The 70,077-nt window shown below is 54.5% G+C and overlaps 3 protein-coding genes across 5 annotated transcripts; 2 read left to right on the top strand and 1 right to left on the bottom strand.

Moving 5' to 3' along the window:
* The first annotated feature begins 24,936 nt into the window (after nucleotides 1-24,936).
* LOC119094303 (zinc finger CCCH domain-containing protein 14) lies at nucleotides 24,937-36,839 on the top strand. The gene is made up of 15 exons (XM_037217377.1): nucleotides 24,937-24,991; nucleotides 26,279-26,368; nucleotides 27,200-27,364; nucleotides 27,583-28,023; nucleotides 28,571-28,587; nucleotides 30,633-30,875; nucleotides 31,271-31,293; nucleotides 31,456-31,484; nucleotides 33,508-33,630; nucleotides 33,933-34,041; nucleotides 34,497-34,702; nucleotides 35,208-35,349; nucleotides 35,715-35,854; nucleotides 36,373-36,485; nucleotides 36,726-36,839. Exons 2-15 carry the CDS (start codon nucleotides 26,287-26,289, stop codon nucleotides 36,837-36,839), a joined length of 1,947 nt encoding a protein of 648 aa, XP_037073272.1. The 5' UTR covers nucleotides 24,937-24,991; nucleotides 26,279-26,286.
* A 3,017-nt stretch (nucleotides 36,840-39,856) lies between these two features.
* LOC119094302 (uncharacterized) lies at nucleotides 39,857-52,815 on the top strand. Its single transcript, XM_037217376.1, has 15 exons — nucleotides 39,857-39,960; nucleotides 41,571-41,755; nucleotides 42,055-42,161; nucleotides 42,371-42,526; nucleotides 42,922-43,092; nucleotides 44,144-44,308; nucleotides 44,583-44,853; nucleotides 44,941-45,094; nucleotides 46,863-46,969; nucleotides 47,902-48,078; nucleotides 50,353-50,397; nucleotides 51,136-51,233; nucleotides 51,675-51,860; nucleotides 52,417-52,552; nucleotides 52,619-52,815. Exons 2-15 carry the CDS (start codon nucleotides 41,581-41,583, stop codon nucleotides 52,813-52,815), a joined length of 2,145 nt encoding a protein of 714 aa, XP_037073271.1. The 5' UTR covers nucleotides 39,857-39,960; nucleotides 41,571-41,580.
* Nucleotides 52,816-53,511: 696 nt separating this feature from the next.
* LOC119094477 (sulfotransferase family cytosolic 1B member 1) lies at nucleotides 53,512-66,174 on the bottom strand. Of its 3 annotated transcripts, XM_037217536.1 has the most exons (5): nucleotides 66,110-66,163; nucleotides 62,629-62,751; nucleotides 59,912-60,222; nucleotides 54,859-55,135; nucleotides 53,512-54,484 (listed from the first exon to the last, which is right to left on the bottom strand). In XM_037217536.1, exons 3-5 carry the CDS (start codon nucleotides 60,220-60,222, stop codon nucleotides 54,050-54,052), a joined length of 1,023 nt encoding a protein of 340 aa, XP_037073431.1. In that variant the 5' UTR covers nucleotides 62,629-62,751; nucleotides 66,110-66,163; the 3' UTR covers nucleotides 53,512-54,049. The 3 variants fall into 3 exon arrangements, with proteins under 3 accessions (XP_037073431.1, XP_037073430.1, XP_037073432.1); XM_037217535.1 differs by lacking the exon at nucleotides 62,629-62,751 and having other exon boundaries at nucleotides 66,110-66,174; XM_037217537.1 differs by lacking the exons at nucleotides 62,629-62,751; nucleotides 66,110-66,163 and adding an exon at nucleotides 62,252-62,438.
* Nucleotides 66,175-70,077: the final 3,903 nt, after the last annotated feature.

Below are 70,077 nucleotides of genomic sequence, written 5' to 3'. Positions count from 1 at the left end.
CGGCGCCGATCACCGCCCATCTCAGCGGCTGCCACGGCGCCGAGACACTCGGCCGGGCCGCCGCCGCCTCCCCTGTCGTGTCCAGTGGCCAGCGGCCGCCAGGGGACGACGCTCGCCATGAGCCGCCTGCCCGCGGGCCGGTCCCGCGCCCTCTGGCTCGGTCACGCGGACACGGCACACCCCACTGTCCACCGCCCGGCCGCCCGCCTACGGCCCGCCGCCGCCGCCTTTGTCGAGGCGCGGCATCTGGCCGGCGTCGGCTGTGACTCAGCGGCGTGCTGGCGACCGTCCGCCGCAGCTGGCCGCTCTCCGCGGCAGCACCGCAATCTAGCACTGACATCAGCCTGCTGGCGCTCCGGCCACCCCATCGCCACGCAGCCCCGGGTGTCCCACCGTCAGACGGCAATTCTGGGGCCCAGACGGTGGCCGTTGTCCGGACGGTGGCAAACCGTGTGGCGGTCGGTGTCCTGAGTGTGGCGGCCGGTGTCCTGAGGATGGAAAACCGTGTGGCGGCCGGCGTCCTGAGGATGGCAGACAGTGTGGCGGCCATTGTCCGGACGGTGGCAGACGGTGTGGCGGTCGGTGTCCAGACGGTGTCGCAGTCGGCGCCGCACACGACGACGGCCGAGCGTCGCCGTCCGTACCCAGGCCGAGAGACGCGCCATTGGAGCGGACCATCCGATTCCAAACCACCGTCGCTGCTGCCTGTCGCAGGACATGTAGTAACTGCAACGCTCGGAGAAAGCGAAAGACTTCAACGAACCCCTGGTGTTCCCAGCTAGCCTACGCGCAATCCTGGACAGCAAACGCATCAACGTGCGTAAAAAAGAGCAGCCAACAAAGGTGCCCATATGCAGCAGATAACAGCAGAACAGTCGCACCCACACGCCGCTTAAGGCGCCGCGCAGAGCGCCGTCAGTGCATTCCAGGCCAGCCAGGCCTGACCGTTTCGGCTTCACTAGTTTCCACAGGCAAAGGTCGCGCCGTTCCAAGAATGCGACAGCGGCGGCCGCTGTGACGCGGGAGTTTCTCCGCGCGTGCCCGCCTAGCCGCGGCTGACGAACGCAGCAGCCGGCGGCGGCCCTCCCGGCGTGCCGCGGAAGCCTCCCGGGCGCTTTCACTTGAGCGGCCGCCGCCCAGTCCTGTGACCTGTGACCCGCCACCTGTGGGCGCATGTTCGGCCAGCCAGCCGCCGCTGCCGCCTCCGCTCCGGTCATTCGATTCTCAGCAGCCGCTGCGACGCCGGCACCGCGGCGATGGCCACCTGCGTCACGACAGCGCGCGAGCGGCACGCAACCGCTGCGGCGCTGGCGCCAATTTCGGCCGGAATGGCGCGCGTCAGCTGGCCAATAGGTGAAAGAACATATGACGTCACACTCAGCTACGAGTGCCACGCACCGCGGCATAGGAGTCAGAAATTGGGTCATTAAACCGCGCGAAGTAGAGACCGAATCATTCGCGGATAGCCTGAGACTGTGATTAGCATGGGAAGATTGATCTATGACGAGCCGCTAATTCATGTTTAAATAGAAGCGACAATTTGCCAATCGAAGCATGCCATTGTGTTCACACCCCACTTTCCTGTTACATCGAGATGAACAACCATATGATGATATTAAGTAGCTTCCCGGACAGCAGTTTGCTTGCATCAACTGAAGCGCCACTGTAAAGCCTCCGAGGATTTCGACGTGTGCCCAGGACAAGGACCGCGGCCGCCTCGAAGCTGTGTCGTCTACAGGCGCCTGCTCCTCAGCCTGGCGCTTCTGGTTGGCTATACACAGCGTGACGCAGCCATCTGTCGTTTGTGTCGAACCCTTTGTCATGTATCCTGATGGATCAGCTTCGACGTTGGGTCCCATCGCGTCGGATTTCAAAGGTCCGCTACATCACAGACCAATGCCACTGCTCCAGACTGACCAAAATCAGACTGTTGGATTGACTTGCAGCCGTGGCCTGGCTCTCAGATGTAGTCTGTTTATGTAGTTCTCTCATCTCAGAGACATGGTTACACCATGGACGTATCCAAAGGGGAGGGCCAAGGGAGAAGTGACACTCCCAGAGCTAGTACATTTACACTAGCTACCGAACAACTTCGTAGAAATTGGGTACAAATTCACAAAATTTTGGAAAAACAATGACATTTCTCCCCCACCCACTGCGAAGCTTGTCTAAATGTCTGGGTTACAATACATACGTCTGGTTTCATGGATCAGACTAGATACACATGACTTTGACAATACTTCGGAAACCGAGATAAAATGTTCGACGCCGCAAACAAATGGGCTCAGGCAATCAGTAAACGTGGCTGGTCTCTCACAATTTTAGGGCGTTGTGCAATCGGCGGGGAACGTCTTTGCTGCTGCATGTGGCGAGCCTTATTTCCTAATGTTTAGGTGGTGGAGGCGGGCACCGAGGCCTATTATCTAGCCAATAAACTCATATTGAACGATACGCTTTGCTGTCAAACAATTTATATTGACTGGCTGTTTCATCCTGGGGTTTCGTCGCAAACCGAAAGAGAGATATGCCAAAACCAACTTTAATCTGAGAGCTGACACCGCGTGAAGCCGCGAAGGAAGCAGTTGACATCACGTAAATTTGATCGGAATTTAGTGTTCTTCAAAACAACGAAAACCGCGGCAGGTCCTGCTGTGTACATACATTTTCAAACTCGAACATTACCCTGTTGCCAGCAGGAGAAGGGGTTTCACGCCTTAAGTACGTCAGTGTCTATGCAGTGCCGTCACCCAAGCTCTTGGTTTTCAGACGGCGTATCCACGGTCAGGCCGGCCCGTTGACCTTACGCGCCGCCTGCTGCACTCTGCTCGCCCTAGTCTGCGGTGTCTCAGCCCAGCACCCGGCTGTACCGGACAGCCATCAGGTGAGACAGGGCGCCGGACGGGAGACAGGGCGCTGGGCTGGAGACGGGGCCGGGCTGAACACAGGACGCCGGGCGGGAGACAGGGCGCTGGGCTGGACACAGGGCGCCGGGCGGGAGACAGGGCGCTGGGCGGGAGACAACAGGGCACCAGGTGGGAGACAGAGCGCTGGGCCGCAGAAAGGGAGCCGGGCTGGGGCTGGACACAGGGCGCTGGGCTGGACACAGGGCGCTGGGCGGGAGACAGGGCGCTGGGCTGGATACAAGGCGCCGGGCGGGAGACAGGGTCGGCTCAGAGCGCGGCCTGACCGTCGACACAGCGCTAGCTAAGCAGCGACAAGGGCCCGGCCACGGCGCGTGGAGAGCGTATCGCAGCATCGGCGGGCCGGCAAGTGAACTGGCACATCATATTTCGTCCCCCCCACGAAACGCACAGCTTCGCCGTGCTGCGTAAATTAAGTAATGTTACGTAGCTGTATGCTATGCAATGTACCACAAATGTAACATACACCCCAGGCATTACTTCACGTCACCGAGCTCGTACCGCATTCGACTGGCACCGTGCGTACCTGCAGCTGCGGTCCTGTCGAGCCTTTCCCCGATACACTTGCCTCGGTAGGACAACATCAGTCAGGCAACCCGCTCGGAAGCGGCCGTATACAGGGATCTGCCGGTGGCGGCCGTATACAGGGATCTGCCGGTGGCGGCCGTATACAGGGATCTGCCGGTGGTGGCCGTATACAGGGATCTGCCGGTGGCGGCCGTATACAGGGATCTGCCGGTGGCGGTCGTATACAAGCATCCCGCTCGGAAGCGGCCGTATGCAGGCGTCCCACTCGGAAGCGGCCGTACACAGGCATATGTCGGTGGCGGCCGTATACAGGGATCTGCCGGTGGCGGTCGTATACAAGCATCCCGCTCGGAAGCGGCCGTATGCAGGCGTCCCACTCGGAAGCGGCCGTACACAGGCATATGTCGGTGGCGGCCGTATACAGGGATCTGCCGGTGGCGGTCGTATACAAGCATCCCGCTCGGAAGCGGCCGTATACAGGCATCCCGCTCGGAAGCGACCGTATACAGGCATCCCGCTCGGAAGCGGCCGTATACAGGCATCTGCCGGTGGCGGCGCCCGGTGACCCTGTCCGTGTTCTCCCCAGGGAGCTGCGGTGACCTCTGTGACGTCACGGCCCGCCAGCGAGGGCTCCCACGACGGGACGAGGCAGGCGGAAGGCGAGCCTCGGCGCCGACGACTTATCGCCAGGTCAGTCCGCTGCGGATGGGACGCCCCCCCTTCCCCCCCCCCCCGCGACACACACACTACAGTCGGACGACGCACTGCCCGCGCCCACACACTCAACTACGGTCAGATGAGGCGCTGCCTCCCCCCCCCCCCCCCCCTCAAACACACACACTCAACTGCGGTCTGACGAGACGCTGCCCACGCCCACACATTCAATTACGGTCGGACGAGGCGCTGACCACGTCTACACACTCAACTGCGGTCTGACCAGGCGCTGCCCCCCGCCGTCAACTGCGGTCTGACGAGGCGCTGCCCACGCCCGCACATTCAGCTACGGTCAGGGCACCAACAGCCCCGGAAATCAGCCGGCACGGCAGGATTCCAGCACGGTTCGTTGCTACACTGACACCGACCAGGGCTTCTGAACGCTTAAGGCCACACGTCGTCCAGTTTCGACACCGATATCTGCTGATCGATCATGCCCTTTTCCGTCTCTGTGGCCCCGTTAAATCTGGGAAAGGCGGTGCAACAGCCCAGCTTCATGGCGACGTGAGCAGGCGTGTCAGCCTGCTCTGCGCGAGTACCGGGCGCAGTTCCACGGCCGCCACGCCTGGCCCACTGGGCAGCGCGCGCCCGGCTTTCATGGCGCTGTTCACTCGACACGGTATCCAGTACCAGTGACCGCCATGCGCAGTCTGTCAATGGCCCATTGCCTGCAGATTGCGAATAATGGGGGCAACGAGAGTGTAACTAGAAACACGCGGTAGCCAAATTATTCGGGACACAACAGCTGGATGATTGATGAAAAAGAAAGCTTGTTCTCGGACGACAGAAGGTAATCCGAACGTAGAATACTTCTAAAGCGGGCGCCGGAACATAGAATACTTCTAATGCGGGCGCCGGAACATAGAATACTTCTAATGCGGGCGCCGGAACTGTCAGAAGTACCAGCGGCGGCCGTCGCAGCTGTCAGAAGTACCAGCGGCGGCCACCGAAGCTGTCGGAAGCACCAGCGGCGGCCACCGAAGCTGTCGGAAGTAACGGCGGCCGCCTGAATCGACACGAGTGGTGTCGGCAGACACACCATTCCTGGCGCAGCGGCCGTTCCTTGGCCACAGATCCACCATTGTGTGCCGCCGCAGTCCTGATTGGTGGCTTCCGTATCGCTTACTGGCCGGCCGGCCAACATCGCGCCAGCCGGCCGACGCAGCCCTGCGAGAGGGCCGGGGACAGCGGTTGGTTCCGATCGACACAGCTCGGCGAGAGGACCAGAGGACAGAGCCTGGTTCCGATCGACACAGCTCGGCGAGAGGACCAGAGGACAGAGCCTGGTTCCGATCGACACAGCTCGGCGAGAGGACCAGAGGACAGAGCCTGGTTCCGATCGACACAGCTCGGCGAGAGGACCAGAGGACAGCGTCTGGTTCCGATCGACACAGCTCGGCGGGAGGACCAGAGGACAGAGGCTGGTTCCGATCGACACAGCTCGGCGGGAGGACCAGAGGACAGAGGCTGGTTCCGATCGACACAGCTCGGCGGGAGGACCAGAGGACAGAGGCTGGTTCCGATCGACACAGCTCGGCGGGAGGACCAGAGGACAGAGGCTGGTTCCGGCCGACATAGCACGGCCGCCGCACCTGCGTCCGCGCACCAGCACCAGCGCACGGCCGCCGCCGAGCCGGGCCGGCGTCTGACCAGGGTGTGATAACAGACGCGGTGTGATAACAGACCGGTTCCGGGGAAAGCAGCAACTTCCACATCGTCCCACGCCGACTTTCACGTACTGAATTTGTCAGCATTATGAACGGCATGCGACGCCGACCGCATCCTAATTAGCCGAGGTTAACTGGTCTGAGAACAAGCATGGGGCATGGACAAGCTTTTTGTGATCGTCTATTCAGTACTAACGAAGATCAGGATCAAGTATTTCCTGAAGTGATCATGGTACTTCGCAAGGCTTTCATCATCAACCCATCAAGCAAACTTCGGGGCGACCAGATGACACACCGCACAGTTCTGCGCATCCGAGGTTCAGCTACGGTCTACCACCGCAAACGCGTCGGAATCTCGGAGCCGACAAGAACAATCGCTGGCGATTAGTCCCTTAGAAATCGGGATCTAAGCAGGTGGCCGCGCGCCATGCCGTTTCTCTTCGTTATGGCGCCCCACCACGCGTAATCTCTGACCAGCCTGTGAGCGGTCCTAGAATGCGTAGTTTCGCCGGCAATCAAAGTGTGTCTGGGTCACCTTGCATGAATGGAGAAAACCGACATCCTAGATCCCAGCCCGGATTACACGATATAGCCAAACACAACGAAACACAAAACGCGCATCAAGATCAGTATTAAAGGTGAAACCAGGATTGGTCGCGGCCCATGAGTTAGCGTGGGACCTCCCGTGTAAGCCAGGGTCCCACGGCTCCTAAAAGGGGTCCTGTATTGGCAAGACGCCCCGAGTGGGCCAGGGGCAGTGCTCGAGGGGGCCCGAAGGGCCCCTCGGGACCGACGGTCAAGGGCTCGACTGGAAGGCGGGAGAATCCGCAGGTCTGGCGAAGGTCCCATTAAGGATCCCGACCCGTAAGGTCATGACCTCAAATGTCAGTCTGGGGCCTCTTGCGTCAATTGAGGACAATGGGACAACGGGGACCTCTTTTTTCGGCCATAGGCCATCCACACCGAACAGTTCGCTCCGCGTCGGCCTGAACCCTGGGGGCCCACTTTCCAAGCAGGAACAAGGCCGAGGCCCGATATTTACATTGGTTGGGGTGCCTGGAACAATGAGGGTCCCGAGCCGGCCAGAAGACTCGGAATCCTCATTCTTTTAAAAAAAAAATGCTCGCGGCCGTGTCCGAGAGCGGTCCGAGCCCGGCGCGACGACCGACCACACTGACCGGAGCCTGACCCCGCCATCGCCGCCGGCCGTGCCCGGGAGCGGCCCGGGAGCGGCCCGAGCCCGGCGTGGGGACCGACCTAACTGACCGGCGCCTGACCCCGCCACCGTCGCCGGCCGTGCCCGAGAGCGGCCCGAGCCCGGCGTGGGGACCGACCTAACTGACCGGCGCCTGACCCCGCCACCGTCGCCGGCCGTGTCCGAGAGCGGCCCGAGCCCGGCGCGAGGACCGACCACACTGACCGGAGCCTGACCCCGCCATCACCGCCGGCCGTGCCCGAGAACGGCCCGAGCCCGGCGTGGGGACCGACCTAACTGACCTGAGCCTAACTCCGCCATCGCCGCCGGCCGTGCCCGAGAGCAGGCCCGAGCCCGGCGTGGGGACCGGCCCCACTGGCCAGCGCCTGACCCCGCCATCGCCGCCGGCACGACTGCGGTCAGCCGGTCCGGCCGCGGCGGCGTCCCGGCCGGCCGCCGCCACCGCTACTGGCCGGTGTCGCGGCGACGCGTCGGCGGCCACAGCCTCTGGTCGAACCGCGCCACAGCCTCTGGTCGGACCGCAACGGTCAGCCACAAAACGGGCGCCGCTCACGGCACTACATCTCTGTATGTGGCCGGGGCGCTCAGCATACCGAATCGTACTTCTATCACTCCGTATTTCCGCGACTGCGCGCACTTTCATTGTGTAACGCCAGGGCGGGATTCGGAGCGGCTTCCAGTCGGCAAAAGCAAAGGTTAAAACAAACGAGCAACACAAACTGTGAGCAAGTTAATCGTGAAGTCCGCACTGACGTCACGCGAACTCTTAGGTGCACGCTATTTGAAACGACGCGTATCCGCGCCAGACTGTCCGAAGCATCTGAAACGCACAGCAGAGCTGCATACAGTCGGTGTACGCCAGTGAGAACCACCAAAGCTTAGCACCGCTGACCATGTACTCGGCTCCTGGCGTGACTTCCCGCAGCCCCGCTGTTTGAGCGCCAGGTGGTTCGGCTCGCCTGCTTCACGCTTGGGTTGGTGTACAGTTATTGCAAAACAGACGCGCACGACGCCGTGCGACCGGCGACCGACGAGAAGAACGTCGGCCGGCGAACACCGCTGGTACCGCGGATTCCACATCGGTGGTGGCTGTCGTCGTGGTCAATGTTATGCAAAAACCAAACGCGCACGTTACAAACGTGTGGCCCTGGTATCTCGTGTGAAACAGACGGGCAATGCACTCATCTAAAACCCAAGTTAAGCAGCTTTACAAGCTGCACACCTCTGTGCAGCATGCTGTACTTACAATAAGCGTTTATACAGTAATATATACGAGTGCAGAAACAAATCTGAGCCCAGAGCTCACCAACCCCTATAGGGCGGGTTGCAGAGCCCTGCGGCATGCAGTGCGCATAAGGCTCGATTCCGAAAGCGTAGGCCAGACCGCGTGATGTTGACTTTACTGAGCTCAATCCCATACCACGACGTGAACATGCCCTAGCACTTATATGTACACATGTTCAACCACCAGCAGTATCCCCGCGCCGGACGTGCAATGGCTGTGTTCTGACGTTCGTACCCGACTGTGTCGGCAGCTTGCGCGCGCCGCCGCCGCCGCCGGTCTGGTCGCTGGAGCCGACGACGGTGCAGAGCGCGCCGCCGCCACCTGGGCCGCCGGCAGCGGCCTCCCCCGCCTGGGTGCGGCCCGTGCCGCTGCTCAGCCGGCTCGCTGACCCGCACTCGGGCCGGCTGCCGACGCTGCGGTTCGCCGGTCGGCCGTCCTGGAGCGGCAGCCGGCCACCGGCGGCCATCCCCAGCGTGCACGACCTGCCGCTGGAGCCGACCGAGTACAGCCCGTACCTGGCGGCGCCGCCGGGCCAGGCCGCGCCGCCGCCGCCGCCGCCGCTCGACTACCTGCACCTGGCGCTGGCGGCGGCGCCCGCCGCTGCCGGAGCGGAGAATCGCGCCGACCCGGCTCCGGCCGGAGCGCGGGTCAGGCCACCGACCCCGGCCGCCGAGCCCAGCGGCGCGCCAGCCGCCGGAGACGGAGCCGGCACTCACGAGCCCAATGGTGCACCAGCCGCCGGAGACGGAGCCGTCACCTACGAGCTCGCCAGAGACGAAGCCGACGCTCACGAGCCCAATGGCGCACCAGCCGCCAGAGACGGAGCCGACGCCCACGAGCCCGCCAGAGACGAAGCCGACGCTCACGAGCCCAATGGCGCACCAGCCGCCGGAGACGGAACCGACACCTACGAGCCCGCCCGAGACGAAGACGACGCCCACGAGTCCAATGGCGCACCAGCCGCCGGAGACGGAGCCGACGCCCACGAGCCCGCCCGAGACGAAGACGACGCCCACGAGCCGACTCCCGCCGGCGCGGCGGGGAGCGCCGCTGTCGGTCCGGAGCGGACGTCACCGCCGCCTGCCGACAGTCCACCCCAACAGACAAGTACAAACGCCGATCAAGTGACGTCACCGGCGCCCGGCGACGCAACAGCTAACTCGGCCAGTGAATACGAATACTACGAATACGGTGACGACGAGTACTATTACTACGACCAAGACGAGTGGACAGAACAGCCCGTCACAACGCCGACTGACGACGCGTTGGAGAAAGCAGCAACAGACAAATCTGTCGAGAGTGGCGGCAAGACGGGCAGGCAAGAGGAGGGCACAGCGACGCAGCTTTCCAACATTGACAATGCAACAACAGAACCCGAACCTCAAAGAGACACACCAGCACCAAAATCTGACACCGTCAGCCAAGAGGCTGCGGACGTCAATATCCCAACAATGGCCTCTCCTTCGCCCACTTCAAACGGCATGGCAAGGGAAGGCGATCTTGAAGCTCGACCTACGAGAGGTGAGGCGAACAAGAGGGCCGATATAACTGCATCCACAACAAACATCCCACTTTTCTTGTTTCCAAACTTCCCCGAGTTCAGCCGGGACAAAGTCCACGACCAGACCCTAAGCTCGCAGCGATCTGCTGCTGATCATGTCCAGAGACCACCGAGCTCTGCGCCGAGTGGCGGGCCCATCGGTCAGTTCGCCACAGAATCCACCGGCGAAGGGCCACAGCAAACCCCAACAGCGCGGCCTCCGGCGCCCAACACCAGCCCGGACACCGCTCCCATCACGCGCAAGCCCATCCCCAGTATGGAGACACGGCCCAGCTTTTCCAAAAACTACCGGTTTGGCAAGGACTCGCACAACGCCATCACTGAGACGCCTACCGGCCGACCACGCACAGGCAGACCGCCACAGGAGGCTGACAGCTGGGCTGCGGCTGTGCGGCCGAGCGGGCCAGCCTCCGTGCGAGCGGCGGCCAGCGGCTCCAGCCGCCAACAGGAGCCGCCGCTCAGCCTGGACCAGATACGGACCGCCATCGAGCCGTTCAGTCTGGCCGAGATGCTGGTGCAGTCGGGCAAAAGCCTGTCGCAGTTTCTCCGCGGCCGGCCGCGGCTGGCCGATGTAGAGGCTATCATCGAGCGGCTGCGTGCGCGCCGCCAGGGCCGCCCGCTGGCGCCGGCCGTCGCCGCCGCTTCCGACAACGACGCTGCGGGAACGGGCACCACCACCAAGACGGCCTCGGAGGATACCACCGAGAAGGCCCGGAAGGGCGCCGCCGGGACGGTCCCGGAGGGCGCCGCCGAGAAGACCTCGGAGGGCGCTGCCGGGACGGCCCGGGAGGGCGCCGCCGAGATGACCTCGGAGGGCGCCGCCGGGACGGCCCGGGAGGGCGCCGCCGAGAAGACCTCGGAAGGCGCCGCCGAGACGGCCCGGGAGGGCGCCGCCGAGATGACCTCGGAGGGCGCCGCCGGGACGGCCCGGGAGGGCGCCGCCGGGACAGCCCCGGTGAGCGCTAGCGGACAGGTCCGGCCACCGATGCCGGAGCCCCAGCCAGCTGACATCGCCGCCATCCTGCGGGCGATGAACGCGCGCCCGCCGACCCGGCCGACCACGCGCCGGCCGGCCTGGCAGACAGGCGAGCGGCGGCTGCCCCACGGCCTACATGCTCCAGGCCAGCCCGTCACAACGCCACCGAGACTGGGCACGCGCCCACCCGCCTCCCGTGCGCCGACGTCAAGTGCCAAACCACGGCGCAGAACCTGGAGTCTGGCTGAGATCCTGGCCGAAAAGAACATTTCGCTGCCGGCGTTCCTGCAGCAGGGTGGCAATATCAAGCAGCTGCTGCTTGAGTACAACGGGGTAGAGGCAGATTCAGAGCCTCAGGAGGAGAAGGAAGATGAATATGACGAGGAAGAGGAGCCGGGCAACAGCTCGCCGGACGCCGAACACCAGAGGCCGACAGCAGACACTGGCGAGGGCAGTGAACAGGACAAAGATCAGGTGTACAGCCTGGCCGACATTCTAGAGATACGGAAAACGACACTCAAGGAGTTCATATCCGGCGGCGGTAACGTGCGCCAGATCCTGGAGGAGTACAACGGCGTCGACTGGCGCCAGCAGAAGACGACGACAGCGCCACCTGCCACGGCCACGACGAGCGCGGTGGCGGCGGAGGGCGCCACGGACGCGCCGCCCGAGACGAGCAGCCGCGGCCCGGGCCGAGTGCGGCCGACGCGGCCTGGCCGGCCGCCGCCGCCCCCCAGCCTGCGGCCGCTGTTCGGCGAGGGCGGCAACTACGGAGCGCCCTCGGGCGGGCTCGGCCTGCGGCTTGACGGCGCCGACCCGCCCGTCTACGGTCGGCCCCTGGTGCGCACGCGCGTGGGCGGCGGCCGCCCGCCGCCGCGCCGGCCGGCCGTGCGTTACGACACCAGCAGCGGCGGCGGGGAGCCATACCGGTACGAGGGTGAGCGGTTCGACACGCCGCCCCGCCCCGCTGCCGCCCGACGACCTGTTCGAGCGCGTCAACCAGGAGACGGAGCCGGCCTGGCAGGAGCCGGGCGGCGCCGACGACACGGCCACCGGCGAGCCGACGGCCCAAGGCGGCGCAGTCCGCGACGCCGTCATCACCAGTGGCGTGGTCGGTGGCTGCGCGCTCGGCTTCTTCGTCGGCCTGCTTCTCTTCTGCAGGTGGCGGCAGAGGCGCGAGACGAAGGCACTGAGGCCGGGCCTGGCAGTCAGCAGCGACGGCAGCTCCAGTCCACTCGACACCGTCAACATCGACCTCACCAACTACGCCAAGGCGTACAAGCGGAAGTCGGCCGGCTTCTGGGGCTCGCTGCGCAAGTCGTTCAATCAGCGGTACGCGGCCGCCTACTCGGAGAGCCCGTACGGCGGAGTCAGTGGCAGCACGTGAGGGCAGCGAGAGGCAGCCCAGTGGCCACAGACCCGTGCTGGCCACACTCAACGGGGAGGCCGGCTGCTGAAGGACGGGATCTTAGGCCAGCGTCAGGCGTGCGCCAACATATCCCGACGGAACGTGTGACACTCCCACATCACCACGTCAGACAGACTCCATATGCTGACACGCCGACGGTGCGCAGCCAGTGGAGCAGCCCGCTCAGCCGCCCCGTACCGGAGGAGCTCTCGGGACGCGGCCTCCCGGCGCAGCGTACCACATGTGCCGCCCGCTGACCCAGTGATCGTGTGCAATCAAACCGGCGGGTGGGCCGGCCGGAGGCCCGCAGCGCGGCGGGGTGAGGAGGCGCGCGACGCCCACCTCTCGTGCCGCCTGCTGTCGTTGACCGGCGTTTGTAAGGGCGCCAGCGTTGTCCGTACAACGTTTGCAGCGTGAGCCCAGAGCGAGGGCCGAAGCGCTGCGTACAACATGTACTTGTTGAAGATGAGTTTTTTTTTGTTAGTGATTATTGCATATCGTGAGGCTTGATTGTGAGCTCATTTTTATCATTTTATGCTTGCCTGTGACAGGACTGATTTATGCCCGATGTCATGTTAACTGCGATATACAAAGCTATCAGGTGATGAGATGGTGTTTTTAAGAAAGCAATCGTAGCGTCGCAAGGCAGCTGATTTTTGTTTCAAGTGACTAGCGCAAGAATCTGTGTTCTTTAGCGAAACTGGCAACGAAAACTTGACATACTCAAGAGCATTCCACGTCTCCTCTTCGTCCCGTTCCATCCATCGGGCTCCAGACAAGACCGAGAGTCGGACACCTGACGACCGGGGCGTGGTGGGCTGTGGCCTGTGAGAGCAGCGGCCTGACAGTGGCGCTGACTGACCTCACCAATCTCGCCGCCGCTGGTCACGCCCACTCCACCCAGACCTCACCAATCTCACCACAGCTGGTCAGGCTCACTCCACCTAGACCTCACCAATCTCGCCGTCACTGGTCAGGCTCACTCCACCCAGACCTCACCCATCTCACCGTCACTAGTCACGTTCACTCCACCCAGACCTCACCAATCTCGCCGTCACTGGTCACGCTCACCCCACCCAGATCTCACCAATCTCATCGTTACTGGTCACGCTCACTCCACCTAGACCTCACCAATTTCGCCGTCAAACAGTAAGGCACCTTCAAACGCAAAGCAATCAAGCCGCACAGCAGAGTGCATGGTTCAATTTTTCCGCTTTCGATCTATCACGCGCGATCCAATTATTGTTGCCACCCGTCCCGCCGTCGACATAACGAGTCACTTTTGTGCAATGGTGTCCCAGTGGCAGTTTGAATAACGAAGTGGTAAGCTTGTGCAGCTAATTACCCGACACCAGTATCTTAGTACGTCCATGCGACACGGCGCTTATACCAGCAGCAGCATTTGAGCATCAGCCACGTGGTCTTCATTTTGTTGCGTTGTTTCTTCCACTCAGACGTCCTCATCTGCTTTGTTCAACCACATTTGTGGATAAAACAGAAGTTCATGTTGAAATTTTCAGCAGTGGGCGGATTTGCCATGTAGTGACGCAAAGAAAATATTTGAGTGCACCATGAACGGAAAACAACAGCTTGCCAGCCACATCAATTCTAAGAGATCAGCTGCTCTCTGGTAAAAGGCTATCCGTCTACGCTGAGTTCGGGTTGCATTAAATTTGGTTTTGGTTGCACAGCTGTAAGCCTAGCTAAACTGTTTGATGGGATCGGGTCTAGTCACTCATTTGAACAAAAGGCCTGCTAGCATTTCGTAAAAGCGTTGATCACAACGTTCAAGTGATTTATTTATTCGGTAAGCCATGCACAAGTCTTTGATTGCTTTGTAATCCATGACTTAAGAATACATCGCACGGTGCCTGGATTTAACATACCATGATATCAAATGTCTGCAGGCATTTCTGCTAGCATCGCTGAGCGAGGAGACCACGCCGTTGGCACCGGGAGCGTCACCAACGAAGTGACATTGACTTCAGTCAGAAGTCAGAAAAAATGTCAAGTTTACTCAGGCAGCATTTGTAAGCTGTTGAACACTCGCGTGTTACTCTGACGCTTTCCCTCTGCGGCGCTGTTCAAACCGCTCAGGACATCGAATCGATATCATCTGGTCGTGGGTCCTGCCTGTTTCGATGCCTGAAAGGCCGGCAACGTCGGTATAGTACCGCCGCCGGTCCCCTAACATTGGCTTGCACTTCTAACATGCACTGCGTGATTATTTTGTTTTTCTAAGATCTCCTTGTCTGTGTGAACTGCGGCGCCTTGCGTGTGTGGACGCTATATTCAACGTGGCTGGCGCTTTGTGGCATGTTTACGAGCGCTGTGGTCGACACCAGTACCGCAGAGGCGTGAAATAATGCTGAGGATCGTCACGAAGGCCGAATATCTACCTCACCGAGCCCTAAGCAAATGGTTCAACTCTTGTACGACCCTTGACCTACTGGGTGTTGGGCGTCAGCTTGCGCTCACGTGATCGTGGCTGTCTTTGCAAGACTTTTCATAGCTTAGATATCGCCGCATGCACATTCAACCAATATCTTGACAACCACATGAACATCTACCTTCCGCTCTAGGATTATTTTCCCTCTCCGCGATGCAAGGTCGGATAACGAAGTTGCTGCACAGCTCCTGGCATGGAACATCCGGCACTCATCACACGCGCCAGTTATATTGTACTGCACCCAGCCAGGGCGCCGAGAGATAAATAAAACGTGTCGCACAATCAGCAGCAAAAATCAGATATGCATAATACGCAATATGTTCAGCCAAGGTATACGAATATATATACATATATATATATATATATATATATATATATATATATATATATATATATATATATCGACCAACAGCTTATGCAAAAGTTGTCGTGCCATGGTCAGGTTCAAAAAGACCTTGCCCAAAATTTGCCACTACATTCCAACATTTTGTCACATATGACGCTCTCAAGATCCCTTGGCTTACAATCAAGGTGAGATTTAAGCCATGGAGTGTCGTAAGTATGACGATATATCTATGCAAGCCATTGCTTATGAACGTGCGTCAGGTCACACCCCTTAGGCCATTATATACTCGCTATATCATATCCGCGACAAAGAAGCTAATATTGTTGTTTTTTTTGGATAAGAGCCCTGTCGACCAGAAATGATCATTTCAGGGCTATGGGATGAAGGAAAATGGTTAACGGTGGAGCAGACTCGCATGCGCCTGGGGGGCCAACCCCCGGGCTTTAACCCGCGCATGCGCGCTGGGTACCCGGTCCGGGTCCCCCTTCCCGCGGGGCTCTCGGCCCACTCGCGGCTGACGCACGCAGCCTGCCCCGGACAAGCCGGGTGTCGCGAGGGTACAGGATAAAGCAAAATAGAGGATAAGAGGGACGGATCCCCAAAGAAGCTAACAAAAAGACGCCAAGGTACAGTTACGTTTAACATTTTTGAACTTCAATCCTCGGCTCCCAGGCCCCGGATCAACACCCAACAGGAGCATGACATGACCCCATGACGCCATTAAGTAATTTTGTGGGTAATGGCTAGTGTGTTCTTCCTAGATGACCCCAGCCATGTACTTCATGCACGTAAAATTTTGATATGTATAATGCGAGGTCAAGCTACAAGATTTTAGCTCCCGTATGACGTAAATCACGTAACGAGTGTTACAACGCTTAATCACATGTGATCGAACCAGCATTGATCACCAATGGCTTGCATCATATAAATATCAGGCATCGAATTCTTAAGTCTTTCTTGACTCTCACCTTGAGAGCGCTATCTGTTTGACAACATGTCGGAATATAATAACCAATTTTTGTCAAGTTCTTTTCATGCTTGATCATGACGCAACAAGCTTGGTATGATATCTGGAAGATCATCAAAGAATAACGAACGAATATATATATATATATATATATATATATATATATATATATATATCGAATTCTGAATAAACTCCGCTAAAAAAAGGGTGGCAGGGAATGAGTACGGACGACAAATGTAGACGCTACACATACGGTTGTCTCGTCAGTGTCCATGCATTAACGCTTTTTCTGCGCCAGGTAATGCGAAAAAGACAACACATAACTTGACTGACCTGTACCGCTCGTAGGTGAAGTTGTCCCGCAGCGCCAGCGTCCGAGCTTCGGGGCAGTGCTGAAACAGGCCGCACGTGCTCGGCGCATGCGAAGACGACGGCAAGCTACGACCGGTGACGCCGACAGTCCACTCGCCGAAGGTCGGTCCCAACCACGACATCCCAAGCAAAACTCACACCGGCCGGTTAAGAGCCAACCGGCTATCAGTCAAGTCGCCACATCCCCAGCAAATAAACATATGACATCCTTAGCAGGCACCGGCAACACAACTCGGAGAAGACGGTGCGGTTCTGAGGTAGACCATCTTCACCCATGCCAAAAGGAGCGCCGAGCGGCTCCACCAATCCTCCCGACTGTGCTGGGTTCCCCGACGAACGCCGACGGCGTGCGATATCGGGCACGGCCACCAAGCCGAGCTTCTCGCGTAGGGCCGAACCCGAAGCCAACACAATGACATAAAGCCAAAGTCGTGGCAGAAGCCTGGTGGCCTCGAAGTTCGGAACGGTGAAGCCGAATCCGAAACAAGTGGTCTCGTGTCTTGGAAACATAGAGCCACTTTCGATGCAAGCGGATGCGAACTATGTACACAAAAATCCGAAGCGGCGTCAATGGTTTCGAGGTTAAATGTCGTCCCAAGCCCAACCCATCTGTTTTTGTAAATTCATTTTTAATTAAGATTTGATCCGAACCCTTTGAATCGATGGATTTGTAGGATCAGGGCTCACGCTAAGCGGTGCTTGTTGTGTGAGCCATGACCCCTACCACCCGATCGCGCAATTCCATGTCAGCGACAGAATTTGGTGGCGACAGCTTAACGTGCCGCACTGCCCGGCGCGGTCCGTCCTGCCCTCTAACGTCGACTGGCCTCTAGAGCGACCGCTGCCACCGGGCGCAGCCCCTACCCGTCGAGGGCAAATAGCGACTCGAACTGAAGCGACTAGAACTCACCCCGCCACGGGTGGGTGGATTGGAAGGCAGGCGCTCTAACCAACTGAGCCACCGGGACGGACAAACGGGACGGGACGGACTGTTCAAAATAACGGGGCTGAAGCCGAGGCCGAATCTGGTGCGCAGAATTGCGTTGCGAAGCCAAATTCGTTTTCGCATTTGCTAAATTGAATGACATCGCGAAACACTGTTCCCGGAATTCTGCGAAGTAATTCAGAGAACACATTAGCACCCGGATGGAAGATTTTTCGCGCTATCGTCTTCATCTTGTGTGTTTGTATGTATGCACAATGCAGACAGTTTTTCGGACAGTTAGCTTTTCGACGTCGTTAGGTATAAATTGGTCCTGAAAATCCTGGCTGTTGGCTTTCAGCCACGTATGCGTCGCAGCCCTGAAAATTTGGGTGGTGTATTGCGATGACTTAAATGTCATACATACGCATGACAGCCGATCGGTAATATCGGCCTAATACCCCTCAATAATTGCACTGCTTACCAAGTGAGGTAAATGGATGCATTGTTTCTGAAGTAGATAATACAAATGGCGCACATTTTGCTGGAATATGCGCGGCACGGTCAAGGTCAGGGCCAAGGTCAGCCCAGCCCAGCAACTTCTAACACGTGTCAAAGCGTCGGCCACGCTGATTTGTAGGACAGAGCCCCATTCGGTCATCAGTCTTATGCATGTCCTCGTCTCCTTTCAGTTATCGACACGTCTGCTGAGGTCAAGCGAGTTTGGTTGCATGTCTTTTACGAATGAACACCGTGGCAGCGTACTCGAATTTTTGCACAGGCTCTCGTCCATACGTGTCTGACCATGCCATTCTACATAAAAGTTTTTTTGCGTCTCGGGCCACCTTTGATGAACGTTGAATGATACTTATTTCCGTTGATCACAAGAACTTGAATTACCAGCATGTTTTTTCTGTCAAATACATTCTATTCCAAGCTTTTCAGAGAAGCAGCTTCGCATCGCCTTAAAATGGGAGGTCATTCCTCGGCGGCAAAACATTGTTGGAATTACGACATATCCTGTACACTTTTTGTTTCAGTCTAAACATCAGAGACGCAAATTCAAGTGTCTACAATCAGAGAAATTAGTTTTTTTTTGGGGGGGGCGGGGGCGGGTTGCCTCAACCTTATCGAGCTCAGCCCCCGACCAATTTCAGGCACCGACATCCCTGCTCATCCCTGCTAGTGTATTGAAGGGCGATTTTGTCCACACAATGCCGAAACGCCCCGAGCTCCAGGCCATTGTCGCATTCATCGGACCAGCCACGAGACAGTAGACATGGGACCTGTCGGTCGTCATTTACATGATGCCAAAACTAGGCTAATGGAGCCAGACATCCCCGGCAACCAATGCAAATGAATTCGATCCACGTGTTGGTGACTGCCATGCATAGAATTCAGCAAGCTGCCTTTCACTATTGATCATTATCGTGCAAGGCCACAAATATGATTACTCGAAAATTGACTGACTGTGAGCTAGGCCAGGCTTGTCCAGTTCAATACACGAATTTCACGTGGTTCCTATTACTTACATTTGTGGAAATTGCCGCTAGCGCATTACAAAAACGCCCATATTTTTGGTGGAATGCACAACAGTAGACGCCTGTGTAGTTGGCCCAGTCTCTCTCTCTCTCCGTTTAGATCAGTTTCCTGCATTCGAGATCGGTTTCAGACAATATGACATTGGCCACTCTGTGGTTAACAACTCTCTGGTCAACAGACGACGTACTTATTTGCTGGACACTTGATATTCGTTACGAAGTTGAGACTGGTACATAAGCTTGTGGCAGGGGAAGTATCTGACAAAACAGCTTGCAAAAGTCTAACAATTAATGCGTCACAACTCCTAGATTATTGCTCTCCATGTTGCTGAGGACTGCATGCTAATGAGACCATTGCTTGTTAAGACTAACTTCTAGAGATTCACCTGCAAATGGCAAGGACGGGCTGAGTCTCTCAAATCATTTTCCAAGTCCGTGTAAATTCATATGGGGTGCACCTTATTGGTACACACCGCGCTCCTAGAACACCAGCGACCGAAACCGACTGGGTACCGCACAAACAAAACTTTAACGGGTGGTTCATTCAGTTAGTTGGAGATGACTATACCTAATTAACCCCACTGCCGTTTCTGACGATTGCCGGGACATTTTTTAACAGTGGAGCGGCGGGGGTTAAGCTCGCTAAGGATATGACCTCAGGTCATACACTGGCTCCGTCCTGACCGGGAGCTGCAGCGTCCATCATTCATTCGCGGCACCAACCTCCCATACACTGCACACTCGCCACCACCTGAACACAAACATAGATCGTTTTACATGCAGAGCACGGGGCGAAATTGGAAGAAACGCAATTATGTACTATTACAGAGATACCCTGCCAAAGCGGAATCAATACTTACATGCAAGAATCCATGGTAGTAGGCGTACTGTCGGGCGATGTTTCGACACTGCTTCACAGCCTCCTCTGTATAAACCAACATGACGTCACATATTCGACAGATGGTGAAACCACCTGCCAAACACTCGAACTTCGCTGGAACGGAATGCCTTCTGCGACAATGGAACCCATGAACGAATGACATTAGTATTTCAGCTCATGGTGTGCAACACCGACACGATCGTCCGTCATCGTAACTATCGAGGCCATGTGGCCGGCTCTGGCTGGCGTGTGGGCAGTCCTGCTGCCTCCTCCTGCTCCCCCCCCCCCCCCCCCCCCCCAGCTCGTCTATACCGATGACCGAAACCGGGTGGGCTTCCCCCCCCCCCCACCCACCAAGCCGTCCCGATACCCGATAGTGATCTAAGCTTGCTGACCTCCTCGCCTGTCTACTCTGCCCAGCTCGTCTACGTCACTGACCGGGAAAGGGCGGGCTTCCCCTCCAAGCCCTCCCCTACCCGCCAGACCGTCCCGATAGTGATCGAAGCTTGCTAACCTCATCGCCTGTCCATCCTGACCAGCTCGTGCGCGTCACTGACCGAAGCAGGGCGAGCCCTTGAGCAGCTGGATCTCGTCGGGTGTGAAGTAGAGCACGGTGTCGTACGTGTCCGGCAGCGAGGCCACATACGGCGCCCAGCGGCTGTCCTCGGTCAGCGACTGCTCCAGCAGGTGCAGAGTCAGGCCCAGCTGGGGCAGCGCCTGCGTCAGCTTGTCCGTGGCCAGCAGGCCTCCTACGCGCATCGGGAACACCGTGTCACACGACCAAGGCCGGGGTGACAAACAGCCAGGGTAGCCCAGCCACGGTGAAGGTACAGACAGGAGAACAACAGGCAGCCAGGGCAGCCCAGCCTCGGTGAAGGTACAGACGGGAGAACGACAGGCAGCCAGGGCAGCTCAGCCGTGGTGAGGGTACAGACGGGAGAACGACAGCCAGCCAGGGCAGCCCAGCCACGGTGAAGGTACAGACGGGAGAACGACAGGCAGCCAGGGCAGCCCAGCCACGGTGAAGGTACAGACGGGAGAACGACACGCAGCCAGGGCAGCACACCCACGGTGAAGGTACAGACGGGCGAACGACTGGCAGCCAGGGCGGCCCAGCCACGGTGAAGGTACAGAAGGGAGAACGACAGCCAGCCAGGGCAGCCCAGCCACGGTGAAGGTGCATACGGAAGAACGACAGGCAGCCAGGGCCGCCCAACCACGGTGAAGGTACGGACGGGAGAATGACAGGCAGCCAGGGCAGTCCAGCCATGGTGAAGGTACAGACGAGTGAACGACAGGCAGCCAGGGCAGTCCAGCCAAGGTGAAAGCACATACGGGAGGACGATAGGCAGCCAGGCCGCCCAGCCATGGTGGAGTTACAGACTTTCAAGTTATTTAGCGAAGCTACACGACTACTAATGATGCATTCATTGGGCATGTTTTACGGAAGAATGTGGTCTCTGGTCACCAGGTTACTGGGCTATGGCATACACAATGACTTGCATTGGATGAACCAGGTTCACGTTCTATGCCAGCGTCGCCGATAGTCTAGGTTGCGCCACAGGGGGACGAGAACCATTCTCCCAGCATTGGGTTATTTAATATAACACTAATGGCGTGACACAGAAAGGGAGATTATGGACCCAATGGCCTGGAGTTGCCTTCCCCACCCACATGACACGCGAGTTCACTTCCACCCCGCAGGGATTAGCAGCGACATGAGCCAATCCAAGCCCGCTCGGCCTCTACAGGAGAGTGCTGGTCCGCCGGCCGCCTGGCTGACTGACTGACCGAGCCGGGAGGCGCGCGCCGTCTCCAGGGTCATCATGAGCGCGCGCGGCACCTCGATGACCGGCTCGCCCTCGGCCAGCGGGCGGACGCACGTCAGGCCGCAGCCCAGGCCGGCGTACACGGCCGGCGTCAGGCCGTGTACGATGCCGCCGTTCTCCAGCAGCCAGGTGTGCAGACAGGCCAGCCGCTCCGCACGGCCGGCCGTTCCGGCCGACGGTGGCGGCGCTGGCGGCGACACAGCCGTCAGCAGGCGGCGCTGACGGCGCCGGCCAGAACGCGTGGGCGGCAGACAGCCGACTCATGTCACGTGCAGTGATGGGCGCAGTAGCAGAGACTGCACACAGCCCAACATGTGTAATGTCTGGCAGGATGTGCAAATCTTACTCCATTGATCACCAAAAAAGTCCTGGAGGGCCAAGTGTTTAGTACACATTAGCACTAGCAAGCTTAAAGATGTCATATGCCACCTGGCATCACACATGACTTCATATGTTCAGGCTGATAATGAGATTGCAATGGTGGAAGCATGAATGACTTACATTTCTGCAGTGCTATCAATTGCTGCAAAATGTCATAGATGCCCAGATAATTTTCCCATTCTTCTGATTTGTTCATTGGGCCTACTTGAGAAGATTCTGAAATACAGAAAAATCAATGTGCGCTACACAGAAATTTGTTCATTGCGATGTTCGCAACAAACACAAAGCAATGACAAAGTACATACAAGGTAAGCATATACTTAATTTTATCCATCAAAATGCATACATTTGTATGTATACATGACACACCCACATGAAAATGCATGCCTGCATGCATGCACACCCACGCATGCATACACGTGCCAGTCTCAATATCAAGGTATCATGGTTGAGATCCCAAACCAGCCCGGCAATAATATCATCTCACTTGACAGAAGTTCCTTCACTAAATCTCCAATCTTGAGCTGATCTTGAAAGGACTTCTTCGGTTTCTCAGTTTTGGCATTGGATCTGTTCTTCTTCCCCATCTTTGTCTGCTGACAGTGTGACATTGATCAGAATACAATACAACATGCACAAGATGAAGTGTGACCACAAAAGCAAAATAAGCTCAAATAAAACAGCACCAGAGTGCCCAAATTTTGGGTGTACCTGTCCTGAAATTTGTATGGTAATCCACTGTGCTGTTACTTCAGACACATTCAGTGAACCACGTTTTACAGTTCAAGCATGCAACAAAACAACAACTCTAGAAATGCCAAGAAAGGACAGTATAGGGCCTTAAGTGCTTTCATGTTAGTCTAAAAAAAATCCATCCACTGTGCTAGGTGCCTACACAACACTGGTGTACTAAACCTCTCATTTCTAAGCCCCAAACTCAGAACAAACCAAATTGAGCTCCATTTTGACATAATTTTTGACAAACAATCTGAAATGTTTGCCAGAAATACCTTTTGCAATCACATACTTCCTGGAAACTTGGCATTCTATGCACTGCCATTGGTTCAGACTGTGAACCCAACTATGAGTGCTTATATTTACCAGTTATGTGCTGACATTGATGCCACAGTCGCTGCTTCTCCTAATATGCTCAGCAGAGCTCACATTTCTTGCAGTCTGGCTGGCCCCATATACATATCTTCACAAGATGTGAGGTTTTGTAAGCTAAGTTTCCGAACTGAGGACCAATGCTATTCACGTTTGCTTGGCGCATGCCTGGTAGGTGGCCATAATCCTAAACGCGAAGCGCCTATCCTTTACGCATACATAACCTAAAACTTTTAGAACTGTGGACGGCACATTTCACAACCTTCCACGTCCTAACGCCTGTAATATGTCTGATGGTTTCTTAGGCAGGCAAGGCCTGAGAGTGCCCTCGCACGAACCTTGTCTGGAAGCCTCGAACAATACTGTTCTCCGCGGCAGACAAGCGCCGGCCCCCGCTCCGCACACACCGTACAATCCAACACCACCCTTCCTCGCCTCGGGCTCCACGGCACACACGCGTATACCCAAATAAGGTTCATGCTCAAGGGGAGGACTTATCATGACGCTTTTGTTTCGAAAAGGGTAAAGCTACCATATCCAAAAAGAAATGCATTTTCACAACCAAAATAATAACGCAGGCCAGAAACGCATGCGGCACTGTGGCGGATCCAGAGGGGGTTTTGGGCTATGGACCCCTCGGTCCGGTTTCCCTCGGCCCCTCATGGCCCCTTCGTCGGACCGGAGGGGTCCTTCGGGCTGCCCGTGACCAACGACTAAGAGCTTGAAAGGCCGGGCTGAAGTTGCATTCAAGAGACCGGTCCGCAAGGCCGGGCACTCCAATGCCAGCCAGCAGAGCGCATTCAGAGCCTTGAGAAGGGGGCACAGAGTTGAGCAAGGACTCCAGGTGGTGAAAGGCTGATCAAATTGTCGGATATAGCCCACTTGTTAACAACAGGCACTCTTTCGCCAATTTTTATTTTCTATAGCTTGGACAGAAACCAGAAGCTGCTGCGAGATCAATTCTGGTTTAGTTTTGACGTCAATGAACCGATGAAACCAGGCGCCAAACGACTGCGTGGAGTAGATGGCCAACACTTTCCAAATTCAGTGGTTTATTGGACTTCTTCTGACCTGATAAAACTCAGAAGCGGTGCCAGAACTTTTTGTTTGGGTTCTGCATGTATATTGAGTATCCCTTGAATTTAGACCGCAAATCGCAAGGGGTTAAACGCTTGTTTTAACAAGTGCAACTCGTGTTTGCCTGGAAAATTTCAGTATTCTGTCAGAAGCACTGCACTGCAGCTGGTGAAAATCTTTGTATAATCTCTTCGGTGTAAATTTATTAGCCAAGTGTGTATTTTCTGTTTTTTTCATTGATTTGATGAAATGGCGCAAGTGATATCTGAATTCTTTTGTTGTAGGGCTGGTGCTCCCTTAATTGAAATCGGCAGTCGCTGGAGGGGGTACCCGCCCCACCGCTCCACCTCGGTGCAAATTCCTGGATTTACCGGAGGGCGGTGGTTGTGAGGCACATAGCAATGGTAATCTTTGGAGTGCAGTTTCAGTACATCTAGTGCTTCCGAAGTGACAAATGATTAGCTGTGTCCGAGCGCTTCTTTAGCGTCGAGCGCGGCGGATCGTTCCAAAATGGCCTACTTCTTGGATCCTATATTACCGCCTCGGTTCTTGAATTCCCTCAAAATCACACATTTCTGTCATAATTACCCATCTCTTAAAATATGCTTTGACCTTACGACTCCATCCATCAAACGTGTCGTAATGCATGCAATCACTCATGTGCTTTACTGCGTGTGCGGCCGTCATGACGTAAACGGCGTACTCTCAGTGACGTCATATATGGATATTCGCCGTGAGTGCGCTTTCAGCACGGTACCACCTGGCATTGGCATTGCCAAAGTCAATTTTTGTGACTGCGTTGACGGCATTGGCACATTGGCGTGCATCGCCAGTGCAGTGCATTGTATGTAATGTGTGGGGGGTATGACGATAGATGTATTATTGGAGAACCGTGACATCGGAATTTTGGGGATTCGGATGTGTGGAATGAAGGGAAAAATAGCGTGAAGATTATGTGGCACGCCTTAAGCTACTGTGGATTGATTAGATTATCCCATCTTGTCGGCTCAATGAGATTGAGGAAAAGGGTTTGGCATGGATGGCACTTGGTCGTATTCGACTAAGCGCACAATGTGCCTACCTGTCGTAGGCTAGATGTTGAATGGCTCAAGCAGGCCATGCTGCCCACTCTGCAAAAAAGTGCTATTGCAGAGTTAACTGAAAATCCAAAATTTTTCAATTCTTACATATGTTTAGGACAAGATGATAAGCTGGGAGCATACATTGTGTATATTACATACTTAACAGTGTGTCTGCATACTGCTTGCATTTAAGTAACAAAAATTCACAGCAGGTGCTGCTTTAGCAGCAGATTGCAGACCATGATCTGCTGCAAGTGGTCAGGTGGCATATAGCCAGAGATTGTGATGCTTGTATGATGTAGCCATTTTATAGTTTAATATGTCACTAGTATTATCATGTGATGCAAGCACTTAAAAGTGATACAATGACATATACTCAGAGATTGTCATGTTTGTTTGGGGCAGCCATGTTATAGCATCATATAACATCACCAATATTATCATGTGTTGCAACCACTGTAAGGTAGTAAGGTGGCGTGTAGTCAGAGATCGTCTTGTTTGTATAGTGCAGCCATGTCATAGTGTCATATGACATCATTAATGCTTTCTTCTGTCCTGCCATACTCAAAGGCATTGGCAAAGTTCACTGCTAGGCTAGATTTAAATCATATGGATGTTGGCTTGAAGTACATGGAGCAAGCAAAGATTTTATTGGGTAGCCAGGACAGACCATTCAAGGATTATAAATGTGAAGCTTTTGCCACACAAAAGTTCTTCTGTGACCCAAATTTTTATGATTGGATGACATGAGCAGGAGTCATACAATTGGCATTTCTTGGAATAGGCATATATCTGGAGCATTCAATCAAAAGTTTAAGACCAAAACTAGGGAATGTTTCTGTGAAGTTCAAGTTGAACTTCTGAAGCATAGAGCACCAGTACCTGGTTATTAGAGTTTTTATAATAGAAAATTATTGTGTATTTTCAATTTATTATGTATCTCATGTTTTGCACATTTTGAATTGATGTTTTCATTGTACTATGTGTTGTCTAGCCATGTAGACCTGTTTGACTGTTATGAAATTATTGCCTGTGATGTTCTTTTGAAGGCTCTACCATGGATTACCTGGGTGCAGAAATAAGCAAGAAGATCAAGAGTGCTATCAGAGCAAAACTGGTAGAGCTTGGTGTCTATGTTGGTGAGTGCACAACAGAACTTGACCTCCTCAGTTTGCACAATTTAGAAATGTGCTGCTTAGCTGCTGTCATCATCCACATGTTAGAAATGGTTTTCCCTGACATTTTAAAGCCCATGTCTTACACAATAGAGGTCTAGCTGAGCATATTGCTTAAACACACCATTGGTGACCCCATCCACCAAACCATAGACCAGTGTATTTGCTCTAACCTCCATCACATGTCCTCTATCTCCTTTGCATCCAGAGTGATGTGTTGGATTGCCCATGGATGTTTATGCAATTGACCCTCCTGCAGCAACATGGCCTCATCCATGCTTTGCAGTGTGTACCCTGGTGTCAGCTTTGAGTACAAACCACCCATGGTGCTTGCACTGATAATGGTGGTTGCTCTGATCATATTTGTATTGTGATGGGGACAAGACTCAACTCAACACAACATTTGGTAACTGAAGCCAAAATTTTATGCATATTTTGAAGCTGCATTCATATTCTGTTGCAACTCTCAATAAACTGTATGCTATGAAAACCTTGAATGCCCATTTTAATCATGCAAGTGAGAGATGACTGCAGGCTAGACAGTTGGCAATATGCCTCATAAGCATCACAGCTTATTGCATGGAGGTTCATAGAAACATTTTCTGTGTTGTTTTGATGACATGGTTCAGTGTCAATGCTGTGAACTGGGGTCCAAACCCCAGGTTGTACTATGTGGAGGGTTGAAAGACTATGGTGAGACTGTTTCCACTCATCCACCTGGGGTGTTTTTATATGGCTGCAAGAATCCAAGCATGATAACAGTTACATGAGCACAGCTTTTTTTATTCCCCTCAGATGATGAGTTACCAGACTACATCATGGTACTTGTTGCCAACAAGAAGACTAAGAAGCAGATGGAAAGCGATCTGTCCCTTTTCCTCAGCGACCATACAGTGGCTTTTGTTGAATGGCTGCAACAAGTGCTGGACAAATTGCAGACTATCACCCTGCAGGCTAAAGGTACCCAGCAGTGATCTTGCCCTCAGAAACAGATACTCTGTGGAAAGGTTGTTATTCTTGTGTTGTGTTGTATAAAATGGGTATTGAATGACATTGACACATAAAGTAGTGCTTCAACCATGTTTCAGTGTTTGATAGAAGAATGCCAATTTGATTGCTCCTGGATTCTCTCTCCCCCCCCCCCCCCCCAATCTCAGTACCACTTATCACTTTTCCAGACAAAGGTGAATCAGATGAAAAGGGCAGCAAGGGAAGTGCTAGCAAAGAAAAAGAAAAGAAACGGAAATCCTCGGAAGTGGGATCAGAAGTGGCTAAGAAAGGGAAGGTGGATGATTCCAAAGAGAAGGAACGCAAGCGGCCAGTAGGCGAGTCACACAAACCCAAGAAAGAGAAGGACAGAGCCTCGAAAAGACCAGACTCTGAGGTACCGAAAAGGGAGGAGAAGGCGAAGGCGGCGCCGCGGTCGGGGTCGGAAGCACACCGCTCTCGGGAGTCGTCTGGCGGCGCGGAAGGTCGCCCGGCGCGGCGCCGCTCGCCAGATGGCCGCCGCCACCCGCGCGTGTCTGCCCCGGCCGGCCGGCGGGCCGCGAACGCCCCCGTCCCCGCCCCACCGGACGAAGACGACGATCAGGACGTGCTCAACCTGAGCGCTGAGGAAGGTGAGGGCGCCAGTCCATGTGGTACTCATAGGAAGGTGAGGGTGCCAGTTCATGTGGCGTTCTGAGGAAGATGAGAACGCCACTTTATGTGGCGTGTTGATGAGTACTCCACTGGATGTGGTGTGTTGTTAGGGTGCCTGCCCACAAGGTGTGCGAAGAAGGTGAAGCATTCACGTGGCTGCGTGGAATAAGCGTCGATAATGTGGAACTAGAGGTCAAGATGTTCATTGATGAAATGTACCCCGATTATTGTGGTACGCCCGAGTTTGTCCCATGTTCTTATCTGTTCATGTCGTCTGTTCATCTCATCTGTTCAGCTTAGAGACCTAGTTTATGTCGGTGACTCCATTCACGGATCTGTTTGAACTCAGCACGTTGTAAGTACCTCCCTGTGGCTCTCCAGAAGTGGCTTGATGCGTGCTGCGAGCTACCCTCACACTCGGCGCCCGCGGCCGACTCTCCCCCGCGTGGCCGCGACGCCGACGGGCCCCCGAAGACCGCGCGCAGGAGTGGCTGCGCGTTTCTGACACGGCCTGTGCCGCCGCAGACGAGCTGGTGAAGGAGGCGCCGGCGCCCCGCCGGTCTGCCGCTGTGGCGCCCACCCCGCAGCCGTCGGCCGCCGCCGGACCCGGAGCAGCCGCCGGCGGCGCGGCCCGCCAGCCGGCCGCGGCGACCGCTGGAGCCGCCGCCACCGCCGGAGCCGCCGCCGGCGGACGAGTGCTCAACTTGCGGGAGGAGGCGGGCCTGTTCAGTCGGCGCGTGGTGACTGACGAGGCGCCGGCGACTGGGCAGCGCTCCCGATCCCGCTCGCCGGTCCGCCGACGGGAGGTCAAGGTCACAGCCGGCGCCGACGTAAGTTGGCCGCTGCTTGTGGATATCACCTGGCTGTGTGCGTGCACGTGCTTGCGTGCGTATCTGTGTGCGTGAAATTACCTAGAGAAAAGGGAATTCCATTGAGACGCCGTTTCCTGCGGGTTTTGAAAGGTTTAGTCGTAAAGACCACACCGAGATGGAAATAGATGCTCGGATAAGCTAACGTCGGCTACATAAACACCACTATTTTGCTACATCTGCTTATACAAATTTCCCATTTGGTTTATTCCCGCTTTTTTGCACCAAATTTACTGGTACCTGATGTTGGAATCCTCATGTTTGCTTGCATTTCGATACACCTTTAGTTGAGTGCTACGGTGAGGCAGAATCATCTGATTGCCCCAAGACATCTTTCACGCTATGGTGATGTCACTGCTTCATGTGAGGGATGGTAGGGGTTGCATCAATTTCTACTCTGAGCTTCTTCATATCATGACCACTGAGGATAGGAAAAGGACTTATCAGACAACGATGGTCGCCAGCTATATGTGTAGCAGTACAGTTGATGTGGGTGCTTCGCCGAATGGCTGCTGAATGAATCCCCTTCAAATGATACAGCCTGCCAAATATGGGGCTAAATTGTTCCCAATGCTTTGGAAGTTGTAATGTTTTTTACCTGGAGCAGGTTGCATCACAAGCAAGTTGAATCCGTCACGATATGTAACAGAATAGTGTTTTTCTGGTACGTCGCGATTCGTCGCAGTTGTAATCTAGCAAAAGGCTGCCGTTGCAATTGGTCAGTTTTTAACCACTGTCACTAATTCCGGATCTCAGGGAGAAATTACAGATATACAAAGGATGTGAATTTGGGTAGGGTGGCAACAAGCAATTCCTATCATGCCATTCAATCAATGACAGTCAGTCACTGAGATCATTTTCGGTACATCAGTATTGATCACTAATGCAACATGCATATCACTGATGCGCCATGCACCATACACAGCTGATGCAACATGCGCTGCCCGACTGAACTACTTCCAGGTTGTAATATTTTTAAACAGCTTGCACCTGGGAGAGCACAAAGAAGGGTCTCTATTGACTGGAACGAACAGCCCGCAATTAAGGCTCTCGCGGTCGAGGGCTTGGACAGATGTTTGTAACGCCCACAATAGAGGAGAGCAGGCTGTTTGAGGTACCTTCATGAACACCAATTTGAGCTCTAGATCAAAAACCGTGCTTCGGGTAGGCAAAGCACTGACTGGATCACGGCTCCGCCCCATTGTCAGCAGATGCCAAGACCCTTCTCCCTGTCCGTTCTCAGGCATCTTGTTCCCAGGGCGGTCAGTCCCCTCACCACATCGGTCAGGAATATACCTAAGTGTTGCCGTATGGCTGCGACACTTGCTTGCGGAACATATCTCACGATCCACGTGCAGAGCGGTCGTGGTGCGGCCGTGTTCGGACAGGAGGTATCAGACCTGATGTTTGCGCGCTGCCAGAGCGGTCGTGGTGCGGCCGTGTCCGGACAGGAGGTATCAGATCTGATGTTTGCGCGCTGCCGGTAGACAGACGTGCGGTTGACTGGGCCTCGAGTCGGGGATGAGGGCACCACCCTCGCGGCCAGTCCCCGCTCACCCCCGGCCGGGCAGGGTTGGGCGCCTGAGGCGTGGGGCCGGTGGCCGCCACTCGTACCTCACGCAGCCGCTCCCAGTTTGGGGAGGTGAACGGTGTGTGCGCCCCCTGACGACGGGCACGCCGCGCGGCAGGCGACTTGGGTGGCGCGGCGCGGACCCCAGTCGACGGTGGGCGCCGTGGTGTCGCGCGAAGAGGCCGAGGCCGAGTACGACCCGCTCAACCCCGCCGTGGGCGCTGTGGCCAGCACAGTGCGCGTGACGGAGCGGCCGCGCCGGCCGGCCAGCCAGCAGCCGCGGCCCACTCTCTTGCTCAAGGCCATGCGCGACGCCCAGCAATCCACCGTCGCCTCCGTCCGACCGTTCCTGGTGCGCGCGCAGAACCAGCCGACCGCGGGCAAGCATAAGGTCAGTCGGCGGCGGCCGGACTGCGCACCCTGTCTGGAACGTGTACTGGGTGTCATGGCGGCTTGTCTCATCCAAGTGCAAAGCCAATGACACGTTGGAGGACGCAAGTTGCTAAAGTATTTTTACTGTGGTGTCTTCGACGTCTGATTGCGTACAACACACTTCATGTGTATGGTTATTATGACTGAGTGGTACTGCGACCCGCCAGGTCAAGCAGGATGTGACCTGTGGTGACCGCCGACATGCGTTCTGTCCTGCGTGACGAGCTGGCCGTGTGACGTTTTGAGGCCGGGCCTCCAGCGTGCCGGCCGGTGGGGCCGTGTGTGCCGCCCCTGGGCGGAAGCTGTCTCATGCGTCAGACCGCTGCGTGTCAGCCGCCCGTCTGTGTCCGGCAGAGGGAGCTGTTCACGGCGTCGCTGTCGGGCCGGCAGCGTGCCGTGCCGTCGGCGCCGGCGCCGGCGCCGCCACGGGCCGTACAGACGCGCCGCCAGCGCAGCGGCTCGCCCGGCCAGATAGCCATCACAGTGCGGAACGCGTCGGCCGCCGGCTCGCCGGCCGGCCGCCGACGCCGGCCGAGCAGCCCGCCGCCGCGCGCCGACCCGTGTCCCGGTGAGAGCCCCCGCCCGCAGCCGGGCCGTCTGCCGCTCTCATTGGCCGTCTTCCTACCTCATCCGGACAAACCCAGTGGTATGGTGCCATCTCGCTGCCCTTATGCGGCCAAAATATTGGACATTCTTCGTTTACGTGGTGCCAGTATGTTCTGGGTAGTCCATGTTGACATTGTAACAGCAGGATGGGAAGCATGTTGGCGTAAATCGTCGCTTATTACCCTCTAAGCAATATCATGGCATGCCGGATGTCCTGGGCGTGCCTTTAGCGTACGCCCGCCGGTCTCCTACGTGGTCAAGCTGCCCACGTAGGAGACCGGGGGTACGGGGTTCAATTTACTGCGGTGTTCGCCCTTTCCGCCAGGGTGAGGGGCAGGTGACGCCATGTAGCATCAGTAGCTTAGTGCATCGCAAAGCCATAATCACCAACGACTGTTGATAGGCTCCAATGCTGCAAAGTTTATCCAGCGGGGTGTACAGTATGTCAACATATATTCGTGCCGCCACGCCTCCGGCTCCGCGGCGGCCTCTGCACGCGCGTGCCGGCAACTGCTAATCTGTTGCCCTTTGACCCCGAATCGTGGCATCTGACCTACCGGTCCATTTTCCAAGCCCGAGGTGGCTGCGTACTGAGTTGATCGCCGTCTGGCCCAGTGATTGGCAGATATTGGGCGATGGCAGTAAACTCCGGATCGTGGTGTGATAGAATGAACAATTGTCGACATCCCTACCACTCAAATAGTAAAAGGTTGTGGCACTGATTGGCTCGCAAGCTTACATTTGACTCTTACTCTAATACTCTACGTCCTCATTGCTGGTCTACTTGCACATGGATTAAAGGACATTATCAGCTGCAGTGATGAATTACCGAATCACGACTAAACGGTCGCGGTGTAGTTAGGACGAAGGATTTCCTGGATCACACGACAGCATCCATTTACATCCACACCAATGCAACGTCTGTTCAGCTCTTTTCGCCTCACGCTGTTCCACTCTTCCATCAACAACCATCACTTACTGACCGCCTAAACGTGTATACCTTTTTCACCTGCCTGACACGAGGGGGACACCGTGCGAGGTCAGCTGCCGAAGACATCGACACTCGCTCTCCTCCCAGTCAGCACGTCATACCAAACTTCCGAAACGGCGACGCGCCCTTCAGCCACCTGGAGTCGCACCTGTCGTCCCGCTATCCGACATTATTCAGATGTGTTGATATTCTATGTTTTGTGTGTTTTCAGTTCACTTTAATTCTACCTTAGTAAAATGCACCCAAGTGGTCGGACGTACAATGCCGCCGGGAACCGCAGGGGATTTCAGAATAAAAGTGGATGTGCTTTTTATAGTTTTGGTCCGTACCTTTGCATTGGATAGATTTCCGCAATAGGCGTTCACGCTAAGCAGCGCTTATGTGAACCCCGACTCCACCATCCGATCGTGTAGTTCCAGGCCAACGGCAGAGTTTTGTGGCGAAGGTTCAACGTTCTGCAATGCTTATCAGCCTGTCTGCTAGTCGTAGGTCATACCAGCCAGGGGCAAATAGCCAGCGCAGAGCGATCCATCCCCCCTCACCGCCGCACACAGGCTGGGAGGCAGGCGCGCTCCCCAGTTTCAGATCCCCTCCCCGCCGCACACAGGCTGGGAGACAGGCGGACTCCCCAGTTCTAGGATATGTCTGAGAGGAATGGCCAACAGTCAGCAAGTTGTAAAGTTTTATCAGACGGCTCAGATACTACAGCATGAAAGCCTGTAGGGTTTTCAGCTCCCGGCCCATTGAGTTGAATGTTTTTGTTTTTTTTCAACCCGTGCTAAACGCTCCAGAGGTGTCATGATGGCGGGATGTGCCGAACGTCTGGAGGAGTAAAGAAGCGATGTACCAAACACGGTTTCCCTGCACACATGTGTTTGCCCTGCTGTTCAATGTCCCCGGTTTGGGAACACCAGCCAACACATGCCGCGTGTGGTGCCGCTAACTACTGACGACCGGCGCGTGCGTACGTCTGACGGCAGTGTGTACCCGTCAGAGCGCGCCGAGCCGAAGCCGAGGGAGGCGGCGGCGCGCGCTCGCTCCGTGGAGCCATCCTCTGACGAGGAGGACACGGTGCACGTGACGATCGGCGAGGTGAAGGCGCGGCCGCAGCGCACAGGTGGGCCCCGGACCGTGCCCGGCCGTCGCCCCGGGCCCCGCGGCGGGCGACCGGTACAGCTCTCGTGACTGGCGACGTGTGGTGGGGCCTGATGGACGGCTAGAAACCGTCGGGGTCGTGGATATGTCGGGTTCTGCTAGTTTGAGGAGTGCACAGTGCGAAGTTCAGTTTTGCTTTACTTTTGTGTCTTGCCTGAAAATATCAGGTGTTTAATTGTCACATGCCACGGTTGCGTGCAGCCAAAAAGCGTGTTTGATGCCACTGACCTGCGGTGAACTGAACGGCGTGTTCCATCCGGGCAGAGAGTGTGGTGGAGCCGGCCGAGTACAAGCCAACTGCGATCCCGACGGTGGACGACATCTCAGCCATCGTGCACGCAGTGGCGGACCGGATCAAAAACCCGCCGCCAACGTATGCACTGACATTGCTGAATTCCACGTGTCAGGGATGGTGACCATGTTAACATTTGTTCACGAACAAATCACTTGCGGGGTGCTCCAAAGGGAATGCTTTTTTGTTTCTGTTTCTGTGAATGAAATGGCTGTCTGACGAAACCAGAGGCTCCCTGAGGCTTGGACCCGTGCTTTGGAGCCTGTGTGTACATGTGTGTGTGTGTTTGGGGGGGGGGGGAGGCGGGGGTGTTCAGTCTGGATGGGCCGGTGGATGGTATATGTGCGCTGGATATTACGTCCCGGCCCGATATTACGCGCCTCCAGTCCGGCATTCGTGGTCACCTGTGTGTGTGTTTGGGTGGAGGAGGGAGGAGGGGGTTTAGTCGTGATGGTCCGGCGGTATACATGTCCTGGATGCTGCCTCCCGGTCCGGCGTTGTATGCGCCTGACGCCCCCCCCCCCCCTCTCCGGCAGCGTGCGCGCCTCCAGTCCGACGTTCGTGGTCACTATGACCGGTCTGGGCGCGTCCCGGTTCGCCCGCTCGCTGAGCGTCGACGAGGCGACCGACGGCGTCGCACAGGACGAGCTGGTCGAGGAGGAGGAGGAAGAGGAAGAGCTGGAGGAGGCCGACCTCCGGCAGCAGCTGTTGGAGGACCGCGCCCGCAAGTCGGCGCACCCGGGTGAGCTCTGGCCCACACCTGGACACCATGCGTTATCACCTGGGGACCGTCTGTTACGCTGCAGGCAAACCGTCTGTGACGCTGAAGACGAACCATCTATGACGCTGCAGGCAAACCGCCTGTTATGCTGAAGACGAACCGTCTATGACACTGTAGACAAACCGTCTGTGACGCTGGAGACGAACGTCTGTGATGCGGTAGACAAACGGTTTTTTACGCTGGAAATAAACCGTCTGTGACGCTGCAGACAAACGGTTTGTTACGCTGGAGACGAAACGTCTGTTACGCTGCAGACAAACGGCTTGTTACGCTGGGGATAAACCGTTTGCTTCACCGGGGACAAGCCCTTCTAGTGACGTCACCAAAACCGAGACATGTCAAGGCTCTGGGAGGGTGTGCAGATTCGGCGGGTAGCATGTTCAAATGATTGTTGTACAAGTGTGCAACTCAGCTGAACAACTGCTGTTGTACCGGCACGTGACGGGAGACGAACCGAATCCCACAGTGATTGCGCCGCCGCCGGAGCCAGAGCCGGAGCCGGAGCCGGAGCCGCCGCCCGCCCAGAAGCCACCCGCTCGCTGCCGGTTTTGGCCCTCCTGCAGACTCGGCGCGGAGTGCCTGTACCATCACCCCAGCGTACCCTGCAAGTGAGTGTGCCATTACCAGCACCGCAGTCCAGCATACTACCGGCTTGAAAGTCGACTGCTGCTACCCAGGCAACTGGTGGTATGCCAGCGTAAATGGATATGCCCAACATGATACGAATTATTAAACGTATCACAGTGCCCAACGCATGCTAGGGTCCTGTTTGCCGATAGCTTCCGGTCCATCAGCTCTGGCACCCCATCTTGGCTTGTATCGTAATTAAGTCAACGTTTTGTGGGTGTTGACGTGAGTTCCATCATGGCTGCCAAGTCGCCATTTCCTTCGCCGCGCCGGCGCCGAGTCGATCGTTGTGGCCTCTGTTAGCCCTGCGCTCTGTCGCGCGGCTGACGCTGGGCCATGCCCGCAGGACGTTCCCGGCCTGCAAGTTTGGTGACACCTGTCTCTACATCCACCCGCGCTGCAAGTTTGACGGCAGCTGCTGGCGGGCCGACTGCCGGTATTCGCACAGCGGCGCGCGGCCGTCCGTGGCGCCGGCCAGCGCGATCGGTGAGCCCCGCGGAGCCGCCTGCGGTGCAGCGGCGCGGCTGTCAGCTGCGGCTGCAGCCACAGGTCCACAGCATACCTACCACCATCATACACACACAGCTCCGCAGAGCCACCTGAGGTGCGGCGGCGCGGCTGTCAGCTGCGGCTGCAGCTACAGATCCACAACATACCTACCACCATCATACACACACAGCTCCGCAGAGCCGCCTGCAGTGCAGCGGCGCGGCTGCCAGCTGCGGCTGCAGCTGCAGCCGCAGGTCCGCGACATACCTGACGGCATCACGCATACACAGCCCCCGCCGCCAGCTGCAGGTCCGCGGCATACCTGCCACCATCGCACACGTCACGTAAGCTATGAAAAGGCTGCCTGACGGTGTGAGCGCAGGACTTGGTTACAATACTGGTCGGCAGTGTTCACAAGTACCACTAACCCTCCGTGGATGAGGACTGAGTTTGTGGCTTGTGGCGGCTGTTCGGGCCTGATGGTGGTCATGCCTGACGCGGTGGATGTTTTGCAGCGAGTGGGGTCGGCGCCCGGCCCCCGCCTCACACGGCTGCTGTCTCGATGGTAGCGGAGTGCAAGTTCTTTCCTAACTGCACCAACCCCAGCTGCCCCTTCATTCATCCCAAGGTGAGACAGAAGTGTCGCCAGTGCAGCGTTCAAGTGAGACTGTAATCGGCTCCCGCTCAAGCTTAGGTTGTGGGATCATTCTGCTATATACGATTGCTGTTCTAGATAACGGATACCCACATGTCGTCAGTGACATTTCTTTGCATTCAAACCTTTCATAGGCAAGCTGTCATGACTGCTTCCTGGAAACAGCTTTTCCAATGATCTGGATGTGTGAATCGCCACTCGACCCTCTTTCAGATGTGCCGGTACGCGGACGCCTGCACCAACCCGTCGTGCCTGTTCAGCCACCCGACGCCACCGCAGCCGGCCGGCCGGCCGCAGTTTAAGTGGGTGGCGCCGGGAACGATCTGAGCGGGCGCGCGGCGTCTCACGCGCCGCAGCGGCGCGCCGGGAGTGCCGGCCCGCCGGCCCCTGACCGTGGCGCAACACTCAGGACACCGGGCGCCGGCCGGGCGCGGCCCGCGGCCCGCTCCCCGCTCCCGTGCCCGCCTGCGGTCGCGAGCGCGTGCAAGCGTCCGCCGCCGCGTGAACTGTGCGCTGTGGCGGCCTGCTGCGCCGGGCGCCGGTGACACGTGCGTGATCGAAGCTTGGACGGGTGAAGCTCTGACCATCCGCCACGTGTGACGAGGTTCTCAGCTCGGCGTGCGCGAGAGTCCGGGTTGACGGCTGGCGGGCTTAAACTGTGTACTGCTCCGTATGGGTAGTGGCCTGGCATGTATCAAATAAGTCACTGAAAGTCATGCTTTGGTTATCTTTTGTCGTTGTCCCATGATCTGCCCCTGTCATAAAAAGACCATGGAATCTTTGTTTTTAACTGCAGGACGAAATATTTTGGCCAGACTGCCTGTTTTCGGTGCTCTGGATGAGCGATATATACCAGCAGCACCGTGTGAAGCATTCGTTAATTCGCAAGAATCCCACGGGAGAAATTCCCCTCATTCTCACAAAGCACACTCGGCGAATGTATTTCATTTTTGGAGGAAGATCTCTGAGGCATTAGTCATCGCAGAGCTGCCTTGTTCAGAAAATGCCAACGAAACAAGGTCACCTGGCATTAGCGGGCACACGCGTGCGATGTGGGGCCCAGGGAACTGCAATGGCTCGTGTGTCGTCGGCCAGCGCCCTGCAGCCGTGCTGCAAGTTTGTTGCATCACCACTATTCTCCTGTTGTTATTCACAGCATTCCTTAGCGGCACGGCGGCCAAGGGAGGCTGTGCGGTCTGCTGCCGTTGTGCGTCGGCGCCGCTGAAGCTGGGTTGTCCCTCCCGGCTGTTCCTCCTGACAAGCGCAAATGTCAGACGCTTATGGAGAACGCTGTTTAGAGGTCATGTGACCAGGGTCTAGGCATGGGCGCCTTTCGGTGATAAAATGGTGTCATGAGGTAAATTTTCGCAAAAAAAACGAGAAGGGTTTTACTATTTTGTCATTGAAAGATACTCGTTTAACCATGCGGGCCATCTCCATCTTTCGCAAAGGCCGGTTTGGCCGCTTTTACACCACGCATTATCCACCCATCATGTCGGATGAGACGGTCCAGCTACCTCTCCTCAGCGGGCCGCCGGCACCAGGCAGCGCACATCTCCATCAGCAGGCTACCGGCACCAGTCGGCGCACCACACCTCCACTCAGCGGACCACCGGCACCTGTCAGTAACCAGTCAGCACCCGCGTCAGCGGGCTGGAACTCGGCACCTGTCAGCACACACTTCCTCTCAGCAGGCCACCGGCACCTGTCATCGCGCACCTCCCCTCAGCGGGCCGCCGGCACATGTCAGCGCACCACACCTCCCCTCAGCAGGCCGCCGGCACCCGCCAGCGCGCAACTCCCCTCAGCGGGCTACCGGTACTAGTCAGCGGTCTTGATCAGAAGTTGCCAGGTGGCAGGGCCCTGTGTGAAAGTCGACGGAAAATAATGCATGGCGTCAGAAGCTGATTATTTCCAGACATTTATAAGTTAACATTTTGAGTTCAGCGTCATTCCATACTGCAATGGGCACCCTTCAACTCGCTTTTGCATTATTGGCTGCAGATGTGTCATTTATGCTTGCCTGCGCAAAGTTACCACATGGCCTGACCGGACTTCATCCCGGGTTTGGCTAACTTATTTTTGTTCTGGAAACTTTGATGCATTTAGTGTGCGCATTCTATCACAACAGGTTTGAATCGGCTTCAACATATCAGTTTGCGCTGATCATTCGGTATCCCGTGGTATATTTGTCGATGGGGAATACCGATCTGGTGTGCGGTGACCTCTTTAGGTCACAGTTTGTGGTACCCCGTGAAAAACCAAGAGGTGCCCTCGCTATCTTGGATGGTCCAGATAGGTGGAGATTTTAAAGACAATCGATCAGGTGGAGACTCCAATTCGTTGTGTCGCGTGTCGAAGTTTATGGGGAAATTGTAATACACGAAAACTCATAGGTGTATAAGAAAGTCTGCTGTCCTTCAATATGCTTGGGTAAGGACTTTTAAAAAAAAAATGTACTCCACCTTAATGCCGGCTCGAATGATATGTGACATGTATATTGTTTGTCGACATTTAACGGGTGACTTTTATGACACCTGGAGGTCAAACCAATCGCTGCCTCACATTACGGTCCGTAATATGTCCGTACACCTTGGGCTATCTTTGGTGTAAGTTTCATTGCAATCGAAGGGGTTGGCTAATTCTGCTAAACATGAATATCGAACTGCTGCTTGCTCCCCACCCTTTTTGTAGGGTATCCAGTGGTTTGATCTTCAGAGGTCGTAAAGGGTTACTCGATATTTGTCGACAAACATAATACTCGAGTTGTGTGTACATTCATACTAAACAGACTTATATCGATCGCAATACGTTAGGCCACCTTACTTATCTTTTATCTCGATTGACTTGATATCCGGTAACGTTTAGAGCTCATAGGTTTTGAAATGCCGTGAAAAAACGAGAAATTCCCTGGTTATCGGTGCTGCACCACACTTAAAGCTCGGGATATTCCAGTTCATGGGGTCTCGCACTGATGTTAAGGTGAAGTAATGCATTAAGCAAAACACTTGTTAGTTCAAAAGAAAATCCGCAGATAAACTCTTTTAGTATTGTGCGGGTAGAAGGCCACCCAATTCTCTTTCATAAACATACAAAATGTTACTCAAAGTACAGATGTAGCATCTAGTGGCTATCGCTCGCTGGGCTTCAAATATGTGGCTTTAGTTGTTTATTTGCAATTTATTGCACTTAAATTATGAATTGGGCATCCGGCATACACCACTTCCCTACGTCATATTTCTATCACACGAAACATCATATTTAGCCGCCACGACCTAGCTACGACTGCTACGTAAAAGCGCCACCGTCAAAAAGAAAACGCTGGCCTTGATCCGGCGGGATGACCTTGATTTATAATGTCTGTATATTCGTATGTATGTATTAAGTGTTGAGGAATCAGCGTTACGGGCCGGCGTGTCCCCTCATCGTCGTAATACAAAGTTTGAAGGTAGGGTCATGATATGTCACTCAGATATTGATCCTTTATGGTGATTTATGGTATTTAATGTCGCATCTATACCGATTGGTGTGAAACGTGCTTTTGCAACGTCAGGTACAAATGTCGATCACTCATCCAGCTTCTACTGTACCTATTTTTTTTTAGCTAGGTGTGGGAGAGAAGGGGGAGAGTCAATGTACACATCGCATGTCATATGATCATAGCTGACTGGGCATATACTCAAAATTTACCCCAGGGAAATACCATATGTTCTCCAACATCATGCCAATTTGTAAAAAAAATCCTGCAAGATCACCTAGTATCTTATGTTAACTCTGTTTGGGAGGGGGGGGGGACACTGCTGTTTTAGCCCTTCCCTTGTCTATTTCCTGATACCTACAGGCTATATGTATGCATGTCACCATGAATCATGGTATAGCTTTATCATGTCTAACATGTAACATATCATAAAGACAAAGATTAGATGCAGTTACCATGTGTTTTGGAGGGAAGGTGGGTCAGTTTTTGGGGTCATCAGGTTTTTAGTGAATTTTTAGTCAGGTTTTGCCTGTTTTCCTGTTTAGCTTTTCCTCAGATAATTGTGATCCGACACAATAGCCCAAATGAACCCCAGGCCCTCATCTATATACTCTAAAATCAACTCCCACACCCTATCCTCATACTTTTGAATCAAGAAACATGTGACTTTATACAAGAGTCAAACTTAGTGCAAATTTTATTTGACATAACATTCATATTTTTGTGTTCTATGCTTGACATGTATTTGCCACCTGTTCTTGCTTTGGTGCTTCTAGATAAATGGTAACATAATAATGGATATTTGGTAAGCAGCTGATATAGAGCCTTCCTGAGAGTTAAGGCATTTTGTTTCAAGGTGGTGGCAGGCTGCTGAAGGGACCACAAAGTTAAACTTTGCCTGTATTCAGTCACATAGGGGTTCAAATGGACATGTATGCTTCCTACTTATGGAATATGTTCTAAGGTAGATATAAGTATTGAAAATTTGTTCAGGAATCTGAATGTAAATATCAAACTGCAACTAAGCTCACATACATTAGCCAATGATATACTTAACACTTGGTCCCCATGTACTTGTGCTTATTGATATGCTCAAACTGACACTCATGGCAAAAGAGGCATGCCATGCTATACTTAAGCACTGAAAAATCCACCGTGTTGAGTAGCAAACAGGGTTGGAGAGTTCCATGTGTACTTCAAATTGTCAGAATTTAGCAAAATGTGGTGAAGGTTGGCTTTTTCATCACTCTAGAATTGTGACAAGGTCATCTCCTCCCTTTTGCTGGACCAGTCTGCTCCCTATCATTAACTTAAATTTTACCTGATATAAGTTTGCACACTTGATTTTGTTTTTTGGCTTATGGCTTAGTGATGTACTGTTATTCATATCACCTTGATTTTAATTGTTGGAGAAGTAATTTTTGTAGAACTGCCTCCCAATGTATTTTGCTGGTTCCCTGGATGGTGCACTATTTTCCAGGCCCTGACACTGCTAGTCATGCAGTGCACTGCAACCTAGGTAATTGTTGCCAGGTGCAGCAGCCTGCAAGGGTTTACAGCACTGGCTGCGTTGTTGGCAGCGCAACTGCCATGACTGGCAGCCAGCGCATGTTCCTGGTGGATGGCCAGGCAGTGTACCTGGAGGGCCTGGAGGGTGGCGGCGACATCAGCGAGGATGTGCTGCAGCAGGCACTGGTGCAGCTGGCTGATGACAGAGGGGAGGTTGAGCCAGCCAGTGATATGATTCAGGATGCACAGAGGCTGGGTAAGCCCCTCTGGCACGCACTGCCTGACTGGGTGATCAAGTTTGCCATTTGCTTTGCAATAGCATTCCCTGCTGATGTGTGCTTTTCAGGTATTTTATAAGTTATTTAATTGACTGTGGAATGATGGGAGCTGTGCCAGAGTGTCCAGAGTTTGCTAGATCTACAGAGCAAGCATGCAGTATTAACCCTGGATCCATGGACCACACCCATGTTCACCGCATGGATGTCATGAATGGCATAATGGCATAATGGCACAGACATAGTGGTTGCTGAGCCTGTGTTTGTGGTGTGTCAGCAGAGGTGGGGGACGAGGAACCGCTGGAGGAGGATGGGGAGGGCGTGCTGGCCGTGCTACAGGATGAGGCCGGCCAGCAGCAAACAGTGCACCTCACGCCCAGCCAGGCCGCCGCGCTCGGCATCGACTACCAGCAGCTGCTGGCCGCCGCTGCAGCGCCCATCGATACGGTACGGGAGCCGACTCCACGTTGACCAGCGGGCGCAACATCCGCCTGGCTACTGTTGCCAACAGGCGGCCCAGGCGCCGCGGGATCTCGCTGTGTTGCTACAAATAGGCCTCAGGTCGGATGCTGTGTTTACGGTTGCGTGACCCGCAGGAGGTGGCCGATTTGGGGCCGGAGCCTGTGCGGGAGCGGCGGCCGTCGGTCGGCGAGCGGAGCACCGCCCAGGAGGTGGCCTCGCTCGCCTCCTCCGTCGTGCTGGACCTCAACGAGCAGCCAAGCCTGGTGGACCAGTCGGTGGGCGGTCACAAGGTGGGCGCTGGGCTTGGGCTGCCCAGCGGCTGAGGCCGTGTGATCCGGTGGCGCCGCCGGCCCTTGTGTGCTGCCTGACCGTCATCAGACGGCGCTCTACGGGCCAGCGCAGCCCCCCGCTGGCTGCTTTCCTGGCTCGCTCCGGAGGTCCATTGTGGCCTGCCAGCGGGGTGGACGCAACTTGGGCCGGGGCATCACTGGCGACAGGGTCGTACAGTGCCCGCCTTGCCACGCCTTACAGCTCGTACAGTGTAGGCTGTGCCTCGATCGGCCGATTCTCGATTGTGTTCCAGCATGAAGTAGCGGCGGCTGGCCGATGAGGCAGGCAGGCGCCCGGTGTTGCCGGCGGGAAAGCCTCGTGTCTGCGGTAACTACGCCGATCTCCTGGTGGCCAGGTGACGTACACGTTCGAGGTCGTTGACGACAAGGACGCGGCGCCAGTGGACGCTGACCGGCCCGTCGGCATGCCCGGCCTGCTGGCCAAGACGCGCGAGATCATGACGCCGCGCGTGCGTGCCGGTGATGCGCGTCAGATTCAGCAGCAGATCCACAGGACGGCTGCACAGGTGAGCCCGTCAGATCCAGCAGCAGATCCACAGGATGGCTGCACAGGTGAGCCCGTCAGATCCAGCAGCAGATCCACAGGATGGCTGCACAGGTGAGCCAGTCAGATCCAGCAGCAGATCCACAGGATGGCTGCACAGGTGAGCCAGTCAGATCCAGCAGCAGATCCACAGGATGGCTGCACAGGTGAGCCAGTCAGATCCAGCAGCAGATCCACAGGATGGCTGCACAGGTGAGCCAGTCAGATCCAGCAGCAGATCCACAGGATGGCTGCACAGGTGAGCCCGTCAGATCCAGCAGCAGATCCACATGACGGTTGTGCAGGTGAGCCTTTCAGATCCAGCAGCAGATCCACAGGATGGCTGCACTGGTGAGCCTATCAGATTCAGCAGCAGATCCACAGGGTGGCTGTGCAGGTGAGTCCATCAGATCCAGCGGTAGATCCACAGGATGGCTGCACTGGTGAGCCTATCAGATTCAGCAGCAGATCCACAGGGTGGCTGTGCAGGTGAGTCCATCAGATCCAGCGGTAAATCCACAGGACGGCTACGCAATTGAGCACATCAGATTCAGCAGCAGCAAAGCTAAAATGTGGTGGACGTTCGCCACATAGCGCGGTGGGCAGTGTGGTTGCTGATTGGTGTGGTATGATTGTCATAGCATCAGTCGTGTTGGCCTATATGTGGCGTATTGATGCCGTCCTGACATTGCGGGAGTGAAGCAACTGTGTTTCCCTACATTCTTTCCCTACTGTGTTTCCCTACAGTATGTTGTTCAAAGCATTACCCAACGAGCGCCGTCGTGGGTTTATTGTGTTGGCGGCTGTATGTCGGGCTGTAGCCCCGTGCTGGCGGCTGTATGTCGGGCTGTAGCCCCGTGCTGGCGGCTGTATGTCGGGCTGTAGCCCTGTGCTGGTGGCTGTATGTCGGGCTGCAGTTCAACACTGGCGGCTGTATGTCGGGCTGTAGCCCCGTGCTGGCGGCTGTATGTCGGGCTGCAGTTCAACACTGGCGGCTGTATGTCGGGCTGTAACCCCGTGCCGCCGATGGCCAGGTGCTGCGGACCACCACACCGTCGGCGCCGGTGCCCAGGGACCCAGTGACTGGGGGATACCTTTCGGCGGCTAAGGTCAAGCGGGGACCGGTGTACAACACGGGGCCGAACGCTGTGAAGAGCAAGAACAAGACAGTCATCAACACGGCCAGCTCTGTGCAGGAGGTGAGGCAGACTCCGCCGGCCGGCTCCAGAGACGCAGCCGGCCGAACAGACCAGCGTCACGGCAATGGAAGGCATTGGCCACCTGGTTTCCACCTGTCGTACATGTATAACCCCCGTGTGTGGAATGTCATGGCCGTGTATGCGTGTGGGCGCCTGGTCCGATGTGATCCATGTGGCCCCGCGGATGTCCTTGGTCAGCTGACGACGTGGCCCCGCGTCAGCGACCCGCACCCGGACGCGTCTGACCCGTCCCTACCCCTCTGGGTGTGGACAGAAGACGACGAGCGCAGCGGCGGCGGCGACTGCAACTGGGACTGCGGCCGGGACTGCGGCTGCGGCTGCGGCTACGGGTGCGACTGCGACTGTGACTGCAAATGCGGCTGCAGCCGGCGGCGCGCCCTCCTCGACGCCTCAGCCCGACGAGGATGACGATGACCTGCCGGTGATCCTGACGCCGATGAACGGCGAGGAGCAGCTGCCGGACTTCATCGAGCCGCGACCGGGCCTGCGCATCCTGGTGCGACCGCTGGAGGCGTCCGAGGACGGCGGCGGCGGCGGCGGCGGCGGCGGCGGAGGCGGAGCAGCGCCGTGCTCACGGCCGCCCGGCTCCAGCAACAACCCCATCCAGCTAGTCCAGCAAGGCAACACGTTCAAGTCGCTACAGCCACTGAGCGCCGAGCAGCTGAAGCAGATCGCCGCCGTGCTCCAGCAGAGCAGGCTAAACGTGCCGAGTCACGCGCGCAACAGCCTGTACGACGCCGACACAAACACGCGCGTCGTGTACAGGTAAATCGCGCACGCGACATGCCGCACGTACAAATCCTGCTCAGCCTGTGGCACGAGTGCGCGAATTTCTGTTCTGTTGTTGCAGTCGCTAGCAAATAGGCTGCCACGGTAGATGATAACATCGGGGCGCCGCCCTTGGGCGCACTGAAATCGAGTCTGCAATTTGCAGCACGGAAACCTCTCTCATTGGCCCACTGAAATAGAGTCGACTGTGACGCATCTGGTCCCTGACGCCGGCCCTGTTGTCTTCCCTCTGGCGGCGGCGCCTGACGTATGTTGACGCTGCGGCCGGCCGCTGCCACAGGGTGGTGTATCCGGACGACGTGGGTCGGGCCGGCGGTGGCCGGGGCCGCGGCAGGGGCCGGCCCAGAGGCGCCGGCCGACCGCGCAGAACGGTCGACGACGCCGACGCCGACTGGTGGCCAGAGATGACGAGGGTACGCACGCCACCGGAGGCCAGAGATGACGAGGGTACGCACGCCACCGGAGGCCAGAGATGACTTGCGTACACACGCCGCCGGAGGCCAGAGATGACGAGGGTACACACGCCACTGGAGGCCAGAGATGACTTGCGTACACACGCCACCGGAAGCCAGAGATGATGACGAGGGTACGCACGCCACCAGACGCCAGAAATGACGAGGGTACGCACGCCACCGGAGGCCAGAGATGACTAGGGTACACACGCCCCCGGAGGCGTGCGTACCAGATGACGAGGGTACCCACGCCACTGGAGGCCAGAGATGACTTGCGTACACAGGCCACCGGAGGCCAGAGATGACGAGGGTACACACGCCACCGGAGGCCAGAGATGATGAGGGCACCCACGCCTCGGGAGGCCAGAGATGACTTGCGTACACACGCCACCGGAGGCCAGAGATGGCGAGGGTACGCACGCCACCGGAGGCCAGAGATGACGAGGGAACACACGCCCCCGGAGGCGTGCGTACCAGATGACGAGGGTACACACGCCCCCGGAGGCGTGCGTACCAGATGACGAGGGTACGCACGCCCCCGGAGGCCGGGCTCTGTCCGCTGATGCGCCAGCGCCCCTGCCGGCTCAAGCCAAACAGCCAACAGCCCCGGCCGCCAGCTGACCGGCGGCGAGCGGCCGGAGCTGAAGGCGGGCTCGCCACGTGTTCGCGAAACGCGCGATCGGGTGATGTCAACACAGCTGTGCTGTGTCATGTAGCAGAATGATGGCTTCAACGCGTTTGCTGGTTGCCTATTGTTGGAGCTGTTCTGGACGTTTCACACATGTTAATTTGCCGGTTTTTTTTACCTCAGGCTGAGAAAGCGGAGAGGAAGCGTTCCGCGACGAAAACCCGAACTGGTCGCTTGTCGAAGCCGCCGAAGCACATGGTGAAAGACTACAGACACATCCACCGGTTAGACTGCTCTCGCTCTCGCTGTACGCTGACTCGACGCTGTGCTGCGCAGCCATCCGCCCCGCAGGTGCCCTGGCTAACCAGCCCTGTGGGCTGTCTGATTGGGAGATGACACGCCAGGTCGAGGTGCGTGCGTGCGATGCGAAGTTTGCCCGCGCCTCGCGGACTGTCACAGTGGCGGTGCTGGAGTCTTGCACGATTGCGCCGGACAGGCTCCAGTGCGGGCACGGGGGATCGGCCGCCAGCGATCTGTGCGGGGTCCGGGTCAGCCGCGGCAGGGCAACGCGGCCGGGCGGCGCGCCCTGACCGGACGGAGAGCCGTCGGCACGGCGCGGACGGCCGCGCGGTCCTGGCCGGTAACGTTCGGCCGCCGCTCGCAGGCTGGACTTCAACTCGCCGGACCTGGACGACTCTGACGGCGGCTACTCGGACTGGGAGGATGGCGACGCTGCCAACCGGGACCGGGATGGAGCTGACACCGGCGGCGGTGAGCGGCGCGGCGTCCGGAGCCGGGACTGGGACGGGACTGGGATCCGGCTCCGGACCCGCGCCCGGACCCGGACCCGGACCCGGACCCAAGCCGGACGCGGACCGGACCTGGGACCGGGACAGGGAAGGGCCTCACACCGGTAGCGGTGAGCTGCTTCCGGCCGAGAAACGGACCGGGAACGGCGACTGGACCAACACTGGCCCGTCCAGTCCCAGGCCGAATCCCACGGCAGCGGGCCCGTGTATTCTCCAGCTTGTCACCAAGCACCCATGAGCGCAACAAGTAATGTTTGAACAGGCGTCGGACAAGTGTGCAGTTAACTGAAGAAGGTAGGAAACTTGCACTGTCTGCTCTTGGGGATAAGTCGATGTGTCCTTATATATGATCATCAACGACGTGTCCTTATATATCATCATCATTATATCATCATCATCATATAGCATCATCATCGTCCTGCAAGTCGACGTAATTGTTGGGATTCCCGGTCTCCTGGACTCTCCTTGGCCAGGCGCAGGACTCAGCCCCGTCCTCGGACACGCCTGGCAAGGTCCCGTCCTCGTCCTCGGACATAACAGGCACGGTTCCGTCCCCGTCCGCAGACAAACCTGGCACGGTCCCGTCCCCGTCCTCGAACACACCTGGCACGGTCCTATTCCCGTCCTCTGACAAACCTGGCACGGTCCCGTCCCCGTCTTAAGACGCACCGGGCACCGTCCCGTCCCCGTCCGCAGACACACCTGGCACGGTCCCATCCCTGTCTTCGAGCACGCCTGGGACGGTCCTATCCCCGTCCTCGGACACACCTGGCACGGTCCTATCCCCGTCCTCGGACACACCTGGCACGGTCCCATCCCGTCTTTAGACGCACCTGGCACGGTCCCATCCCCGTCCTCGGGCACACCTGACTGACTCCTGCGCTCCGTCGGCAGGCGGGTCAGCAGCCGGTGAGGGCGATGAGGAGCGGTCGGCGTCGATTCTGAAGCCCAAGCGGCAGCTGCCGCAGACCATGCGGGACCGCTTCACCTGCCTCACCTGCGGCGCGCTCTGCATCGGCTACATCCGACTGGAGGGCCACTTCCGCAAGTTCCCGGACCACGAGCGACCCGGTGAGACGGCTGGCGCCGGCCGAACACGGCCAGGCGGCGGCCAGGGGTCGTCGCGGCCGCCCACCTCCAGCCGGCTGGCGGTGGCCAGGTGGCGTTTGCTTCAGCTGAGAGGGTGTGCTGGAGCAGCGCGGGTTTTTTGGTGTTGGCGTTTGACATAAATCTAAACTAAAAAACCGGAGTCCGAGGCGGCATCCGAATCCTGGTGTTTTGAATTCGCGCCCAAGTCCGTCCATCACGTACGTCATAGTCCGATTTCATCGGTTTCTCTGCAGGCGAGTCCTAGTTGGGAGGGCGGGTTTCTTAGCGTCCGCGTCCGCCGCTGAGTTTGTCCTTTACACAGCAGATGGGTCATTGTCCTGGGGTATTGAGCCCAAGTCCATGGCCGAGTTCGCCAGCTCCGTACAGATTGGTCATCGTCCTGGGATATTGAGCTCAAGTCCGTGGCCGAGTTCGCCAGCTCCGTACTCTGGCGTACTATTCGGTAGTATTGTATTGCATGAGGGATGATTATGTATTGGATGAGGGATAACCACCGTATCGGATGAAGGTCCTAACGGCATCTAGCCTACCCCATCAGCCATTGTAACGCGGCCTGCGGAACCCACCTCGTGCGGACTTATCAAACGTTCTGTATTCACAACGATCGTCTGCGGTTACTATCTCTATCACATGTCTTCTTGTCTGTCTGCCCATCTGTCGGTCAGTATTGATTTAGCCAGGGAGGGACACATCACTGCACAGATGCTGTGAAATTTGCGCATGCGTCGGACTCAGCCTTCGTAACGAACCACGATATGAACTCACGGCCGTCTGAAGCCGATGTCGGTTACGGTGTCATTGGGATGGAGCAGGGAGGTTTAGCACGAAGCAGGAAGGAATTTTTTACCTCTGTAGGAGAAACCATATATGACGTAGCCAACTGCATATGTAAGATGCCTTTGTATGAGAAGCCATGTGCATATGTAAGATAATTATGGTTTTGAGTTGCCTTGAAAGAAATGAGTTACACAAAGGCCCAGCCTCCGAAAGCATGTAGCAAGCATACCGCTCAGGTTTTCCGAGCAACGACGAATATAGCATTCCCCCACGGAGGGGCTGTCAGTTTGTGCATACACTGAAATCACAGAAAATAATAAAGACACGCCGCGTGTCATTGTGCTGTGAACCATTGGTGTGGCTGAGGCAGTGCTATACCAATCCCATCGGCTGTCTGTCTTGTCGCACAGCGAAGCATAACGAACTACAAATGAATCGCAAACGTTCGATGTCGCTGCACATGGGGGGATGTATGAGCGTTAAACAGCCATGGAAACTCAACGACCTAGTCAAGAAGTGCCGCGGGTGTCGTGATGCAAGGGGGTTTACACTATGTACCGGCGATTTCGCAGGAAGTCAGTCCAAATCCCGGGGTGTGGGGATAATTTGACATCTGCCCCTCCGTTCACCTGGTATCGTTGAATCACTAGTCAACGTTGCCTCGCCGCCAGTGAAGCTGCTGGCGCCAGCAGTGCCGAGGCCACCCTTTTGGCGTCGTCGGTTTATCCTGTTAAAATCTCTCACTATACGGTATACCTGTCGCATTAGCTTGAGTAGTGGTGATTTTTTTAGTTTGAGCTCAGGCTCGAGCTTAATTTCTAGTTCGCGTTCACGTTCCCGGTTTTGAGAATCTTTGAGTCTCTGCTTGATTCACATCGCAGCCTGAACCAGAGTCCACTGTTTTTGGTGATCCACTGGGTCGGAGTGCATATTTATCAGAGCCTGAGTACGATTTATCCGGAAAAGAATTCACCTCAGTTTAGTCTGAGGCCCATAAAGAACTTGGGTCCCGAAAAGCCTCCGAAGCCGGCTTGTCTCGGCATCATGCCTTCCCGTTACCCTGTTTGTATCTAAATTTGGCCATGCAGGCATCCGTGGGTACTACCATTCCCGATGCGACCTGGTCCAATCAGGATTTAAGAGTTCGCAAAATAGTTCTGTTTTTATGATGTCTGGCAAGGCGTGGACATTTTTCTCACAAATGATCAGGAGTCCGTGGCATGTCAAGGCGTCTGGCCTGAACAGTCTATTCACTCCACGCAGTAATCGTGTTATGCCCTTCTATGGATGTGTAAATTCAGTAAAGTATGTTTATTTCACCGCGCCACCAAAACATAAAACGATGTGCCGTACTGGAGCTCGGTCATGGGTAGTGCTGCACCAACCTGGAATAACCTGTATTCCCACTCACGGCTTGCGCTGCGCCCGCCTGGAGTAACCAGTGCGCCCGTTCTGCAGTGTACACGCCAGTGAAGTCCGCCCAGAAGGCACCGACCAGAACACGTGAGTGTGGCGAGCGTGTCCTGCGCCGCCGGCTGAGCGCCGGCTAGACCAGCTCAGCCGGGGGCGTGTCAGGTAGTGCTCCGGACGGGACGGGACGGGACAGGACGGGACGGGACGGGACGGGACGGGACGGGACGGGACGGGACGGGACGGGACGGGACGGGACGGGACGGGACGGGACGGGACGGGACGGGACGGGACGGGACGGGACGGGACGGGACGGGACCGCCCTCACGTGCTGGTGCCTGCTCGCGGTGATCCACTCATCGCTACCAGGCTCACCTGTGCAGTCAATCCCAGTTCAACCGGATCAAATCCAGTTTGAACGCCGTCACTCCGTCTCGAAGGGGCCTCTGGATGCCTACGGGTGGTGGCAAAATGCCGCAAAACATACTTTCAATGCTCATGAAAGATGTGTGGCATCTGGACAAATGCGTTGTGTACATTTCTCTGCGAATGCTTTCTGTTGGATTTAAAATTGATTCTGGATGGTTTACATGGGTGGCTTCGGGTTTGGGTTTTGGGATCGATTATTATCACAGTAACATCGGTTGCTGAGTTATGATGGCACTGTCAGGAGGCTGGAATCTAAACTCTGTTTCGCCCTAAGCAGTTGTGTGACAAGGCTAGAGGCGTTCGACGTCTTCCATGTGAGGCTGCGGTTAAGCAGTGCAGTGTTGACCCTCGGTGCGGCCGTCTAACCTCGAGCCGGTGTCGGCGCCGGGTTGACCGCGACAGCAGGCAGAAGGGGTGGCCGACAGCGCCGGACAGACGACAAGGCGACTGTCACACTGCTCCGGCCGCCTTCCAAGCGGCCCCGGCTGGAGCCGGACCCGGTGAGTTCGTCACCCCGCCGGCCATAGCGCCCCTGCCGCGCCTTGGCCCGTGTAGGCGCTGGGCGCGCATGCTTTCCTTTGGCGTTTCCTCGACATTGGTTGTACTGTCTAGCCAAAGGTAAATGAAATCGGAGCGAAGTGGGCACTTGTCCTCAGTAGTCAGGAACATGATACCGAAGTTTCGGTCACGTACATCTTGGAAGTATTGAAAAAAATGGTTCTCTTACGCTGGCCGAATTATGACTTCTAACCGGCGCCAGGCGTGACTGGTTTATTTTGTGGGTTTCTTTCGTAACTCATTTTGTTTCCGCCATTGATTCATAAGCGTTCTTCTGTGCAAGGACGCTCGAACAAAACGTTATGCCAAGCGACCCACTGGGTGTGGCTGGTGGCTGAGCGGTGGTCAAGCCGTAACCGCCTCGCCTCTCCTCTCCCCTGCAGGAGGACGACGAGCACACACCGCCGATGACGTCCGACCAGCTGCTGGCCACACTGGCGGTGCAGTCTGGCGGCAGCATCGAGAGGCTCTGTGACAGCATGCTGGCCGTGGTGGCCAGGTTCCGCGAGCACGTGCGGACGGCGCTGTGCGCCGCCGACGGCCAGCAGAGCGGCGGCGTCCTGCTGACGGTGAGGCCGGCTGTGACGTGCCAGCTGCGCACTGTCGCTGACGGTGAGGCCGGCTGTGGTGTGACCGCGGCGCAAACTGTCGCTGACGGTGGGGCCGGCTGTGATGCGACAGCTGCGCACTGTCGCTGACGGTGAGACCGGCTGTGATGTGACAGCGGCGCAAACTGTCGCTGACGGTGAGGCCGGCTGTGATGTGACAGCGGCGCAAACTGTCGCTGACGGTGAGGCCGGCTGTGATGCGACAGCTGCGCACTGTCGCTGACGGTGAGGCCGGCTGTTATGTGACAGCGGCGCAAACTGTTGCTGACGGTGAGACCGGCTGTGGCGTGCACTTGTGCAAACTGTCGCCACCCGCTCCTGACGCGTGCCGTCCTGCTACAAACACGACATGGACTTAAGCGTCATCAGGGGTCGGTATGTACGCTGCGGAAGCTCAACGTAAAAATGGGCTGCCATTGGCCAAATCAAGTGTGTGGTGAGCAGTTTCCGACGGACGGGCTTGCTTTCATGGGCTTGCTTTCATGGGCTTCATGGGCTTCAATGGGCTTGCTTTCAGATGGACGCCGACAAGTCAGCTCTGACGGGACTCCCGACCGGCGAGTACGCGCTGCGGTCGAGCGCGCAGCCGACGCCCGACACGGGCCAGTCCACGGTCGGCCCGGCGGAGGCGGTCGTGCTGGACGCGGGGCCGCGCGTGGCCGCGGCGCCCGTCGCCGAGGCCGAGCAGCGGCCCAGCACGCCCGGGCGCGCCGCCGCAGACGTCCTGGACGAGTTCGTCGGCGGCCTGGTGGACGCGGCTGGCTACGCGTTCGCGGCGGACGGTGGTGTCGACCCTCCGGCTGCGGGAAAGCTGGACGGGAGCTCGGTGGCCGGTCTGGAGACGGCGCAGGCCGAGCTGAACCTGACAGGCGCGATGGGCGGCGCCAGCGCGCCTCTGCTCGGACCGCGGCCGTAGGCTGGGCGCTACACGCCGCCACTGCGCCCGCACCCGTCACATCATCCCCGGCTGCGCGGATGGCTACTGCACTGCTGCAGTTACTGCAGCCGGATCGCCCGGCTGTGCTGAGACTGGCCACGACAAGGGCCGTTGTGGTGTGTGTTCATGTTGCCTCAGTCGCGCTCCGCCCATCGCGTATTTTTACAGCGAGTTACAGTACAAGCCATGCCACGTTATTGCTGTGCGCCAAATATATATGCTTTAGTATGCACTGAGTGTTTACCAGTCGCATGCCCTTATTGCCTCCCATGATGAACATTGTCAAGTGTGGGCACCGCCCGGTCGTACGTAGTAATAGTTGCGAAGCGTCTGCACTTTGCGTGGTGACCGATTATCCTGTGGCAACTTGTCTGCCAGCGATTCCGAACTATTTTTTTTAGAACAATTTAAACAATCTAGGAGCTCCCTGGCAGCCCCATATGCTCAGCTTCTACTGGTGAGTGATGCAGTAGCTGAGCATCAGCATTAAACATCAATACAGCACATTCCATACCAGCGATTTCAAGCGGCTCACGTGCTGCGCTGTCATTATCTGCATTATTGTGAACTAGTGAGATTCCCAGCGCTGAGCTCACTGCAAATGGGATCATCCAGCAGTGGCGACAGGACCTCTCGAATATCTGATATGTTCTTCTCCTTCGGTCTCACACTGTATACCTGACTACGTATTTATTTCCTATGTGCTACTACGACAGGAGGATTGAGATGACAGAACTCCGCCTGGTTAGTGACCAATCACGTCAGTATTGTTGGTTCGCAGTTTTTCTCATTTGGTCTCGCGATTCGCCGTCGTTCCAGCTCGGACGGGCCTGCGAGTTCTCTACATTGCTGTCCCGGGGCAGCCACTCATATTGCGAAACTGGTACCAGCAGCGGAAAAGCGCACGTTACCATTCGGTCACATGACACGCTATCGTAGCTTGCGTCACCTACTGTGGCTGGTGTCACGCTACCGTGGCTGGCGTCGCACGCTACCGTGGCTGGCGTCACACGTTACCGTGGCTTGCGTCACACGCTAACGTGGCGGGCGTCGCACGCTGCCGTGGCTGGCGTCGCACGCTACTGCGGCTGGCGTCACACGCTGCTATGGTTGTCTAACCTGCGCCTCCTCTGCAGCGCTGACGGACGGCGCCTGACCGGGCCGGGCCTGCGGTTCCGCCCGAGCCATCGCCGGCACCTGGTGCCGTCCGACATCAGTCCTGCCGGTCCAGCTCCTGCACGAACCGCAGATCAGTTCCCCTCATCTTGTCGGCCATCCAGCGGTCGAATTTGGCGTTCATCTCCGGGGTGAAGTGGTTCTTCCAGTCGCCGGTCTTGCCCTTCCGGATGAAGTTCCCGCGGTCCTGATGCATGAAGCCGATCTGCTTGCCGAACTCGGAGTTAACGAACGGGTTCTTCTTGAAGTTGTCGATGTGCAGGTGGCTCGCCAGCTTCGCAATCTCCTCATCCGAGAACGATTTGCCGAGGAATTTGGCCACCTTGCGGATCTCTGACTTCAGGTCGCGCTTCATGTCTTCGAAGAAGATAAAGCACATGTTGGGGTGATGACGCAAGTTCCATGCTTCGATCATGTGTTCAAGGAATGGAGTTTCCACGATATTGCTTTTCATGAAGTATTCCATGAAGAGCTAGAACGAAAGAGGCACGGGTACCACAAACTGTTAACGGTATCCATAGAGATGCTGGAGTCCATGCTTGGGTAACTCGGATCCATGCTAGCTCATATGACTCAGTCATTGATATCTTTGGCCGCATTTACAGCCAGAACTGCTTGCAAATAATAACTGGTGTATCGTGGTATGATTGTTACCTGCCTCTGTTACGTCACCAAGAAACCAGTTGTGTAATGCAACCAGCGATGTGAAAAAAAACGCATTTTAGTATGCAAACAGCGGTCTGGGACACTGCATCTTTGGCATTCTCTCGTCGCCGAATGCCTTCAATTTTACATTAACTAGTGTTCCAAATGCTCCACATATACGCAGCCAGGTTGGAGGCGTACCTCCAGGTCACCCATGTATTCATGACAGCGGATTAGTCTGTTGTGGTTGTAGTAGGAGACGCAGGCGTCCTTTGGGTTTCTGGCCACGTAGACGACCTTGCAGACGTCGAGAAGGCGCGGGTTGTTCATGCACATGGGCAGATGCGACTTGATGAAGCGTGGGGACGGGCGGTTGGGGTCTCCTGCCATGGCCGATAATGGAGGGGCGTTCAGCGTCGACGCAAACTTTGTCATGTACTCTGTGTCCGCTATTGCAGGGAAGTCAATGAAGCTCCATCTGAAACAGAAATACAGCGGATATAAACTGACATGCGTGAGACGCGCCTCGCGATCGGTCCGGCTCAGACTGCTGTCATGGTTCGATGGAAATGCGCAGCTATCATAAAAAGGCTAACCGCAAAGCCAGCGCCAGTCCCAGAAGGGAGTATTCCACAAGGGGGTATCCCACTACTTTTCAGCTATTGTTACATCACACGGATACGATTTGATCAGCAATGCCAGTTTTCTCGGAATCCTTCGGAATTTCTTGGAAACCTCAGAATTTCGATTTGAAGTAGCCAGCTACGCTGGAGAAATCTCATTTGACTCAATGCTCACCAATATGAAAGCAGTGCGTTTCATCTGCCGTGCATTTCCAACATATGCGTGCTGTAATGTTTGCGACACACTAATGTGTCAGCATGTTTGTGCAATCAATGCTACGTAAGCTTGAAACACCTTTTTTAGACAAAAAATATGCGAGCGCAAGACTTTTGTCTCGCAAATCCAACCAAACGTTATACTATGGCCTCCAATTCCCCCTCTATGGCATTCGGCACAGTGGCTCTTTTCGAGGCGCACTTCGGCTTTCGGAATGAGAATATCACATGAGCATGGTTCAAACCTCAATTCATGCACTTCTCGGTACCAGGTCCTAGCCCGCTGGGCCAATCACAACCATTCTTTATTCACACCAACGGAGGAGCGCACGGTGGTTGTCGTGGCGATAGTGGCTGCGATTGCAGGGAAGATGCGTAGTGCTGTTACAAAGCTTGACAGCGTTTTTTTTGGACTCTAAAATCACTAAATTTGATGTCCTTGTTATGTTTTGACGATGCTGCAGTGACATTAACAAGCGCTATTTTTAGACGTAACTAGTCTTGAGGTACCACAAGGGTATGTTTTTTTGAAATATGCCCCAAAGGTCGGACACTCCCTTCAATAAAGCACGGCCGCCTGAAAATGCACCACGGGGAAATTTTATCTTGCAAACAACATAAAATACGGTTTGCCACACTACGAGTGGGTCGCGGAATATGCGCAGCCGCGGAGCCACCAGCAGGTCCGATCTGTCAAAAGATCCTTGAAATCATCATCGGCTCTCAAATTGGATAATGACTGAAATGGTGAATGGGAAACTGGGAAATAGTTTGGGAGGGTTGAACAACGAGAAATGACTCGGCCTTCCACGAAAAACGCCAACGAAGGAAAGGTACCTCTCCGGATTGGGGCCTCTCTCTTCCCGAAATTGTGGGGCTGGAACCCAACTTGGGGTGGAGTGGGAGGCTGAATGGGGACTGGTGAAATTGTGCTTCCGAAAATACTTCAAAATAAACTCGCGCCGTTTAAAAATTAGACTGGAGCGCACCTATTTTACAGTCATTAGGCTGTCCTCTGCACAGACTGACACAGCAACACGAAAAATATAGATTTTCTCTCTACTCTTTCAATTCCGCTACCTGATTCCAGCACCACTTCACAATGCTGTGAATGCTAGCGCCTTCCTATCATCAAACTTAAAATTGCACAGTTGAAATAAAGACTCGACGACCTACGAGACCCACGAATTGACGTCCTGAAGGGTTTAAAGACTAATTTCAGACCCGTAATCATTTCCGTCCGCCCGCCGGCCTCTTCTAAGTGTTAGCCGCGGGGTCGGGGCAGGGCCGACACCGCGCGGTCTCGGAGACTGCAGCGCCGGGTGTAAAGGTTTTTCCTCAAGATTTTCGAGCGCCCATGCCCAAAACTACGCTGCATAATTTTTCTCATTTATCGATTCTGACCGAATGTTGAACATTTCAAGACAAACATGAGCTGGCCATGCTCCACGTGTTTTTGACCCAATTTGTTTGTTAGGGGGGCTTCATGATCAGGGGGTCCTTTGCAAACCAGTCACCACCCCCTTCCTCCAACCGTTGTCAAAGCTCTGGCTGCACCCCTTCAGTGCACGAAAATCAGAGCATCTATCTGAGATGAAACGCCACATTACCAACTGCCCCATAACTTTGAGAACTGAGAGACCTAAATCCGGCGGGGAACACGTCTGCCGTCCTGAGGTAAAACAGATGGTTTAAATAGCCGAATTCAGCATGAGTAGATGAATGGGATGGCTAAAAAAACACAAAATGGCCAACATTAACAAATGTGGTTTTACCTTTGGGCGGCAGGCGTTTGTTGGCGTTCTTTTCGGGTAGGTTGAGTCATTTTCCACTCTTAAACCCTTTTTTCCAAATCGGTTTGCGAAACACACCCCTGTACTCGGTCATTCCCCAGCCTGAGAGCCGGCGATGATTTGACGGATCTATCTGACTGCTCGGACATGCTGGTAGCTTAGTGCTTGCGCGTAGTCCATAACCCATCCGTAGTGTGGCAGGGAGTAGTTTTAGATTGCTTGCACCACACCCGTGGTGAACGTTCAGGTGGTTCTGCTTAGCTAAACCAATGCTTCAATATACGCTTTTGCGCCGCCTATTTCAAAGCCACCCATACATGTAAGAGGTCACAGAAACGCCATGCGAACGACGTGTTCCAAGAACAGTATTTGGCTAACAGACAGTTCAAGCTGCTGATGGCCCTCAGCGATCATGAAAAGTGTTTTGCCATATATAATGCAGGCATTTGGGGAGATCTAGTTATGACGGACATGAGGCTAATTGAATCACCTAAAAAAGTACGTCGACTGGGAATGAAAGTGCAAGTAAGGATATGCATTCACGAAAAATATACAAGGAAAGGTTTAACATCACGAAAACCGCGAAACACCATGACAATGACCAAAACACACTCAAATACAGAAAGAAACAAAAACGTTCACAGATAGGCCACCGACGCCACCTTGCGGCGCATAGAAGTACCACAGGTGAGTCACGCCGCCCGCTACAGTAGGAGTTCTGACGCTGTAAGTCTGGCAGCAAATCTGACGGTATAAAAATGCTTCATGACGTAATCAAACAATGACCTGCCGAAGAGCATATTTACTAAATAATGAAATAATAATGTTTAGAGCAACGTTTTACGTTTTAAAGGACACCAATAGCTTCAAGTTAGCTTTTCCATCACACCTAATACTTGCCTAATATATCTAAATTACAGCCTTCCCTTCCAATGTGAACAACACCTTTTCACACCGCTGCCTACGATTCTACTGTTCCCTTGCTGCCTAGCAAAGCCACCCATTGCTCCCACTTCCATTTTTTAAGCAAAGTTATCTCGAATGCCTAAATACAAGGCTTTGAGTTCAAATAAGTTTTAACCGTAGCTCGTTACGTGTGATCTGAACCCACTCCAGACAGTGAAATAATAATCAAATCAGGCGGGGTATAAGCACCTACCGCTATAGGGATCCCCATTCATGAGATAACACGTAATTCTCCGCGCGGAATTTCCAGCAATGCGAGCAGCTTGATTCAACCTTAAAGGGGAGGCGTGCCCGGGCGGTTGCCAGCAGTTAAAGAGTAATTTGGAAGGCGGCGGGGACTGTTCACCGCACTGCAAGCTGTGACGCTTTGACGCGATTACTGCTTATCATTTACGGAATCATCGTCGGTGGATAACGTCGGAAGCATTGTCAATCATCATATCATCGTCACTGGGTTACATTTATGACTGATGTCAAAACGGTCCTTCCTAATGAAAACAGCCCAATGACGCCCAAGCCCGGTAATGAGTTGTCAAAGTTGCCATTAACCTCTGTTATGCCTCTATCTGCCTGCCTCTATCGACCAATCAACCGTTCAGCCGAAACCCAGAACCGTTGTGTCTGTGAGTACGGCTACAAGGAGCACCTAGTCAAAATGGGGGAGTCCGTCTTACCCCTCTTCTGGAGCAATTTCATTTGATACCGTGCACCCCTCCCCCCTCCCTGTCACACTGGCACACACGTTGACGGAAGACTATGCGTGATTAGGAAGCGCACGAATGTACGCATTTTAGAACATATCACTTACACGTTACATTTAACATTCGTACCATGTGTCTGACGTAGTCTAGGTCATAATAGCCTTCAATGACGTGAAGAGCAGGCTTTTCTGGTCCCAAAAGATAGCCGAAGAGCTGGATCATTTCTGACCTAAGTTGGAAAGCCTGCTATTTAGGGGCATGCAAATTTTGTCAAGTATTTTTTAAATGGATATAAATAAATCATTATTTCAAACAAAGGCATTCGTTTCCAGCTGATATAGACCTACCCTACCCCAGCGGTGTCCACGTGGGAGAGAAAAGGCAGATGAATTAACGTGTCATGATCCGCTGGCCGCCGTCGGCATGAAGTATCACCTGTGAACTGCTTTCTTGCGTTCGTGCGGAACAAGAAACCGTGCGTAATGAGCGCACTTTCCCATATGCGGCCCAACTTTGTGGAGTTTAACTTACATGCCATTAGTCGATGGGGTTTTGAAAGTATCGTGGGAAATTATATTTTGTAAACGTCGTCAAAAACGGGCCAGATTTTGTAAACATCAACGAGAACGTTCTTTCCTTTGTACTTATTTCCACCACACGGTAAACTTTAACTACCAATCATGTAAGCATTAGCAATTAATTGTGTTGATACTAAACGCCTTATAACGTTGTCTGCTTCGAAAGCCAGGTCGTGCAGCGGAATTCTTTTCCGCTCCCCTGAGTACCATTGCCGGCACGTCACCTCGCTATGCAGAACGTTTAAGCTGCGCTATGCTGCTGTGCAACGTATGAGTAGAATAGCGAGATATAGCGCAGCGTTACATAGAATGTCCAGGCCCTACGAGCACGAAATAACATCCCGGGTGGCTGCAACACAGACACGAGCTAGTTATACCTGTTGGGCATAAGGGGCGTCTTGGCCCCCTCGTAGTCCAGATCGTTGGCGATGAGCCACACCATCTCCTGGGTCCAGGTAGTGCCACACTTGGGTGGCGTCACCACCCAGACGTCCCGCGGGTCCAGCGGGTAGTTGTACAGGTCCTCCAGCAGGGCTTCGTTGATTGTACCAGACAGCTTGAAGCCCCAGTCGTTGGTTGACACCAGTCCATTGGGATATCCCTCAAAGTCCTTAGCAATCCTCTTTTGCAGTTCGTCTTCCAGCGGAATGATTTTGAATGGGTATGGAATCTTCTCGGCTGACGACATCTGGAACATATTTGTACTTTAGCGATCGTCGACATATAATCGTAACTGAACATCTTACAACTAGCGCCACATTTTGTTAGGTCACATATTAGGTTTCATCGCAAATGTGAGGTTTTATCATTAAAAACTGCTGAGTTCCATCAAGATCACTTGCAACTAAAAAGAGACAATTTTGTTGTGACAACATTCCTACAAATCTGGACCAGTAGCGTAGACAGGACTCCACCCGGGAGGGCGGGGGGGGGGGTCAGATCAGGTCAAAGTGGGCTGTTTTAGCAATGGCAGACTTTTAGACGGCTGCGTCGCTATGGGAACCCTGCTTTTTATTCAGAGAAACTTTTAAAACTCGGGGCCCCATTTGGACGCCTTTAGGATCCATTTTTGGGTGTTGCCTGCAGGTGCCTTAAACTGCCTAAAAACGGACCGTTGACACCATGAGTTCCCGCCACCTTTAAGGGGTAGCCAATACCCCAAAAGCCTCCCTCTTGGCTATGCAACTGACCTGGGCACGCACGTTAGAGGCCCGAGGCAGGGGTGTAGTTTCCTATTTCGTTGGGAAGGCCCCATCCCCTTCCCCGGGCTCTGGGCTCTCGGGCTCCAGCCCCTCCCCCAACTTTAGGAGGAAAGTTGGCCAAATCCGGGGAGAAACCCGTTTGGTAGCGTATTTTGGGGTGGGTGCTGTCATTTCTCACTGCTTAGCCCTGCAACTCATTTTGTGAACATGTTTCTGATCTCCTCCGGCCAAACGGCCGAAGGCAAACGCAACCCGCGAATTCGAACCAGCAATGGTGAACCCCCCCCCCCCCCACCCTGATGGCATGACAGCCATTTATTACTTGATTGAACGATGCTTATGCGCTACGGTCTATGTAGACCACATTTGATTTCTCAGCCATCGTCCATGAACAAGCGGCCAGGAGTGCCCCTTCCTGCATACCGGCGAAATAAAGAATCATACATTTCCAGAAAACAAAAAAGCAAGAAGCGGAGAAAACCCAAAGAAGCGTAAGAAGTAGGGTTGGACCAGTGCTATGCGTACACCAGGTTATAACAAAAGACTGGAGGTAGTCATAACCAGTCAGCAAATGGCGGCGCGCTGGTTGACACCTCATAGGTTCATCAAACCACACATTCATTTCGCCTTAGTGAGACGCATCGCTCATACAGATTGAAAGGCCTTAAGCTTAGGCTCGTGGCTTATGGTGGCTTTTCATGTGAAACTTGCGCTGGACATCCACTGGATCCCATTGAGCTGAGTACTCATTGCTGCTGGGAGACAGTCCGTGACCATTAGCCAATGTTGAGAAGGACGACACCCTGGCTGTACAATGTAGCGAGTGGTGTGAGTTGCTTGATCATTAGTCATGATACAAGGATATATATATATATATATATATATATATATATTATCAGTGATCGTGCTAATGGATCAGGATTTTAGGTCAGGTGTGCCTATGAGTTGTCGTGAATATGAACCATGATATTTGGTATTCGTTCAGAATTATCATACAGCAAGAAGGGATAATAATTTGCGTTAAGCCGAGTCATACGCAAGCAGTTTGCTCGTAAGAATTCACTCATTAATTATGTACTTGACACACACACATACAATATATATATATATATATATATATATATATATATATATATATATATATATATATAGTTAATGCGTGGTAGTAAAGCCCAAACGACCAAAAAACTTACTAGAAAATGAAGCAGAAATAGGATTGACTTCTAAAAGCCTCTGTCTGGGTCCTCAGTGACTAGACAGGATGGAAGGAAAGTCACAATGCACCGGTTCGAAAATGTGTCCGCCACGGACCAGCGATGGTGGCAACGCACCAGTCGTACCGGGGAGCCTAGCGGCGATAACACGCTTCGGTTGTTTTTTCCCTGGAATGGCCCGTTTAAAAAACTCTTGTTTTCCACGACGCCTTACGCCGGAAGCACGCTTCCGGCATTTCCTCCTGGCCTGCCCGTGAAATAGTGTTTCTAATGCATGTCAAGTCATTCTTGAGATACTTACAGCTGCAGCATGCTGTCAAATGCCATGCCGCATAGAGCAATCAATAGTATTTTGTTCGACGCACTGATGAACTTGTTTTGTTGTTGACGCTATCAGCATGTGAAAGGGTGTCTCCACTGTGGAATGCTATGTTCGTAAAAGGCTGTTTCTTCAATTTCATCTTCTCCTACATCTTCCATCGTCATCATCATCTTCCATGCATCTTCTTCTTCAATTTTACAGGATACCGAACATCCTGGGTCGAATCTCGGCGGGTGGATGAAATTATACGCAGTAGTAGAACAATATCGCCAAGCTGCGAAGCAGTCAGACAATCGTGGCCTATCAAAATTGGAGAACCCGAGTAAAAATAGCCTTCCACGAAACATAGTGTTCACCGTTTGTGCGTCACATTTGTCTTGTGTCGTGTCGTGTCGAACAATTGTGAGAATGGAAAGCGCAGATAATCGTCTTCCGTTCCCAATTCATCAGGAAGGCCGCATCAGTGGACATGCAACTACCTGTGAAGTGGCAGAAATGTAAATTGAAACAGTATCAAACTGTGCAGCACGAACGAAGAGACAGTGTTAACATAGTCCAGAAGGTGACAGGGGCAGAATGGTAGCTTGGGTGGCATGGATGAGACGGTAGTAATAGCCTTATTCCTCGAAGAAAAACCAGGAGCATGGTGCTATGGATGCGTTGATACTTCGGCAGCATGCCTTTATCAAAACAATAGCAGAAGTGAAGTCAAAATTGCTTGCCGACGATCCCACTCGATTTTCAGTTTTTTTGTTTGTTTCTGAAACAGCGAGCCACAGTTTTTACGGGACGCCAACGTTCAGGGCATTAAACGAGGAGCCATTGTCAGCCATTACTATGATACAGTGCATGTCTAACTAAGAATTAGAATACGCGACAATACGTGTACATGCAAGCTACTTCAAGCAAATAGGCATCATGCATCACAATTCATCCAAACATGCAAGCGAGTTGAAGTAAACAGGCATCACACATCACGCATCAATTATGCATGCAACCGATTTCGATAAAACAGGCATCGCACATCACCCGTCAGGCATCACTTCACATGCAAACGATTTTAAGCTAGCACACCTCACACATCATGTACATATCACGTTCGCATGATCGGCCATGATAAGCCTTGTACTTTAAGGTTTGGTCGCCGGCTTTTTATAGGAATAGAGTCACGTATGTTTCTGTCTGGGTGATCCTGCCAGAAAAATAAGTGAGTGTTTCCTAGCCTGAATGTTGGGTGTCGTTTAAAAACTGCTGCTCGCTGTTAAAAAAAAAACCTGAAAAATTGAGTAGGATCGTCAGCAGATAATTTTGAATACTATTCTGCTATTGTTTCGATAAAGGCATGTTGACGGAATATAAATGTATGTATGTCTCCATTCTCCTGGCTTTGCTCCGAGGAATAAGCTATTACTGCTGTCTTATCTATGCCAGTAATGCTCCTGGCAAATGCACTTAACTTACGTAATTGGGCCGCGTGGTTTACCTAAGGCCACGTGTTGCGCAAAAACATAGCCTTAGAACAACCATGGTGAGAAAAGGCTGTGTTTAATTTGCACACCTTTTCTTAAGTGGTCAAGTGTTCAGCAATTGTTCAGAGGCGTATCGGTCTCAGTGCATGTTCACAGTCGCCTAGCCAAGATTTCTTCAAGGAGGGGCCAAATCGGGGCTCAGGGACGCCTTCAGCCAAGGGGCCTACCTAGTCGCTATAGGGGCTTGTTTTCATTCGGGAGCTATTTTGGGCTCAAGGTCTTATTTCGATGCATCTGTGGACTCCATCCGCGAGCTCAGTGAGAGTTAGACTAACAGGTGCACTGAGTCCACCTCCACGTGCACGCGATGTCTTACAATGGGCTCATTTTCTTTCCAATGCAAATATTATTGTGCTTTACTTCGTATTTCACTTTGTTTTAGTTGTTTTGCTTCATCTTTTTAAGAAGATCATGGGCAAACCAAGAAGTTTTTCACCTGGTTTGCGGCGAAAAGATGACAAAAAGGGGGGGGGGGGCAGGCTTGACCTGACCCGGCGGAACTGATTGATCGCATGGTAAGTACAGGATACTGCGAATCCAACTCAGGAGACAGTTAGGTCAGGACTTAGCGATTGCTGTTACTGATGCCGACTGTTGCCACTTGTCACCACCCTGTCACAAAAGCCCGCCTCCCCCCCCCCCTCCCGCCGCCTGTCGCCGCCCATGCGACGAGACGCTTGGGAGATACTGCGCCGGCAGCCAACTGAGGACAGCGCGAATAAAGCGTAGGCCTGTATTGTGACATTTCTTCTATTCCTTTCCAAGCTGATAGCCGTCTTTGTTATTTTTGGATCGCGGGCTTCAAGCTACGATCTTTCACATGCAAAAAACAGGTTCATATTGTGTAGGAAAATGTTTCTGCATGTTTACAAATGGTCACAACCAATATTTGTTGTACAGTGACGATTTCAAGCATGAAACAACGAATGATCTTCAAGATGGCTATTTTGGTTCAAAAACCCATGCAAATGTGGAACATTCCCTTTAAGAAAAGCGTCATAGCTGGGAGTGAAAATAAATACAAGTAAAATATAAAACCATGGACAAAATACAAGATCACCACGAGAAAAGACCAAAATACGCGCATATTACGTTCGTCAGGCTTGTCACGCGCGCACAACTTAGCAAACCACCTAGCGGTGAGTTGAAGTACTACGAGGAAGTTGCCCGTCCACTTCAGTGGCAGTTCTGACACGGCAAGTCTGGCAGCGGCTTTGACTTCATAAGAACGTTCCATTACCTAATCAAACAATGACGTATTGAGTAGCGCACCTATCAAATGGAAATATTTGGCTCTCTAGAGCAACCTTTTGCGCCTAACAACATTCCGATACTTTAAGTGAGCTTTCTTCATCACACCTTATGCTTGCCTCAATATTTCTAAATGTGGAACATTCCCCCTAATGTGGAACATTCCCGCTAAGGTGGCATTCCATTTATGAAAGCCTGTCCATCGTATTACCTCGAATCGGATTCTCTCACAATCGAGATAGTAGCTTGACGCGAGATTCATGGTCTGACCTTCAACGAACGTTACGGTATACAGCAGCTCAAAGTTTTCCCGATCGTTCCTGAGGTTGCGGGGGTCCGGTTCAACTCACTGTAACACTCACGCTCTCATGCATTGTCGAGTGTTCCAACGTGGATCGACCCCCGTTTATGGAATTTTACTCACCTGTGTTTACCTATATGAAAACTCTATATCAACTAAACTACCCGTGATACATGTTTTGAGGCAAACGCAAGATACATAAGAGCCTCGTAAATCATTCAAGCGTGCATACATAACTTCACTTGGCTATATGTGCAATTTTACCTCGAAAATGCCGGCTTTGTCTTTCGGTCGCACAGCTAGCAACAAGTTTGTTTAGTCTAGTAGGCGGCAGAAACTGAAGCCTTGACCTACACCCCTCGAACCAGACCACTGCCCTCCCATCCTGCGAGCATTTTACGGTATTGATATCGTATGAGTGAGTTACCTTCGTGAGCCGGCTAAGCGACCAATCGTATGCCGCCTTCGGCTTCAATTTTGTATCCCTCCTTTGTTCTGCCAATGACGAACATAACCACCGAATCCAAACGCTTGCATTCTCAAGTGCTGTGCTGTGCTGTGCTGTGGCGTCGGCAGTGCTGATCGCCAGCGGTGTAACGTACGGTCATTGCCAAACAAATACCGAGCGCTAAAGCATGATGCGCGATGCATGGCTTGCTCATGATTGCGTTCAAAAACGGCGTCAACTGAAGCTGAGACGTAACTGACATTATCGAACTAGCTGCTGCTGAGGCAGCCTGAGGCTGGCCTGTTTACCTTGGACAGTTCCGATAGCAGCAGCCTCGCGCTCTTCCACTTCGCGTGCGCCCCGTCCGGCTCCCCGGCTGCGTCTGTTTACGGTGCCAAGGTTATCGCGCCTTCCTGCCCTGTCATGCCTATCTTCCGTCCTCGGACTGACCTTGAACCTCTTGCAGAGATTGAGGCCCGTACTGGCGCCATGCGGAATGGAATTGGAATAGAATGGGCGGAAACGTGCAGAAGTGGAGCTACATGCGTTAACGACATTGAGGTTTCGACGCCTAAAACTGCGCAATTGGTACTCATGAACGTAACCACGTTAAATCATGACTGGGATCAGGGGCGTAGTGTAGCGAGAAAGCAAGTGGGATGAGAGTGGGTGGTGCTGTTGGGTTGAACGGGGGAGGGAGGGGGAAGACATTGGGTGGTGAAAAATGAAAAACCTACCTCAAAAATGCGTAATCAAACGGTGTGTCTCTCTCGATTCATTCCCCTTTCCTCTCGAAGTTGGGAGGGGGGGGGGGGGGCTGGAGTTGAAGTTGGTGCAAGGGGCTGGAGTACCCTGCCTCAACTGAACAGGAAATCACATCCCTGACTGGGTTCATTTCTGTTTTTTCCCCACTTCGTGCTATCAAAAACAAAAATATCCCAGTGTGCCAAACAGATGCCGGTGTCAGAAGCTAACCCACCCCAAAGACGATTACGCTCATGCTTATACGTGCTCCTCGTAACGAATTTCGTCTAATGGGGTTCGATATTTGTTTTGATCTTGTGCCTAAGGAGACGCAATTTGGGGCTCATGTGCAGCTCGAATCCTGCACCTGAAACGTCCCTTACGACCCAACACCCCATCGCATTTCCACAAAACTGGGGCAACGTTTTGAAAACCATTCGGATGCATTGACATAAGAGGCCTGTTCTACTTCCAAAGCGCACGTATACCCGCTGTTAAGCTTAACGCGCGCCCGGCCGGGGGTCTGAAACGACCGCGCCCGGCCGGGGGTCTGAGACGACCGCGCCCGGCCGGGGTCTGAGACGACCGCGCCCGGCCGGGGGTCTGAGACGACCGCGCCCGGCCGGGGGTCTGAGACGACCGCGCCCGGCCGGGGGAAAGTAACTTCCCCCTGGGATCCCCTCCGACTTCCAGACGCCGTATGAGAAAAAACAACGATCGCGTATTGAAGGTCTCGCCAAATCATGAAGAATGCACCACAACTTGTTGACCTCAGCTCAAACGTGAGGTTGCCAGTGGCCACGAAAGGTAAGGCCGTCTGTTCTAATGGATGCAGTTAAAACCTATGTTAACACGCCAAAACGGCTAAGAGCACACAAATAAGCATAAAGACTGTAGGTAGTTCATTTCGACAATTTCTATTCCCCGCATAGGTCAGGTCAGATGAGTTCACCGCTCAAAATTGGTCTACCAGTAGCCTACAAGAACGATACTTTCCTAACAATGTGCTTCTGACTGTGCTCATATCATTAGGTGCAGCGGTGGGAAAAGCGTATTGCAGACACAAAATATACTTTTGTGATGACCTAGAGGTCATCTGTGGTCGACGTAGGTCAAATTTATGAAACATCCGAGTGAAAAATATTAACCGCTAACCGGGTTTATGTGACCAGTACAATGCTGTTTTGTGGTCGGAGATAGTGTATTGGACATCCAGAGGTACTAAAGATCGCATATCATTCCCACACTACACACATTTCCCTTCGGCGCCTAGCAATTTATTTGTAACAACTGGGAACAAGTACGTTGGTACATAAATTAGGTGTCATCAGCTTCACAAGCACGGTGAGAGGGTGGTTATATGCGTCGCACTCGTTCATCTAGCCTCTCCGCTACTGGCAACATAGGCTACTGGCCTTGGATGACCTTATATTCCTTTGACCTTATGAATATATATCATTCCTATTTGTGAACATAGGGTGATAAACATACATGCTTAAGCAGGAATAATCTCGTAGCCATTCTTTGCCATTTTGCTGAAAAAGCACGCATAACAAACTGCATAAGCAAACTGATAAAAGTTGACACGAGGAGTTAGTGCATTCAAATACCGAATTAAACACATGAAACCATTTACTACGTCTGATACACATCATCCACGTTTTTACTATATAACCGGAGATGAACGACAGCCTTATGCAGCATCCCATCAACGAGCCAAGCCAAAGGTCTTGCCAATTAAGCGCAACAAACAGTCAATATGTAGAAAACTCGCTCAAACGTGGGCTTGGGGAGAACGGGGGGGGGGGGGGAGGGGGGAAGAGGTGAAGCAGGAATATTTTTCGACTTTGTTGGTTTCTGACGATGTAGCTCCTTATGTCGGTTGGCTTTTCTTCAGAAGTAAAGAGCGGAGAAGAGGGGGGGGGGGGGGCAACCAACCGTCCATCCCGCCTTCGGCTCCCCGACGACTCAGTGTCAAGTCATCCGGGCGATTTGTCCTGAACAGCTGTTTTTATTCCCCCCCCCCCCCACATACCAGTAAGCGGTACCAGAACACTTGCGGGTCCCGTGCTCCCCGAGATTGCTGCTGGGGGCCGCCTCTGTTCCTGAATGCCACGTGGCGGCGACTCCCGAACCCGCTGAGTGTCTGTTGACATTGGCACCCCGTTGAAGCAGCTGATCAGCCGCTCGTCGCTGACTCATGGCGCCAGCTGATACACACACGCCTGAAAAATGTTGCTGAGCTGGGACATAGTTAATGTAAACAGGTAATATCTAAACCAGCTAATTTTTATGTGAATGGTACTTTCGGAACAATCACGAACACTTCCTTAGACTTGGTTAAACGATAAAAAACAAGGCGCAGGCACGCACTAGGAAAATCTTACAAGTCAAACGCATTTCACATCCATATCCCTTTGTGGTAGTGAAAACAGCATGCCTACTTATCGGTTTATATTTCAAACAAACAGTCAATCAAAAGCCCCGTCATCGCCTAAGCAACGCGTTTACCATTCGATGCCATCGTAGTGCAATTCTCAATAGTTTCACTGTGTTACATGACAACTAATCCTTGCATCTGCGGTCATCTGTGCAACATATGCGACACACGCTCTCGGTAGGCCCGGTTTTACACTCATTCCCTGCTCCCATGCAATACAGTGACTTGCAGGTCTGCAGCAGTTCTCGAGCTTTCTGCAGGATCCGGCACGTTGGCGCAGCAGGAGCAGGTCTACAGCAGTTCTCTAGTTTTCTGCAGGATCCGGCACGTCTGGCGCAGCGGGCGAGGGATTCCCGGTGCCACTTCAGACGGTCAGCTCGGCGCTGAGCCTGCATCTGCACCATTCGCCTCTTCAGCCGTGGACGTCGGTCGCGCCTGCTCGCGTCCCGGTGATAAAAGGCCTGAGGATGAGAGAGGTACCCTCAGTGAAAAGCGCACATCACGGTCTCGCTGATATTTAGCTGCCCTAACGTTCTGCTGTTAGGTACTCAAGCGATGCGATTTTTTTACCAGCACGTTACATCTGCTAAATGCCCACCACATGCACCAGGGGAGCATACGAGTCTCCGCCTCCATGTGGACTCAATCGGCCGACAATATTTGTTTTGGAGCTAGAAAGTACCCGACAGAAAGTTTAAAGCAGTGTAAACGTCGGACTTATTCACATCAGCAGTAACGGACAAAGCACTGGCATGCGCAATGAAGTACACTGATAGGAGAACACGCACTGAGGTGTACTGATCTTGAGTGAAGCTCTCAGCAGATACTGAGAGCTTCATTAAACGAATCGGTGATCTTAATTCGTGGTGTTGAACGAAGCTTGCAGAGTCCTGAAACGTACGAGTCTGAGGGCGACTTGCGTTGTGCCTACTGAACTGGATTTGACACAGACTGAGGTTAACGGTTCAAACAATGAGCTGCGCAATTTCAACTCAAAGTATCATAGTACATACATTCATGGGGTTAAAATGTAGCCTGCAGAACACTCAAATTTCAGTCTTGGTAAAACTTACAGCAAATCTAGAGTCCTAG

Source organism: Pollicipes pollicipes, unplaced genomic scaffold (genome assembly GCF_011947565.3).
Source record: "Pollicipes pollicipes isolate AB1234 unplaced genomic scaffold, Ppol_2.1 Scaffold_4002;HRSCAF=4701_pilon_pilon_pilon, whole genome shotgun sequence".
In the NCBI taxonomy this organism is placed as follows: domain Eukaryota; kingdom Metazoa; phylum Arthropoda; class Thecostraca; order Pollicipedomorpha; family Pollicipedidae; genus Pollicipes; species Pollicipes pollicipes.
This window is presented reverse-complemented; position numbering and strand designations above follow the sequence as displayed.

What these genes read in the sequence shown, in the direction of transcription:
- LOC119094302 (XM_037217376.1), top strand. Translation starts at nt 41,581, where the DNA reads ATGACTGGCAGCCAGCGCATGTTCCTGGTGGATGGCCAGGCAGTGTAC. An exon ending in TGGAGCTGACACCGGCGGCG is followed by an intron (nt 46,970 to 47,901) that starts GTGAGCGGCGCG and finishes CTCCGTCGGCAG; the next exon opens with GCGGGTCAGCAGCCGGTGAG. An exon ending in GAAGGCACCGACCAGAACAC is followed by an intron (nt 50,398 to 51,135) that starts GTGAGTGTGGCG and finishes TGACCGCGACAG; the next exon opens with CAGGCAGAAGGGGTGGCCGA.
- LOC119094477 (XM_037217535.1), bottom strand. Translation starts at nt 60,222, where the DNA reads ATGTCGTCAGCCGAGAAGATTCCATACCCATTCAAAATCATTCCGCTG. An exon ending in ACGCCCCTTATGCCCAACAG is followed by an intron (nt 55,136 to 59,911) that starts GTATAACTAGCT and finishes TTTCTGTTTCAG; the next exon opens with ATGGAGCTTCATTGACTTCC. An exon ending in AATACATGGGTGACCTGGAG is followed by an intron (nt 54,485 to 54,858) that starts GTACGCCTCCAA and finishes CTTTCGTTCTAG; the next exon opens with CTCTTCATGGAATACTTCAT.
- LOC119094303 (XM_037217377.1), top strand. Translation starts at nt 26,287, where the DNA reads ATGGATTACCTGGGTGCAGAAATAAGCAAGAAGATCAAGAGTGCTATC. An exon ending in CGACCGCGGGCAAGCATAAG is followed by an intron (nt 30,876 to 31,270) that starts GTCAGTCGGCGG and finishes TGTGTCCGGCAG; the next exon opens with AGGGAGCTGTTCACGGCGTC. An exon ending in GCGCGCCGACCCGTGTCCCG is followed by an intron (nt 31,485 to 33,507) that starts GTGAGAGCCCCC and finishes TGTACCCGTCAG; the next exon opens with AGCGCGCCGAGCCGAAGCCG.